This window comes from Cupressus sempervirens, chromosome 7 (genome assembly GCF_028749045.1).
Source record: "Cupressus sempervirens isolate cs-2001-9-10 chromosome 7, ASM2874904v1, whole genome shotgun sequence".
Lineage (NCBI taxonomy): Eukaryota > Viridiplantae > Streptophyta > Pinopsida > Cupressales > Cupressaceae > Cupressus > Cupressus sempervirens.
In genome coordinates this window covers 313,171,880-313,243,968 of record NC_143124.1, presented here as the reverse complement: position 1 = coordinate 313,243,968, position 72,089 = coordinate 313,171,880, and the positions used below count along the sequence as shown (strand labels likewise).

Genomic DNA, 72,089 nt, shown 5'->3' with positions numbered 1-72,089 from the left:
ATGTGGTAGGTATTGCTCTTGAGGCTTGTGATTGCAAGTTATAGATTAGATATGTCAGTGATATGAGATTCACTTGTTATACCTTTGAGGTATGGATAGTTGGATGGGTTGGCACTTTGTTGTGGGTGCTATTTCAGCTATGGATATATTTTGACAACTATGGATACATGTGATTACCTTTGGATCAGTTTTTTTGTGCTTGGCATTTTAGTTGGTACAATATTTTATGATCTTTTAATGTGAAAGGTTGGGTGGCTTTCACTTTGGATGGCTTCTATGTATTTCTAGTGGCAGTGGCATAAAAGGACGTGAGATCATTCATGATTGAGATGTTGGATACTTTGATTTTGTTGCGGGTACGAGGATGGAGCACTCAGTGTAGTTTGATCCATGATGGTGGATGTGCTAGGAGGGATTTCTCCCTTGTTCATTTATATGGCTACGGATTGACCCTATGCAATGTATACAACAAGTGGGAGATTGTTCAGATAATGGGTGTTGCACACATTGCATAATATTGTTATTTGACTATTTTATTTGATTATTTTATTTTATTATGTAATTTTGTATCTAGATGGACATGCAACATGTAAAGATTCCCATGGAATATTTTTGATGAGTTGTATTGTAACATTGTGATAATATTTCATGTAATTATTTAATATTGGGGAAAAGAATTAAATGCTCAATATTAAATGTGGGGTTAGTGGGTTAGGTAGCACATGGTTTTAGCACATGATTTATGTAATACCACTTAGTGGTTTTGTGAGGCTTGCTACTATATAAGTAGCCTAAAATGTAGTTGTTGTAGAGTAATAGTGAGAAAGGCAAGAGTTGAGTGGGACAAGGTTTGACAGGTTAACCAATAGAGTATTTGTGAAGGTTGAAAGCATGGCATGGGATGTGTGGATTCATGCTTGTTCACATAGTTTTCTCAATTGTGGCTATGGCCATGAAGGCTTCCATGGTTTTATTACAATGGTATTTTTCGCTGAATAATACATGGTGATGGATGCTTTTGGAGGCTGTGTTTTTCCCTCAATGAGGGTTTTCTGAGGTATATCTTGTGTCACAATTTTTTGGGTATGTTTTTTATTCCCTTGCATGTGGATTTTAATTTTGTATTTATTTCAAATCTATTATGGGTTATGTGGAAACAGTTATATTCTTTGTTGCCAAGTTTCCTTACACCAGCGACAACCATTGAACTAGTAGGATATGTGAATTCATCATCATCTGTGATTGGTTGTTCAATATTTTATTTACCTCTTACACAATGTGCTTACCAATAATTTTATTTTTCATCATTCCCCTCTGGTGCAACCAATGCAAAGACATGTCCTGGCTAAAGAAGATCTGATAGATGGTTATGCTCAAGTGAACTTTTCATGTCATCATTTCTGATAGAGGGTATGATAAACAATGGAGTAAGATAATGTGGAGCCCATGTGTCCACCCTCTCACTCGACTCACAGTGATCCCAATCACACTGAAAATAACTAGGACAAAAGCAAGCTAGTTGTCATATCCAAATGGTCCATGAACTAGAATCAAAGCTCTAAAATAAATGCTTTTTTGATGAGTCTCTCACTATAGTATAATATGATATATCACCTATGGACCCTTTCTCAACCAACCAAAAGAACCTATCTACTATTGAATCAAGAGTCCCCCCATGATAATGTTGAACTACACCAATCAACAATGCTATGCACATCAAGAAGCTATGCTCCTAAAATCTTCAATATCTCCTTAACTAGAGCTCTCTTCACACATGTCCTTGCTCCATCATGTTCCCTTTTCCCATGGCCAAACTCAAAAAAAACTCTAAATATGAGGCAACCCCCTCTCTATGTGCATCCTATACAACCAATAAAATATGCAAGCATTCTTGAATTGACCTATACAATTATCTTACCAAATGATATATTTATCTATAGCAATTGCATGGTCCTGTAAGAAATAAAAAAAATTCTCAAAACAATGTTGCACAAACTCATGAGAGTGAGATCTATCATCACCCATATAAAAATGTTACTCTCTAATAATCTTCCAGTTATCTTCCACACTATCAAGAGCATGTCTATACATTATATGGACAAAAATAGCAACATGAATGGAGTTGTAATACTGAGATTATGTCTTATTTTGAGGCTGCAATATGAAGTTCTTAGCAAAGTCAACAACTAATATAATAGTTCCAACCACATTCTAAATTGTTGATTCAACCACTAAGACCTATGACTATATATTGCATACTTGTAGAAAGGATTGTCTTTTAATTTGAAATGAAACTAGCCACACTAATTTTTTTTTCAACCAATTCACATCTAGATCCCTCAGCCCCACTCTTCAATGTGTGATTCACCATTTCATATACCATTTTTGTTACTATTTTCTTCCCAAGATCTTTTTTGCACCACTCATGAAAACATGTGGCAAACTTGGATAAGCCACCACATTCCAAACACTTCTCATTTAAGCAAGCATTTCTATAAGAGAAACAAACATCAACTCAATGACATAAAAATTGATTTAGCAAGTCTCTTGATGATTTTGGTAGAGCACTACCACCAAAGTTCTCCAACATTTCTTTACTATCAAAGTAGAATGGATAGCATAATAAACGATTATAGACAACTCGACATGATATTTGCAACATGTATTCCAAATTTTAGGTGGCACACAATAAAATGGATTCAAATATTCAAAACCACTTTGTGACATATGTAATCTTGGATGACTCTCTCTAAATTGTTTGAACAAGATAGTGTGACTTACCTCGAAATAATTTCTAGGATGTGGTGTCAAGTCTCTGATGCCAATTATCAATTTTAACATGTCTTTAGCATTGGGTGATACTCTTGAGCTAGAGCACAAAAATTGTGTAATTTCTTCCTTCACATCATTGGATAGCTTCTTTTCAAAATGTGGAAGTCTCTCACCAAAAGCCCATGTTTCATTTTGAAGAGGATCATCAATTCTCTGTCATCAAAAAAAGTCTATCTCATATATGTACCCTTTCTCAAATGATGACTTACCAAAGAGGTTGTAATAACCCTTCGAGCAGTTCTCTTATCCTTCTCCCTACCATGTTTCCCAATGCTATTGAGAGCACTAAAACGATTCTTCACAATAATGATATTTCTTTCCAATTTTTTATTGACATGAATCTTCAATTTGAAAAGCGTAGGTCTCATATTTTGCATCTTTAATAAGTGTATAAAAAGTTGACATTGTTCCATGACTGCCTTCTTGTTAAAGACATCTTATATAGTCTTGAAGCCCATAACCAAATGGTTCTTTCTAAATTTTCCCGTTCCAAATTGGTAATAATCATTTCACCAATTTCAATTATCCATTTTGGTATTCTAGAACCTTCATGTCAATTATAATTAGGAGATATGTAACGTTTGTGTGCATTACCATTTTTGACATGGTCAATCATACAATTTACATTATGACCTAGTAGCATTTCATTCTCCAAATTTTCATTCTCTAAATTTTCAATCCTAGCATTATCATAATCAATTCGTACATTTTCATTCCCCAACTGCACATATTCATTATCCAACTCCATGATTCCACCTTTAATCAATACATCATCAACTTAACTCACATTTAACATACTTTATCTCTTCCTTTAGTGATTTAGCTTGTCCCTTTCCCTATATGTTACAATGTCTTCATTCGATACCTTCATTTTGGGTTTAGTCCGATGACTACTTCTCCCCATTCAAAAAGCAATATTGAACACCTAATCATACATTATAGAACCTTTTTCTATCATATGGGCCCCAAAAATCTAGTTTTCTCAAAATCCATGAAAATGGCCCACAAAAAACATGATTTGTAGTTTTGCAATGACATGGAATATGATGGGAAAAGCATGCCAGTATTTTGGGTACCCGATCTCATATCAAGTATCTGATCTAAAATTGAATACCCAAGATTATATCAGGTACTCAAAATGGATGCCCAAATTTTGGAGGGAAGTCAAAATTTTGAAACTGTGGGCAATGTCAACAAATTTGATTATTATATATGATTATTATATTATATTTTTATGATTTTGCCTATTATTATTATTAACTATAAATATAATATATTAATATATATATATATATATATATATATATATATATATGATTATTATAATATATTATTATGATTTTTACTATTATTATTAAATATAATATATTAATATATATATATATGTATATGATTATTATATTATATTATTATGATCTTTATTATTATTATTAAATATAATTGATGAGGACACAACCCAAGAATAGAATGGACACAACAGAAAAGGAAAATTGTATTAACAAAGAAAATAAGCTAGTACAAATAGTACAGAGAAAATAAACTTCAAAGCACGCCCTAAGGGCTTACTATAGCATAAATCTGGAGATAATTTCTCCTTTCAGTACCTCCTCTCAAACTCCACTCCGAACTGCCTTTTACAATGCCAAAAATCTCCTTAAATAGACCTCGGAGGGTTAAGGACTAGGAGTACATTCTAGAAAGTGCTAGTAGGCATCTTTAGGAGGTCTCCAAAACCTGAAAAACTGCAATAACTTTCAAACCATGGGGCCTTTTGACCTGATTCTTTTTCTGGAATGCTCTAAATCACAATTAAATTCATTTGGCTAGTTCACACCTTCTAGGTGACCAAAATGATGGCCAAATTGCATGCTCCTATTTTTTTCGGATTTTCTAGCACACTAATAGTTGAACTGTGAGAGTTGGAACCTTTATTTGACCCAAATGGGTATCCAAAAATGAAAAGACATGAAATAGAAACTAAGTCTAAGTACATTTTTTTTTTTGGATGACACAGGATTGCCCTTATACCTCTAGATGCTCCTGCATTAGACATCCAGGGTAGATTGGAAAGTGACCCTGTCACTTTATGGATGGTAGAGGAAATCCCAAATGGGAAACATCAGCTGCTAAAATCCAAGTTGAGTCCTCGATCGGCCATCCTTTCCACTTCACCAAATACTCTTCATACTACCTGTTTTTGGTACTCCTACCCAAACGATGATCTAGAATGTCTTCTATCTCTTCCTTCTTAGAAGCAAGAATTGGACATGGCTCTAACACTAGCTCCTCATCTGCACCATCATCATGATACTCTGTTAAATCTGCAATGTTGAAAATGGGAGAAATGTGAATACCATCTAGTAGCTCCACCTCATATGCATTTCCAGAGTCATGTTTCTTCAAAACTTTGCAGGGGCCAAATTTCTTCATTTTCAGCTTGTTGTAAGTCCCGACTGGAAATCTTTCTTTTCGTAAGTGCACCATGACTAGATCCCCTACTTGGAATTTCTTTTGTCTTCTCCTTTGATCAGCCCTAGCTTTATACTCTTGATTCATCTTGGTAATGTGTTCTTGAACCTCCTCATGTAGACACTTGATATGTTCATCAAATTCCTTAGCTTCAGCACTTGTCCTCTCCCCTTGTTCTATCTTCCTCAGCTCTAGTGTAGTCCTTGGGCTACTCCCATATACAATTTGGAATGGTGATTTTCTAGTACTCCTATTTATAGAGCTATTATAAGCAAACTCTACTTGTGGTAGAATCAAATCCCATCCTTTGGGCTTATCCCCAACTAAACATCTCAGAAAATTGCCCAGAGTTCTATTTACCACTTTTGTTTGGCCGTTAGTTTGTGGGTGATGCATGGAACTAAATTTCAAGTCTGTTCTCAACTTTTTCCACTATGTCCTCTAGAAATACCCCACAAATTTAGTATCTCCATCAGAAACTATACTCCTTGGAAGACCATGTAGTCTTACCACCTCTTTGAAAAAACAAGTCTGCAATATGGACAGCATCATGAGTTTTGTGGGATGGAATGAAATGTGTCATTTTGGAGAACCTATCAACCACCACAAATACTGAGTCATTACCCCTTTGTGTCCTTGGAAATTTAAGAACAAAATCAATACTTATGTCCTCCCATGGCCTTGATGGAATAGGCAATGGTTGATATAGGCCAGTATTGTGACTAAACCCCTTGGCAACTTGACAAACCTGGCAACTCTATACAAACTTCTTCACATCTTGTGAAATTTGAGGCCAAAAGTAATGTTCTCTAAGAATGGAAATGGCCTTATCTTGACCAAAATGTCTTGCCATCCCTCCACTTTGTTTCTCCTTAATTAGATTTTCCCTCATGGAACTCCTTGGAATGCACAATTGACTACCTTTGAACAACATACCATCCTGAATCAAATAGTCTAACCAGTTGGTTCTGTCTACAGCAATAGGTTCTTTACAAGCTTTCCAGGCTTCAACAAAATCAGGATTCTTAGGGTACAAATTCTTGAGTTCATCAAACCCAACTACTTCAACCTACATTACTGTAAGCAACAACTGTCTCCTACTTAGTGCATCTGTAACCCTGTTAGATTTTCCACTTCTATGGTTCAACACAAATGTATAACTCTGCAAGAACTCTACCCACTTCATATGCCTCTGATTCAATTTACCTTGGCTATTTAGGTACTATAATGCCTGATGGTTAGTATAAAAAACAAATTCCTTTGGCAATAAATAATGCCTCCATTTCTTTAAGGCCTGAACTATTGCATAGAACTCTTGATCATAAACAGAATACTTCTTCTTTGCATCATTCAATTTTTCACTAAAATATGCAATAGGATTACCTTCTTGGCTTAATACAGCCCCAATAGCGCTGCCACTAGCATCACAATCCACCTAGAACACTTTTCTAAAATCTAGAAGTGGCAACATAGGTTGTTCTGTTACCTTCTTCTTTAGCAATTCAAAATTTCTCGCAGTTGTTGCAGTCCATTTGAACTCTTTTCTATCCCCTTTTATTGTATCAGTTAGGGGTGCACATATGCCACTGAAATTCCTAATAAACTTCCTTTAAAAACTAACCAGACCATGAAATGATCTTACCTCGGTAGCATACCTTGGAGTAGGCCATTCCAAGATGGCTTTTACCTTCTCCAGATCCATTTTGAGACCTTCAGGTGATATAACAAACCCCAAATAGACTAACTCCCTTTTTGCAAAGTTACACTTCTTCAGATTAATTAATAGTTTCTCCTCCCTTAGCCTTTCAAGGACACTACGATTATGCAATAAATGTTCTTCCAAAGTCTTGCTGAAAATTAAAATATCATCCAAATAAACAATAACAAATTTTTCCAAGAACTTCTTAAGTACCTCATTCATGAGCCAGATGAAGGTGCTTGGGGCATTCGTCAATCCAAAGGGCATGACTAACCACTCATAAAGACCCTCCTTGGTCTTGAAGGCTGTTTCCCACTCATCTCCTCAAATCCGTATCTGGTGATAATGACTCTTCAGATCTATCTTTATGAAGTACCGATCTCCACTCAAGCAGTCCATAATATCATCCATCCTTGGCAAAGGAAACCAGTACTTGATGGTGATCCTATTTATAGCTCGAGAATCTATACACATTCTCCACTCTCCATCCTTCTTTGGTGCGAGTAGTGTAGGTACTGCACATGGACTCAGGCTCTCTCGAATCAAGCCCTTACTCAACAACTTCTAAACCTGTCTATTTAGCTCCTCTATTTCAGTAGGAGTCATCCTAAGAGCAGCCTTGTTAGGCAAACTAGCTCCTGGAATCAGATCTGTCTGATCACTAATTTTCCTTACTGGTGGCAATCCATCTGGAACATTATCAGAGATAATATCTCCAAACTCCCTTAGTAATTTTGAAACTTCAACTGGTATTTCACTACTAACTTCTTTATCTTTCCTAGGAATCAAAGCATAGCACATATGCTGATGTTTCATGCCATCTAAAAACTTTCTTCCATCAACAAGAAAAATCCTAGCACTGCTACATACATTTTCACCTTCCTTTTTCATGGGCTTCAATTTGTGGTGAACTCCATCCTTTGTGAGAGAGTATGTGTTTGCAAGTCCATCATGCACTACATGTCTATCAAACTGCCATGGTCTACCCAAAAATAGATGGCAAACATCCATCGAAATAAAATCACAAGGAACTTCATCATGGTAACTCCCTATTTTGAATTTCACTAAACATTGTTCACTTACCTGGACCTTATGATCATCTTTTACCCAAGCAATCTGATAGGGCTGGGGATGTTTCTCCCTCTTGAGCTTTAGCTTAGAGACCATCTCTTCTGATACCAAGTTATCAGTGCTACCACTATCAATGATCACGTCAAAACATTTATCCTCACACTTGCATCTAGTACAAAACAAACTCCTGTGTTGTCCTGGTTCAATCTCACAACTTAGTAGGACTCTTTCATTTACCAAGGTCTCTCTTCTTTCTGCATCCTCTGAATGTGATGATTGTGCATCGTCATCCACATGATCAACCCTAGCTTGGCCCTAAGCTCTCCTATCTGTCCTTCCTTTTCATTAAGGGCATTCAAAGGCACGATGACCTTCTTCATTGCAATGGAAATAGGTACCACAGAAGCCTCCTCTTCCTTTTCCATGTCCTCTACATCTTCCTCTTTGATTTCCAAAGTCTTGATCATGGGAGCAGTTGAAACCCTCATTCCTTTGGTTCCTGCTAATACCCACATCTTCATTTTTCTTTTGGGTTTCATTGCGGCCTCCAGATGATCTACCACTTCCCCTTCCTCCTTGACCATGCCTTCTTTATCTTCCTTCAAATCTTTTATTCATCTTCTCTTCAACTCGTAGGGCAAACTAGTATGCCTCTTCAACGCTGGTCATTCTTACCAGACTTAATTCCTCCTAGATGCTAGGTTGCAACCCAATGATATAACGAGCAACCTTCTCCTTATTTTCTTCTGCATGTCTCACTCTAATCAAGAGTCGTTAAAATTCCTCTATATATTCTTGGACTGATCTTCCTGCTTGCTTTAACCCATGCATCTTCTTAAACAAATCAAGCTCATAGTCCACAGGAATGAACTGCTTCTTCAATTTGTCCACCATGTGATCCCATCTTGTGATCTTCTCCTTTCCTCTTTTGTTTCTTTCCAATTGAACCTCTTGCCACCAAATTTTGGCATGGCCTTTCAGTTTGGCCTTTGCAAACTTAACACTATCTGGGTCCCTGATATCCTCATAATCAAAGTATTCTTCCAATTCATTGATCCAATCGATCAACACATCTGGTTTCGGATTTCCTGAAAATATACCCACTTCAATTGAGGGTCTTTTTCCAAACTTAGTAATGGCCCTAAAAATCCTTTCCTCTGCATGATTCAGAACTTCCCCATCAAATTCCCCTTCTGGTTCCATTACTTCTTCTTCATTTTCATCCTCACTGTCGTCACCTGTGGCAACATTTTCTCCTCTATGGAGCTCCTCTTGCAATGCATGTACCTTCCTTTGGAGGGCTCTAACCTCCTCAGGATTAATAACTCTGGCCCTTCCACCATGCTCTCTTCGTGGAGGCATCTTCTAACTCGAACCCACAACCACACAGTCCTGGTGCAAAATGCCTCATAGTCGGCGTTCTATCTACACACTCAGGAAAACCAGCTCTGATACCACTTGATGGGGACACGACCCAAGAAAAGAATGGACACAAAAGAAAAGGGAAATTGTATTAACTAAGAAAATAAGCTAGTACAAATAGTACAAAGAAAATAAACTTCAAAACATGCCCTAAGGGCTTACAATAGCATAAATCTGGAGATAATTTCTCCTTTCAGTACCTCCTCTCAAACTCCACTCCGAACTACCTTTTACAATGCCAGAAATCTCCTTAAATAGACCCTAGAGGGTTAAGGACTAGGAGTACATTCTAGAAAGTGCTAGTAGGCATCCACCGACCAAATAGAAGGTTCTAGAAGCCGCGTTAGAAGTTGGTGCAAATCTAGAAGAATCCAGAAATGGTAATCGAACTTTCGGGAGGCATAACTTTTGAACCGTAGCTCCGATTGACGAACTGTTTACATATTCAGAAAGCTCTTGAAGCACTCTATAGCCCCATGGACAAGATTTTCTTATCCCCCATTTTTGGCCCTTTTCAAGGTCATTTAATGCCCGTAACCTGACTTTGAAGCATTCTTAAGAGGTCTCCAAAACCCGAAAAACTGCAATAACTTTCAAACCATGGGGCCTTTTGACTTGATTCTTTTTTTGGAATGCTCTAAATCACAATTACATTCATCTGGTCAGCTCACACCTTCTAGGTCACCAAAATGATGGCCAAATTGCATGCTCCTATTTTTTCAGGATTTTCTAGCACACTGATAGGTGAACTATGAGAGTTGGAACCTTTATTTGACCCAAATGGGTATCCAAAAATTAAAAGACATGAAACAAAAACCAAGTCTAAGTTCATTTTTTTTGGGTGACAGAGGATTGCCCTTATACCTCTGGATGCTCCTACATCAATAATATAATAATATATGTTATTATTGTTATTATTATTATGACATATAAATATAATATATTAATATAAATATGATTATGTTATATTATATTATTATGATTTTTACTATTATTCTTAAATATAATATAATAACATATATTATTATTGTTATTATTATTATGACCTATAAATATAATATAGGTCACCCTAGGGACACATTTTCTTGGTTCATATGCATCGAAAGGCCTCATAGGTCAACCTATGACCCCTTTCGACCCATTTCATGACAACATATGTCCCTAAGGACCCTACAACACCTAGGGACCCATTCGGTTGGTTCTAATGCGTTGAATGGGGTTATAGGTTAACCCATAACCCATTTTAGCCCATTTCATGACAACATATGTCCTTAGGGTGCCCAGGGAATTGAAAGGGGTCATAGCTTAACCTATGATCTTTTCGATGCATTTAATGACAACATATTTCCCTAAGGGCCCAAGGAGCCCTAATGACTATTTACCAAGATGACACTCAATACAAAGAAATTAACACCACTAAACTATTTGAAGAAGGAAACCCTGAAGAAATTGATGAAGCTATTGTAGATCTGATGGAAAAGAATGGTTTCCTAACTGAAGAAATTAGAAATCTCAAAATGGAATAAGAAACTCAATAAATATTGTTGTGTGAGAGAACTGAAAAGAAAAATAAAGTTGAAGAAGAAAAAGTCCTGATTGAGGAGGATAAAATAGTAGTCGCTAATAGATTGCAAGAGAAAACATCATATGTACAAAAGCTTTCCAAAATGTAATTGGATGCATTGAACCAATTGACGATTGTAATTTAAGAGTTAAATAGGAAATATATTGAAATCACAACCTTGAAATCATAGAATGACCTACTGCAAAAGGAATTAAGAGCTAACAGAGAATATCCTAACAAGCCAAGTGAAGCCATAAAATACTTTTAAAATTTGATGGAATCACCAAAACCTAACAATGATACTACTGGATTGAGATAAAACTCTACTAAAGAAGGAGAATCCTCCAGGAGTGGTGAAAAAAGGAGTAACAAAGGTAAGAATAGTAAACTAACTTGTCAAAATTGTTTTAAACGAGGTCATACAACTAATGTCTATAGGAGAAGAATTACTAATCAAAGCCCTAAGAAAAAATTAGAGGAAATTGCTACAACCAAAACAAAAATGACATCAATAAATGAATGTAGGACCATGACTATGAAAATTCAAAGATTTGAAGGCTATTGCTACAACTACCAGAAATATAGACACAAGGCATATGAATCTAGATCCGAGCCAAAAAGTTCATCCAACAAGAAAATCAAGATAAATCACAAAGTAAATTTGTATGATTGGGATTACAACACAAGGTACATTTGTCACTATTATCAATATTATGGTCATGTTTCTAAGAATTGCATTAGAACACATTTTAGAGGCAATTACAATAGTTGGTTAAGTTTGACTACATGCTTTAGTTGTTTGAAGACTGGTCATGTAAGGAGAAATTGTCCAACAAGGTCACCAACGCCAAGCAATTAATTCAATAAGGGAAAAAAAATTTGTTGTTAAAAGGGTAAAAGTTTAGATAAATAGGGCAAGGAAGAATAGAAAATATTACAACACATCAAGTGCAAATGAGGCCACCTCATCCAATAGATCAAGTGATCATATCACCTTTAACTAGGAAATCAAAAGGTATGTATGGGACTAATATTTCAATGTTATATTTTATGTTAGCTCTAAAGAATTTAAGATTTGAGAAGATTATATGTACATGAATTAAGATGCAATGTATTGGTTTGAACCTAGAAGAAATCTTTATTTTTGTTGTTTTTCATGTTGTTACCAAACATGAAAAGTTTCAAAGTTGTTGCCAATTGAGAATGAAATTTTAGTTGTTGTTAAGTGATGGACTCATGTTAGTATTTTATGAGCTCACTATGGTTTCTAAGTCTAGTGGGAATCATGTATAAGCTGAGTGACGAGGAAATATTATGATAGCTGAGCTTACACATGTGAAAGTATTAAGCATTTATTGCCAAATATCAAGGGTTATATAGTCAATTTTTGAATCATTTGCATTTACCAGAGGTTGAAGAGAGAAAAAACAGAACAAAAGTGATTTCAGAAGGAAGATCAAAGTTTTTCTGAACTCGAGTTAGTTGCTACTCAAATTATTTATCAGATTTCAAATGTATTTCACCAGTGTCAAGTTACATTGTTTGATATTTCATAAACCCTAGTTACTTAAAATAGAGTATAGCTCTTCTACAAGTGTTAGCAATAAAGGAAAGGAACTTTTCAGTTTTCAATTAATTATTAATGATGTTAGACTAACACCCTTCCAAGCTATTCCTAAGATAGCATACAAGGGAGACCCATCTGGTGCGTTATCAATGATACCAAAAAAAGTTATATTGTTCTTATATGTGAGATGTTACTATACTAGAAATATTGGAGAAGTAGGACATATGGAAATAATAGATGCAAACAAAAAATTATTTGATAATGGAATTTTTGAATGAAAAGGGTTAAATCATGCCCTAGATTTTCCTCAAGCCTTTAAGATAGAATAGATATGAATTGTTATGAACCATATGCATGATAATTTCATTGGTTGTAGAATCAACCCATTAAGATCACCAAAAGGATCATCCATTGGTATTTGGGTATCCAACCCAAACCTAAGACTATGCAAAGTGATGAAAATGAGATAATTGAGAATAATACATGGGTAGTATGGAATAAAAGAGGGATGTCCATAGAGACAATTTTAGATCCCCTAATTGCATTTTCAATGAAAGTGATTTCTCACAAGTTCTTTCAATTTAGAAGATTGAACATTATATCCTTCATGGCTATAGATTTGGGATAAGAGATAGTGAAGAAGGACCACACTTATGACCTAGCCAAGTTACAACTTCAATAGTTATCAAAATACTTGGAGTCCATAAGGAAGGTGAAGAGTGCACAATGAAATTTTGGTTCACTATAATTGTCTATATTTTCTTCTATGTGCAAAATACATATCCAACCTTTGGTCTCATAGTGTGGAAGACCAAAAGGTCAGTTACTTTACAGCTTATAGATCTAATTAAGTAGTTTGGAGATAATTTTGAAATAGTGATGACAAGCTAGTTCGAAGACATTAAGAAAACTATGAAAGAGAGATTAAGCATTCCTATGTCACTTGTTGAACAATATCACAATGATGTATGTTTTCTAGTTAATATAGATTTCACATATGTGCAAGAAACTACTCCTAGTGTCACGTTGTTGAAGCCCCTTCTATATGAAGTCAATGTAAGTGAGGCATCTATAGCTATTACAGAATTACTAGAGGAGGAAATTGGAAAGAGCCTCACCTCATTTGAAAACTATGAGGAAGCCAAGCCTAGGATCAGAATTGATTTAAGGATAGCCATTGTGATGAGAAAGAGTAATTAGCTTGTGAAGAAGCCTAAGTAGATATTTGGTGGAGGAGAAGAAGATGAAGATGAAAATGATGAAGATGAAAATTGGGCTCAAGCCCCATTGGCATTCACTCTAGGCCAAGGAGAAGACCAAGAAGAGAATGTAAAAGGTGTTGAGGAAGAAGAATCTAAGGAAGAACCTAAGCCAAAAGATAAGAAGAAGAGGACGGAAAATGATATTGTAGTGGTGAAACTGTATAAAGCTGTAAAAAAGCCAAAAGCTTGTTTCACTTGTTACTAGGTCTAGCATAAGGGAAACTTCAAAGAAAATCAAAGAGGTAGACAATATTAAAGGAAAAAGTGTTGGAAATAAAATAAGAAAAGTAAACTTTTGAGAGGGGGGAGTGAATCAATGCTTTACACTTTGACCCATAAAATATTCATCACAAATCCATCTCACATATTTAATAAGTTAAATGAAATACCATGTAAATAATTAGCATCTAGATTATGTTTGTAAGCATTCACACATATACAATATCATATATGATTACCTAGAAACCCTCCAATGACAAGGTAAAATTGGGATGGGCATGGCGACCACAAATCTTCACTACTATAGTAATAAAGTGTATCCAATGAAGGTTACAATGTTTGATCATAAAAAATGATCTACCCTATGAAAGGTATGCCCTATTAAAGGCTTACAAAGACTATTAGGTCTCACAATATTAAAGGATTTCAAAACCCTGTTAGAAGTATTCCTAGTTAAAGGACTTCAACTCATAATTAGGTAAGCACCTTGTTAGAGGATTTCAATGCAGCCTATAGGACTACTCTATTAAGATATTTAATTGATTCACCTATTAGAATGTCTCAATATTTATCCTATGATTAGCACTTTGATTCTTGATGAAAGATTACCTCTATTCTATTGTATACTTGAGCCTTCTTAATCAAATGTCTCTTTGTTGTTTGTTTTTTCCTTCCTATGTTCTACTTTAAGTGATTTTGTAATTAAATTCAAATAACAATACCTTGATCACCATGAATATCCTAGTTTGTGAGTGCAAAACTCTCCTTTTTTCATTCATTCATTCCCTTTCACACATATGCGAAGTTTAGGGTCGATCCTCCTTAAGAATACCTAGGTGACTTAAGGTTAGGTATAAATCAATGGGTTTGATTCATCCATATTGCTTCTTAAACCTTACCTTTACCTAATTGGGTACATGTAATGCATAGGGATTCCAACTTATGATTCATCCTTATCACCAAAATATCATTATTCAATCCTTAAGTTAGCCCAAAAATAGTTTACATACTAGTTTGTACCAATACACACTAGTATATTTTAGATCAAATTTTGACCTTTATTTTCAACCTAGCTCTTAAAATGCTTGATGAATAATTGTTTTTTCATTTTTATGCCAAGTTGGTTGAAATTTTGACCAACTCAGGTTCACATAACTCATTTTATGCCCGAGTTGGTCAAAATTTCAACCAACTCGAGTTCACATAACAAAAGAAGGAAAAAGAAGAAGTCATTTTGCCGCCGGCCAAAGGAGGGTTTGTCTACATATTCGCCATGCGTAGGAGCTCTTTGAGGTCAGGTAAGTCCATCTTGTTACCTCTAGTAGCATATACGTAGTTTTTTAAAGTGATAGGCTGCATCGTTCAGTAAAACCCTCAATATTTTCATGCTTTGGAGATATAGCACTGGCCATTGGGGAACATTTTGAAAAATATTTAGGTTATGTGATGCCTATCCTTCAGAGGGAAACATTCATGCAAACAACATGAAAAAACCATATTGGATGTGTGAGGAATCCTAAAAGAACATCTGCAATAGAAGCATGCTCACTTTCTTGCTTCCACAATCAATCTGACTTCAATGTCTATGCATCCATAAGCAATTAATATCATTTCCAACACTGCTTAAGCACGTTCTATCCTGCTTTCTTTTCATATACCCACCATGGCCAAATTTTTTTTTTTAAAGGTGATTCTATATTTTAGACTAGAATTTAATACGCTAAATCTATCCTAATACTACTGTAAGACTTAGGAATGCAATAAGATAAAAGAGTAGAGAAATGCCTAACATCGGAAAACTAATTCTTGAACACTAATTATTAATACATTAATAGTATAAAAAGGTACAGAATATGAGAGAATATGAGTAAATCAATAACAGACCTGGAAATAAGAAGATTTTGGAGCTGTCTCTATTTCATTCTTAAACATTACATTAAGGAACTTTGACTATTTAGTAATTTTAGTTTATGAATGAATTATTAGTATCTGATGTTTAAGTCATTCAGAATAGAAGTAAAAAAATACAGAAATGTATTATGCATCAAAGAACTAGATGTATGACTGATGTATGAAAATGAGAGAAGCATGTGAACATAGGGAGCAACATTCATAGGCAGATAACATAAGTTGAACAGAAGCAAAAACACAAATTTTGAAGGCAAATTATAAAGAGTTCACTACCAAATTTAAATAAAACTCAATTATTACATTTTGATAATCGATTGCAATTTGGCTGCAATTTAGCATTAAACACTTGTGAGTTGACCTGTATTATTTTGTGACTTTTGTAAGGCTTCTATAGTTAGATAGAGAATGTCATCAGATTTCATTGGATGGGAAAAAGACTTGTATAATTGGAAATATAATCTCACAACAAGAGAAGAAGGATGAGCTATTAAGCTCTCTACAAAATATATCATTGACTAAATTTAAAAACAAAAATTAATGCTTACTTATAATATTTAGATTCAATTTAATTTTAGATATCTTTTAGATATAAATAGATAGAAGATCTTAGAATTAAAGGACCAGCCCCAAAATTTGACCACTTAATAGACACGATTGTTTATTAAATTTTAACATCATGCTTCCAAGGTCAAAAAAAAATTGTAATGAGAACAACAACACAGAGATTCAGTAGAATATAAGACTAGAATTGATAATGGAAAAACAAAAATCTAATGATCATATTGCCTTAAATAGGAAAATAAATATATACAATATTGAACCAAAGGCTGCAACACAACCAAATGCAACATGCCTAGAGATGGAGACTTCTAATGACTATAGAGATGCCTAAGCCTAAAACTCATCAGTAGCTTGGACATTCTTCTTTTCATAAAAAAAACCTATGATTGATAACATGAGTGATAATCTATGATGTAGATATAGACCAATTTCTAGAACTCCCTTCAAAAGTATTTTTTGGATTGCTGGTTTCCTCAAGAAAAGATGAGATATCTATGGGCAAATGAAATGCCAACATTTCCTGAAATTGCTGACTTATCAATCGTTGCAAAGACTCCTCCTTTCAAAACCTCTCATTTTAAATTGTTTGAAGATACATTAATATGTTGAAGCATTTTCATTTTTGGAAAGTCATTGGAATTGTGCCTAACAAATTATTTTTGGTTCGAGATCAATGTCTTGAAGATTTTTAAGATTGGTAAGTGATATTGGTATTCAGCTCCAAAATGAATTACATGGAAGATTCAAATATTGTAAGTTTGTAAAACTTGACAATGCAACTGGAATTTCACTTGAGAAGTTTTTGAGAGACACATCTATGGCCTAAACCATTGCCATAGTACTCATTACTAAAATAGAACCTTTGAACACATTAGTTGAAACATTGAAATAAAAATGAATATTCACAAGACTTGACCATTCAGGAGGTACGTTTCCTTCTAGTCTATTGTAGATTAAGTCCACCTTTTCCAAATTTATACATCTCCTTAAACTAGCAAGAAATTTCCCTAAAAGTTGATTGCTATGAAGAATAAGATGCCTTAGTTGTGGAAGATTTCCAAGAATAGATGGGATTTGACCAAAGATCATGTTTTCACTTAGTGATAGTAGTCCAAGACATTTTGCATGCCATAAACTTTCTGGTATTTGCCCGCTTAAATTATTCTTGTCCAAATACAATCTTTCAAGATTTAAAAGATGGCTAAGTGTGCATGGAATGATCCCATTAAAATGATTGTCAAATAAATTTAATGTTTCCAATTTTGTAAGGTTACCAATTCCACCTGGTATGTTCCCCTCAAGTTTATTATGGTTGAGACTCAATACATATAGTTGGTTTGATAGTTGACTAATAGAAGGAGGCAAAATCCCACTAAGTTGATTAAAAGACAAGTCTATTTCATGAAAGGGTGAGCAATTACTCAAGGCTGATAAGAAAGGAAACTCATTGTTTGTGTTTGTGAGATTATTCACCTCTATGGAAAACAATCGAAGATTGACCAATTTTCCAAACTCCAACAGCACTGTGCCACCTATTTGGTTCTCATTTAATTGAATTTTTTGAAGTTGAGAGAAATTGGAAAGGGAGGCTAGAATTTCTCTCACTAGTACATTTGAACTTGTTTTTCTACCAAATCTTTTTACCAAAGCTATAATTCCTTCTTCTTTTTTCTTTTCATTTTGGCATTGGTCGAAAATGAAAATTCTATGGCTAATTTGGTCAAAATTTTGACCAATCTATATATTCTTAAGTTGAATTTTGACCAAATCAATGTTATAACAAAAAAAATAAAAGTTCCATTCATTCATGGGTTAAAAAGAAAAAAATTCATTGATTCAAAGGTAATACATTTCCTCACCCACCTATTTATGCCGACTGCTAGGATTCCTTGAGCTTTGCTATCGACAAGGGCTTGCCATAGACCTACTTACCACTTATGTGAGCACCTAGGTGAAGTGTAAGTTGGTTTGTAGCTAGGAAGCAAGCCATGAGTCATTGCTTTCTATTTTGTTTGGCTGAATCATGCACCACAATGCCCTTTCTAATAATTCTTGCATTATAAGCTACAAACGACACAAGAAGCAGACATCGACGGATTGGAGAAGGGGTCTAAATTTGTGACATTGCTTAGTTGGTGCCAAATTGGTATTTCTCCATTCTCCTTTTACTAGGGTTTCAACTTATGTGCAGTTGCCTACATTTTCAGAAACTCTCCAAATGTAGTTGTTTCAAGAATTACCATATATTCTAATACAATTCATTTCAAAAATGCTTGTTTAAGCAATGAATATGGGATGAATTTATTGTATCCTAAAAATTTGATTTGTAATGGATATATGGTGCCTCAAATTTTCTTGCCGCTCATCAAAAAATACTGTTCCAAGGAAACATTTTGGTAGAATTAATGATAGGAAGAAGTTATGATTAAAAATGCATTTGCACATCTAATTTACTCTAACCAAAAACATTCTTAAGAAAAAAAAAAGGATGAAGGATCAAGAAACTCTTCGTGAGCCAAAAAGGTCTCTATTCAAATCAATATGCATAATCATGCTCATTTCTTCACTAGTCTATAAATGATTTTTAATTTTTAATCTCCAAGATAACCATGAACTAAATGAAATCACCAAAATCCAAATCCTTCAAGGTAATTTAAGTGTGTGGAATCCTTCATGCCTAATTGAAGTGTGTGGTTTCCCTTATTGATATATCTCTGTATATTAAAAGGAGAGAAAGTTGTTTGTATTAGATATCCATATCACAAAACTACCATATTTTTCTCAGTGTATATAGTCCCTTTTGGATAGTTCTACCTCATTTCGAGGCAACTATAATCAAATGTTAAATTTTTTCTTGGATCAATTTTGTGACAATTTTTAGCATCAATGTTTTGGATCATCCTACGTGATCTATCAATGTTACTCTCTCATATCTTGATGATGGATCATGTAGTATGATCTAAAACATTGATGCTAAAAACTGTCGCACAATTTATTCTAGAAAAAAATCAGCATTTAACATGGATTGTGAAGATCTAGTAGTCTTACCTGTATTCAAGTCATGTCAATTATTCATGATGCATTCTTGGACATTTATTATCATGGAATCTGCTTCTACATAAACAAGATAGGAAAACATGGCTTCATGCTAAGCAGATCTTCATGCTAAATCTTATAGTTTAAATCTCATTGTGATGATAAAATTGAAAACATCAGTGTACTTCAACCATGAACTTTACATTGGTTAGAATGGAGAATAAATAGAAAGCAAGCACAAATTAGTAATATATGCATACTTTTGATTTGTATATTTAACATAGATTAAATATTAGGGGTTCCAAGCAGGCTGGTTAATACCAGTCTCTTTCTAATTTATTCCTTTGATACAAAACTTTAGGAATACTCAAAAAAAATTTCCTTCTTTGTATCCAATTAAACATCTTCACATTAGTTCAAAAACCCTAGGTCTGAAACTGAATACACGCATGCTGAAGAAGTTATAAAAAAAAGAAGATAGAACTCAACATATCTTAGGAAATTAAAATATACATCAATCTGGTATATCCGAAATAGGATTGAAGCATTTCACAAACCTTTGAAATTGCTCCTCTAAAACCTCGCACTTGGTAATGGCATGTTTGCATTGCATGCACTCCTCCTAAAGCTCTAGCTCCAAAGCATCCACTTTTTTAGACAACACTTTCATCTCAGTTTTTGTTGCCTTGAATTGAGATTTAATATTTTATTTATGTGAAATCATGGTTGCTAGTTCATTCTTTAATAACTGCTTTGATTCCTTAGCAGATTCAAGTTGCATTTGCAAGTTTGCTAGCATTTGTTTTGATTTAGTAAGTTGACTTTCTATGTGTTCAAGTTTCTCTTTAGTTGTAGCTAGGACTACCTTTTAGATTAGCATTGTCACTCTTCAAATGCATAAGTTGTTCCTCCAATTCTCTATAACTTGATGCTAGGTGTGATCAAGCTTCTCTTTTGCTATAGTGAAGACTCCTTCCAAATTAGCATCCTCACTCTTGAGACGTATGAGCTCCTCTTTTAACTCAATAATCAGATACTGTGTGTGTCCAAGATCCTCTTTGGTTGCAGCAAAGACTATTTCTAGATTTGCATTCTCACTCTTGAAGCACATAAGCTCCTCTTCTAACTCTCCATTTCTGCTTACCTGGGCCTTCAACTCAAATTCCAAAGATGGGTTTTCTACTTGAATGTTGTTAAGCTTCCTAATTATGTATAAATTGCCACCAACTAGTTGAAAGAATAGGGTCTTAGCCTTTTCTTCTCCTGAAAGATCCTAAGCAATTTCTTATCTTGTGAAATTATTTGTATTAATCAAATTATGAAGAAAATTAAACTGCATCATGTTGGACAATTGGTTGCCAAAATTTGTGGCTTCATTTTGGAAGATTTCACTGAAACCAAGAGAAAACATTTTCCTAAATTGAGATAACAAAGATATTAGTTCGACAATTAACTTTGTAATGTTTTCTTTGCACTTCAAAAAGTAATCCACTAACTGAGAAAACTTCTGAATTCTAAAAACTAGTTTATTAGTATCTGGTGATTTAAATTTTTGAGTCTTTTCAGGGTCTTGGGCTATAGATTGTAAGAAATTAATGATGTTGAAAATAGTAGTTGCAAACTCTACATCAATAGAACTAATTCTAATGCTAGTATTAGAATGAGAAGTGAAGTTACCTTTCATAGAAGACCAGATATGTGTCTAAGAATCTCTAGTACTTTTAGCATATATTGCCATAGCATATTTGACCTCATCTAGTGTTTTGTGCAGGTTTACACCCTCAACATCAATAGAAAGGATCATATCATGCTTTTCTTTGAGACTAACTAGGGTAGATTCATTAGAAGTGTTTCTAGCTTGCAAAAGAATTAGATTTTCTTGTAAATAGTTAAAAAAATTTAACAACTCAGAGCATTCCTGATTAACAGTTTGACGCTTTAATTCTTTTTGTCCAAGAGCTTCTTCTAAGAAAGCTCTATCTTAGTGATTAGATGAAATATCAAAACTTCCTGAAACATTCTTGTTAGTTATTTCATCTAAATTCCCTACTTCTACCTAATCCAGTCTAGTTGAATCCATGGAAGCCAATCTCTCCATCTCAAGGAAATCATCCATCAAATCTACCTTGGACACATCACTTAGCTTCTTAGCTTTGCCAATGGCATTTTCTATTTTGATATGATCTAGCTCTGCAATCAATGCTGAAGCCCATGACTATGCACTAGGGTCACCATCACTCATGTCCTCGGAAATAGAAGACAAGCTTGGTGGTTTGCTTGTGCTTTCATTTCTTGATCCTTCCAAATGCAACTCAAGTGTAGGTTTTCCTTTCCTTCGCCTCAAAGATTCTAACTGTTGTTTAACAATAGAGAGTTTGGAAGCTATTCTAGCAAAAATGACTCTTTGACGAAAATACTGCCAACTCTCCCTTGATCTTGTTTCAAATTCTTTTGTCTCAAACTATAATTATTTCTTACCTGACAAAAAACTATCATAGTAAGATGGCCTCCTCAAAGTATTTTGCCTTCCATATGAATCAAGAATATTTATGGAAGGAGTCTACTAGCTTTCTTCATAATAAATGAGAACTTGTAGGGGGTGACCCCCAGTGCACACAGTAGATGGATAGGCTTTAAGTCATGGATCACCCTCATGGTCTTGAGTTTGGTTCTGCCTCTGGGTTGAAATGGTGAGAGTGGCTTACCTATGGCTGCTCTACAGCCATGGGGGACTAGTCTCACCCTAAGCTCGAACCGGGCATTGGTCATCACTGGAATAAGGTCACGGGGACACCCCCATGTAAAAATAAATAAAAAAATAAATGATAGCATACTACTGTTAAATATCCTCATGTTGTCTGTGTGATCTACTATATCATTATCAATATGATCTTTTGGAGAAGAATGCCCTCCCTTTGCAAAGTGTGATGTAGTAGACAACATATTGTATTTACATCTTCTCTTATTTATAGTCTATAGTATTGGGATAATCTCCCCTCTAAATTTCATTTGAACAAAATGAATGTTCAAAGAACACCATTTTATACTTTTTTGGATCTTTAAGTTACCACGGGATCAAGTAAGCAATGCAAAAATGCATTTAAGACACCTACCTACAACTTATCCCAATAAATGTGTAGTCAACCTACTATTTGAGAATTACTAAGGTCAAGAAAGATGAGTACTAAAATGTATGAGGTGGAAAATATTTCATACACTCAGTAGCTAAATCTGAGGTCCTGCTAAGAAACAATGGTTCAAAAAACTATTACAAAATTATCTTCACATCTAGGAAATTGCTTTATTGTTTTGACTTTGGATATATGACTTCAACACCACCCATGAATGGTTTCAAAACTTTTGGAACAATTATAGACCCATCTTCCTGCTAAAAATTTTCAAATATGGATATAATCATTCTAGGTATAGCACAAGCTATTGCATTTAATGTATGTACAAATTGCAATGGTGGCAATGGGGATTTCCCTCTCTTGGGCTTGATAGCCATTGAAAGAGTTGATTCTGCACTTACAGGTCAAAATTGAATATTAAGTCAATGAATTTGGTAATCTGTGCAGTTTGATGCACTAGATATCTGAAAATAAGAAATTTTTTATAATTATTACATGGATATTCATAGAGGCATATATTTTCTTCCTATCTACCAATCAAATATTGTCCTTGCTAAATGGCATTACAGTTTAGGGTAAACTCACCATACCACCCTAGACCTGGCATCCATGCCTCCACATCATACTTGCAGTATGCTGGTGCACCTAAGTCTTTAAAAGGCATGTCTAGAGTCCTGCAAAAAATAAAAAATTGTAAAACAAAAAAAACAAAAAAAATTATGTTGTATAATCAATTAAACAGCCAAAGATTTCCAACTCACTTGAAGTGTAATCCAAGTGAAGAAAAGAGATCTTCCTTAATGCTAATTAGCTCCTCAAGGAATAATTCACTTTCCTCTAGATGAAATATCACAAATATTTCAACCTTACTGAATTGATGGACATGGTACAAACCCCTGCCCAATAACCTAGAAAAAATAGCTATACTTTAGGCAATAGAAATTTGAAAAAAATGCAGTTCAGTAATCACTCACCAGAAGGAGCTAAGGAATATATATAACATAGATCTATTATTTTTAGTTATGAAGCTTTTCAAACAATAGAGCAGTGTGCAGCCATGGTATCTTTTCATCATTATGGCTTGGAGTCTCAATCATCTATCACCAATATTCTATTTTTGGATAGTGGGCACAACTTAGTATATAAAGAAATAAGAATGAAAGCATAAAACATAAGTTGTATGATTACAAAAATAATTATTTTCTCTAAAATTGAATGACTCATATATCTACACAGGTTAAGGGAAAGTGATGAATGAAGATCGGGTTCAAACTCAATGAATGCACTTGTCATGTAACTATAAGAGAGTTGGAACACACTAGTGCTCTCCCCCAAGCACTACTATTTTAGTCTATTGGAGTAGAGGCAAGTGACTGGAATTAAGAAGTTTCATTTTATAGGCTAAGAATCCATTTCCATTGCCTTTGTCCACACACTAAAGAAGCTATGGGGGGAACCATGTATGGGAGATGAGCTCACAATGACATGCACACAACGATGTAACCTTAAAAAATCCTACCCCACTACAAGCTAATAAGTCATGTTAGAAAAAAAATAATAACAATTCAGACCAAAATGATTGCATTAGTATATAACAATTAATTCCTTATTCCAGAGGTTTCCATTTACAATGCAAGTGATATAGGGAGGGTCTTTCATAAATGTGTCCTTTCTATGAGAGCATTAGTACCATATTAAGGACCAATAGTTGTCAATTAAAACCGAACCATTGCATTTAAAAATGTATATTCATCTGATAAAATACCTTAGCCAACAATTAAAATAATAAAACTAGTCAACACAACATGTATTAACATAACAAAGGTCACTCTTGAAATTGAGTGAATATTTTTTACAACCTTAATGAGCCCAGAGCTTAACTTGAAAAGAAAGATTATTAACACTCATCCAAAAGTGCTACCAACCTCCATTAAGGTATACATGTAAAGGTTCATGAGGAGGGAATCAAGTCCCTTACAAGAACTAGGGACCTCAACCTATCCTACCAAGAGAGATTAGACCTTCAGCCAAGGAGGTTTATTGACATTTACTAACTTGAAAGCATGTTCTATTTTCCAATATGAAATATAGTTTCTTTTGAGCATGCAATTATTTTCAACTTGACATAGTTGCAAGATGTTATTAGAATATAAGCTGACCATACATTTTATGTTGTATTATACAAATCATTGAAGTACTCAAGAAATTGTTGATTTTACATGTTCAATGGTCTCCATTATGTAGATAATAATGATTTTACAAAAACATTTTGCACACCATTCCACATAGCATTATCAATCCTAAGCAACATTAATGAGTATCTTGTAACATACTGAATCTAAACATTGGCCCTTTCAAGAACCTCAAACCACATTTTTTATTAGTATGGAGTGTATACAAGTTACAGACATTTTGTTTAGTTGAACATTTTTTTCATATATCAAGAAACATATGTTGGATGGAATAGATTACCTTTTATTTAATGTAATCATAGTTTTCAATGTTGATGTTATTTATTTTATTTTACATCTAGTTATTTTTTTTACAGTTTTGCAGCATTGGTGTTTGGTATGAAAAGCATTTAGTTGGAGTTTCATGCAAGGTAATTCTTTGATTCTCTATTCTTTGGTATGAAATCAGTTCTAAATGGCTTTGGTTGACTCGTTTAGGTGTTTAAGTTTGATATCTTCCACAATATTGTCTTCTTGAATAGCTCTGAGTTGATTCCTTATAAGAAGCTTGAATAGGCTCGAATGCTTCCACAATGCTATCAAATCAGTTAAGCCTTGCATTTCCTTAAATATTATTACTCTTTGGGAGACAAGCTTATTGTGCCTTATCAGGTTGTTGCTCTGAGTTGATTCGGGCAGGCATTTTCTTCATAATCAATGTTCACATCTAATCTCCATTCAAATTATCTTGATAGTAAGGACCATTTCAAAATCTATATCAATAGTAGATATATGAATAGTTGGAACACCTAGTTTATTATTGAATTTTAAGGCGGTAATGTAATCCCCATGGCTCCATTTCTCATGATAGGAAACTTCTGTGAGTATTCACTTAATTAGAGAGACAAGGAAGGATGTGAAAGGGGATATCTACTAAAGCGAGAACAACATTGGTTGAGTTCTGTCGGAATTTGAAGCATGACACAAGTGTTTCTTGAATACATTCTTGGTTGGTTCAACTAAATTCCTTATTTGAATACATAGAAAGAGCAATATTTTATTTGTTGCAATAAATCAATTGAAAATTGGAGGATCCTATGTGCAACTTAATACAAGGAATAACCATCATTGATCCTATATTTCTTCAAGATTAGCTAACCCCCCCAATGGAACCACTACTTAACACTGCACACCAAAAGACACTAAAGCATTCCCAACTTAGAGGATCCTGTGTGCAACTTAATACAAGGAATCACCATCATTGATCCTATATTTCTTCTAGATTAGCTAACCCCCCCAATGAAGCCAATAGTTAACACTACACACCAAAAGACACTGAAGCATTTCCAACTTGACCAAAAATAACTTTGTTACTATTGTCAACCGAAGACAATTTTAACCATATCTTGAGTGTTAATATGCTATTTCCTAGCAATAGAAAGCAAAAAATGTTTGATTAGCCAGTATGTCTTAAATCCTATTGAATATTTTAATTAAAGACACATTGATCCTAAAGACAATAAGTTTTTTGTAGAAGGATAATCTACCCATATGTTATCTTTTTACATAGTAGAAGTGCAGTTGGGCAAGGATGTAATGCAACAAACTCATAGTAATGATTTAGAAAACTTCTTAAATAAGGTATGCTTTTGGAATTTTACTAAATTATCATAGTGCTAGAAATTGCAATATATTAGGAAATTCAACTACAACCAGACACATAGCATTGATCAGAACCACGCCAAATATATTTCAAGAAAAATATTTTTTTTAAATGTGCTACTAAGGATCCCTATAAGAGTAAATTTACAAAAGTAGCACTCAATTTGAGAAATCCAAGTTCTAATGGAAACCCTAGCCTTTGCTAAGTCAGTGGCCCTAAAATTTTAATAACCATTTGTTATCTCTGCAACATATATTCCCAATGTAAGGATAAAAGGAATCATCACACTAGAAATATTAAAAATGTATTTATGGATTTGTTACATTCAATAGAGGGCTGGATTAGTACACTTGAAGCGGATGCTAAATTAAAAAAATGATAGAAGCAAAGGGTTTTGCATATGAGTGAACAGATTTCAACCATTTGGTAAAACACCTTTCTAGAGTCCATGCAAGGTGCAAAGAAAATGTTTTACTTTAAAGCCCATTTTACACTTTGTTGATGTAGAATAAAATTATTGTAGAGTCATGGCACTTCAACAAATGCGTGGCCATGCACAAAATCTTCAGCTACTGCTGCCAAGAACATAATTTGATGCTACAGGTTCTCACTAATTCAAAACTGTAATATGGATAATTATGGGCTTTGCGCCAACTCCCATGGCTTCAGAGATTAAAATAGTCAAAACGGCCCAAAAACAATAGATTTTATTAATTTCAAAGAAAGTACAATGTTTCTCTTCATCCAATGGATGTTTAGAACCTTTATAGGCTTGTACAAAGCGGGTAGAACCACCCCATGGCAGTTGCAACCATTTGGGAGTGGTTTCTATTAAGAGTTATTACTTTTGCAAAAAGTTACTAATGCAACTTTGCAAATTTTGCATTTCCTTTTGATATTTTAACTACCCTCTAAACAAAAAAAGTTCTAAACCATCCAAATGTTTATTCTAAGACTCTAGCCCCCTAAAACAACCTAGACAACAAGGTATAAATCTAACTCCACCCTAGGACCAATTGATGCCCAAGTTCATATTGTTACCTGGGGTCTTATGTCCATTACAATGGATGTTGGCCTTTATTAATCCTAGGCCTTATGACATTGCATAAAACAAAACAATAGATTAGGTGCTTTGCACCATTCTCCCCTGCATAAAAGAAACTCTAGTCTCTAGAGTTCTATCAAGTGAGGGATCAAAACCATGTGCCTTAAGGTCCTTTTCTAATATCCATGTTGCATCTACTATTGGTTGTCCCTTACACTATCCAAGATATTCAAAATAAGTCCCCCTTCTGGTCTACTTGCTAATCCTTTTGTCTAGGATGGGTTCCACAACCGGTTTGGGCTTTGGTGGAATATTTTTTCCCAACTCTTCCTTGAGGTCTGTTGTAGTACCTGCATCATCTATAGCCACTTGGGAAAAATAAATATGAGTGGGAAGAGCTAAATGATTGTCTACTTTAAGGTTGGGAATTGGGATAGATAAATGGAATGCTTGGATTAGTAGTAAATAAATTTAAACGTAAAAAGATTATCAATTTAGCTAGAACTTAATATTATGTGCAAGAGACAACACAATATTGTTCACTGGTTTCTCTTACTTAATACTTTTCGCACAATAAGTCTATAAATTGTAAATAACAAATATACTTGTGTGAATTGCAAACATTATTTATTGGTAACTCTAATTTGGTATGTTTTGCAGCATCTCATTGTCACCTAACTCAAATGGATAGTCACGGCTTAACTCATATTTGCATCTTCTAACTAGATTTTCTTTACCTTTGTGAATAAAGTGTCATATGGCAACCTCATTTGGTGCTCAATTTGATGATGTCACCGTGAAGATGTCAGAAGTCTATTCATCATGATATCATAATTTTAGAACCTGTTAGATGACTGTTACTAACCTGGAAATCCAATTGTAAAACTCCTTGCTAAATTTATGTTGGTGGATGTGATCTCTACAAGTGAGGACTTCAACTTTGTGCAGAATTGTTACTTCAATTTACTAGGGCATTGGATGAGTATTGGAAGCACTTTACCTATATCTACATCTCTTTCTTGTAGATTTGAGGCGACGTGTTTGGATTGGATCTAGTTTAGGTCCTTGTTTATGAGTTTTGTGCCCAAATTTGGGTCTTATTTCATATGGCTAAGGCCTATATGTTTCATCCTCTAGGCCGAGGCCCACATGTTACCCTTTTGACGTTAGATCTGTCTCAAACTTAGCCTAGTATATGTTCCCAAATTCACACCCAATATGCTAAAGCCTTAGCCACTTGGATCTAGGCATAATTAGGCCTATATGTCAGCTATTGGGGCCTAATCAAGCCCATCCTACATTGAATTATGGCCTTGTCTAATTAGATTAGGTCCATTCATTATACCCATAGGCTGTTTAAATCTTTTTTAGGCTCCTATCTCAAGTTTTGAGCTCCATGTTTCATCGTGGGCCTGATTATAAGCATCATTATATCTAGTTTAAGCTTGATTTGGTCATATAAGACCCACGTGTTTCATTACAAAGGGCTTGCTGATTTTTTGATATTATATGGGTCTTTAGTATACATGGGTCTTTAGGATATTATATGGGTCTTTAGCATACATGGCCTTAGCTTTGGTGATTAAATTGGATTCTTATTTAACCTTGCCACATTAAATTTTTTTTTGTTATACAATATAGAAGAGGGCTATTTGGTCAAAAAGAAACTATAGCCAATTTAATACGCATTTTGTAACTTTTAACCCCACTGGTTTTTGTTCCAATGACTGTTCTATATATTCTAATCTACCAAAAGTCTTGCAGGCATAAAATTAATTGGCACTAATGTTGTTTAGGGAACAAACCATGGATAGGCTCTTCAAGTTCCATAAGACACATCCTTCCATTGTGTTGCTTATGTAGCAGCCAAGGTGTTGTTTGATTATATCCTCCTTGTTGAACTCCCTAGGTATCGTTAGATTATACAATAGTTTCACAGGATCAACATTGGTCAACAGTAGTCATATTATTGATTGATACTATAGTATTATTAATTAAATATATTTGAGTAATATTATTGAGTAATATTATTTTTGATTAGTAGCAGTAGTATTGATTAATATTAATTTCATGATTAATTTCTAATAACACTTTGCATATTTAATCATGCATATGTAATCTTTTCAGAATTAAATTCATGGAACTAATGTATCATATAGCTTTTAAATATTAATTCTACATAACTCTTGATTACTTAGTTTGAGAGATGTGATCACTTGACCCATTGGATGAAGTGATTCCATCTACGCTTGATGTGTTGCAATCCTCCTTTTTCTTCCATGTCTTTCTCATCTCATCTCTAACATTTTCAATATCTCCCTTGTGTTTGCCTTTGTCTAACTCTCAACTTGGTGCCTTTGACCTTGTTAGACAATATTGACTGATGTGACTAGTTTTCAAATAGCTAAGACATGTGGTTTGATTTGAACCACCTCTCGTAGTCACTCTTGAAATGTGTTCTAATATAATTCTTAGGAACATGTCCATACTCTTGATAGTAGTGACAAATGTACCTTGTATTATAATCCTAGTTATGAAATTTTTCATTGTTCTTTACCTTTGTTTTCTTTTTTGATGACCACATGGGTTTGAATCTAAACTCAAAAGCACTATGACCATACTTTTGATATTTATAACAATATCCTTCAAATCTTTAAGTGTACATGGTCTTGGTTCTACATTCATGTGCATGATGACCTTGTTTGTTGTATGTATGGTACTGGCCCATGCTCTTTTTCTTAACATTTTGATTTACATTCTTTATCCTAAACACATCGATCTTTTTTACTTCCTTCTTTAAAACTTTTGGATGAATCTCCTTCTTTAGTACTAGTGTATCCCACTCTAGATGTATCATTGTTAGATCTAGGAGATCTCATCAATTGTCCAAAGTACTTGATAGCTTCATTTGGTTTATTGAAACTTTCAGAAAATTCCATTTCCCTTTTCATATCATGGATCAACTATTTATTCTGTAGCTTTAGTGTTGTGATATCAATGTCTTTACTATTTATTTCATGATTAGCAATCATGACTTGATTCATTGTTTTCATTCATCATTTGACTCAAAGTTTTTAATTGCATATTAGCAATCCTACATACCTCTAATAATTTTTATTCTAGTCTTCTAGTCAAAACTCTTTTATCATCTTCAATCATGAATTTTTCTTCCATAGCTTTCTTTTTCTATTTGGTTACCTCACATACTAATATGGTTTGTGATTCTTGTTCTATCTTAATATTTCTGATCTCTTTAGCTAGGGTTCTATTATTTTCCCTTTACCTTGTTGGGTACATATCATACATAGGGATTCCATCCAACTTAAGATTCATCCTTATCACCAAAATATTGTTATTCAATCTTTAAGTTCTCCTAGAAATAGTTTACATAGTAGTTTGTTCCAATTCAAACAACTATGAAAAAACTATGTTACGTGATATTTGAAGTCCTAGATGCTTTGCACATAGTATGACTTCAATTTGGTAACTCAAAATCTGAATAACTTGGCATGCACTACTTACTTAGCTCCCAAATCACTCAACACATATTATCTACTCGGCACATGAGTGACTCTGCATATGAGTGACTTGGCATGCTCTAACTTATATGTGGTGCTTGGCATCTGTTACTTGTTCAACATGAACTAAGTAAAAAACTTAACTTTATAGACACTCACTTGTCAAAACCAATCTAAATTAATAAAAGAGTTATTACTAAAATAGAGGAGAGTAAGCTAGAGAAGAAGAAGAGATTAAGAAGAAAATATACTACTCCAACCAAGTCAAATGAGGAGAGGATAGAATTAAATGACATAAGTCAATTTCAAGGTGGAAGAATTAAATATACTACTCTATCTTTGTACATATTGTATTTGATAAGTTAGGAAAAAATGATCAAAATAAGGTGGAAGAATCAATTTATGAAATGATGGCTATATTTAAGACCACAAGTACAAAAATTTCTAACTTACTACCAAAGAGTATACATGACGGACGTGACCAGAAGTGGCAATATAGTTTGATAATAGAAAGATAGATAAGGGATGCTACATTAGCCAAAGTACTGCCAACCTTGAATACAGAAGTGATGAAAAAATCCATGAATAAATTAATTTCCCCCAAATATACATCCTTTCATATTTTGCAAAATAAAATTGAAGATGTTGTCAAACAAAGCACCAAATATAGAAAGTAATCTATGGGTGGAAAATTGAGAAGCCAAGTGATCAAGTTCCTGATGAGGTTAGAGATGCAGAAGATGATAGTTGGAGATCCAAGCAATATGTGTTGAGTGATTTAGTTGATGAGTAAAATAATGGATTCCAATTCATTCATTAGCTGAGTGAAAACATTGAGGATAGAGTGAATGTTGAGCATCTAGAGCTTTCAAGTGTTGAGTAAGTAGTTTTGGAGATAATTGTTTGTAATGGCACAAACTTTTATGAAAACTATATTTATCCTAACTTAAGGATTTTTTTATGATTCTACACTATGCAAGTAACCAATCACAAAAATGGATTTATTAAGAAAAAAAATGGATAAATGATAATCATGAATTCCTGCCTAACACTAGTCCACCTAAGTCTTCTTAAGGAGGGAATTCCTTAGAAAGTTTGCATGTGTGTATGGAAGGAGAAGTGTGAATGATAAGTGTAGAGAGAGAATTCATGGTGACTATGGAGGTTATAGCAGTGATGTGAATTATAGAATCAAATAGAGAGAATAGAATAGAGCAGGACAAAGGACACATATCTGATTAGGAAGATCAAGGATATACTTTGAAACAGGAGAGCTGATGTCTAGTAGAAGAGTACTAACTAAAGGATCATGGTTTTGGTTCATTTGAACAAGTCGTATAGAGAAAATCTCTTAACAAAGTATTCTTAATAGGCTTTTACAAATCCTTTAACAAGGTGCTTACATTATTGTGAGTTAAAGTTCTCTAACAAGCCACACTTTTAGTAGGGTGCTGAAATCCTTTAACTGGGTAAGATTTAATAGTCTTTTTAAGCCTTTAACAAAGAAAAACTTTCATCAGATATATCATATTTTATGACAAAAAATTGTAACCTTAATTGGGTACACTGTACAATTGCATTAGTGAAGTTGTGTGGGTGTCATCCCCACCCCAATTTTACCTTCTCACTAGAGGGTCTCTAGATAATCAAATATCTTGTGTCATGTGTTATGTTTACTATATTCTTTGCATGTTTTGATGTACTTAGCTCTTTCAGTTTACATGTTATATGATGAGATGGATGTATGGTGAATCTTTTAATAGTTAAAGCTTTGAAATGTTGATTCACCACCACCTTCTCAGTATTTAGTTTCACATGTTATTTCAAACACTTTTTGATAGAAAGTTCATGAAAAGTTGAAAATTATTCATAAAGTTGACATAACCCTAATTTTTTGATTTTTCATTGTCACTTAAGGGCATAGTTTAGTTTACTATGATCCTGCACATAATGATATATGTATGTATGTATGTATATATCTCGATGTGTGTGTGTGTGTGTGTGTGTGTGTGTGTGTGTGTGTGTGTGTGTGTGTGTGTGTGTGTGTGTGTGTGTGTGTGTATATGTATGTATGTATGTATATATATATATATATATATATAGATATATATACATATATACATATACTTATACATACATACATACATACATACATACATATAGACATATAAAGCTTTGAGGAAATAACATATGATAGTTAAGTCACTAGTTTTGCAAAATTCTAAAAAATTTGAAATTTTGTATTGTGATCGAATAATGTATACATATTACCTGAGTTATGCTTATAGTTAAGTTATATATGCATGACATAGTGTTTTTCCCACTCATGTCAAAGGGGGAAATTTTTTTATCTCATTTTGGTTTTGACAAATGAGTGACAAAACACTTAATTCATCACTTCACAAAACTTAGTGCATTTCAAGTGAGTAGTGTATATTGAGCATAAGTTGCACAATAATGTATGTCAAACAATATACATAATGTCAAGCACCAGTATGTGCTGAGTCATTCAAGTTTCAAGCAAGTCATACATGTTGAGTGATTTAGATGATGAGTAAAAAAATGGATGTTAAGTCATTCATTATTCAATCTTTAAGTAGTCTCAAAAAGAGTTAAAATAGTATGTTGTTCCAATACAAACAACTATGAAAAAACTGTGTTACTTGACATTTGAAGTATCAGGTGCTCGACACATGCTGTGACTTCAATTTTATAACTCAAAATCTGAATGACTTGGCATGCATTGCTTATTCATCTCCTAAATCACTCAGCACATACTTTCTGCTCAGCACATGAGTGACTCAGCGTATGAGTGACTCGGCATGCTCTAACTTATATGTGGTGCTTGGCATATGTTACTTGTTCAACTTGAACTAAGTAAATGACTTAAGTTTATAAGTTAATCTTAAGACACAAAACACATGTTTTGGAGATGATTCTTAACCAATTTTCTGAAATCATAGAGGTTACAAAATTGAGAGGTTAATAAACCTCTATAAAAGTTAGTTATTTAAACAAGGAAACTATCACTTGCCAAGTCTTGAAATGAGATGATTTTAAAATATCCAAGAATTATGTCATTTGTCCCAAGATGGGAATTATGAAATAAAGTGAAAAAATCTATTGAAACATAAGTAATGGATGACATATATTCCTAAGAATGTTTAGGAATTAGTTACAGTTATTTTCATTCAAGTGAAAGGCAATAGGAAAATGGGTATAAGTGTGCCCTAGTGTAATGCCCTGCCATGGGATCCAAAGAATTAACCTAAAGTTTGCCAAACATTTTTTTTTTTTTTTTTAAACATGAAAGTAAAACAATTCATAACATCTGTGGAAGCAATAGTAACATCCAACTGAAAGTAAACATAACATAACAGATTACATTCTTTAAAGATCCCTTAATGTTGAATTACATCTATATCAACCATTCATCTAACATCACATTTTCATAACAATGATACATCCAACATTCTTAAATCATATACAAGTGTCCTTTTCGTAACTACATTTTAGTTTAGCTCAATCATCCACTGTACATGTTACAAGGTATGAAAGCTTTAAAAGAATAAACATCTATGTAAATAAAGTACATCAACATCCAGTATTAAACCATGATGCAATTAAAGTAAATGGAACCACATGTCATACATGGTACATCATCATCATAAAGATATAAACATCCATCATAAAAGATAACCATAAATCATAAAACACATCTAATCTAAATGCACTGTTCCTCCCAACCCTAAATAGCATCATTAGACCATCATGGATCCTAGCCATCCCTCCGTGCGTAACATTCCAAAGCACATATGAGATCATCGGTATTATCATAGTAGGAATGTCACTCCTAAAAAATCCTACTAACATGCAAAGTAAAGCATAGGATACCATCATCTAACATATGCAAATCATCAATATAAGAAACATACCAATAAATACATCCATCATAAGGTATATCATCTATCATAATGATCCAAGAATAGAATTAAGATAACTACCAACCAAGAATGCATCAGCCACGGTGTCTCAAATGGGTCTCAAATGATAAGAGTGATAAAACACTACCACCCGACCGCGTGGAACCTAAGTTGTCCACTCCCACCATGCTGAGGAGATAATCTCGAGTCCCAAAAATAGAATATCAAATCACATAGCACAAACACTTTCTAAAATAGGAATCCTAAAAGTATACTAACTTAAAGGTTCCAGTCACAAAACCAACATCTAATCCCAGAGGCACAACAAAGACTACAGAGAAACTTAAAATCTATAGAGGAGACTTAGGCTACATACTAGGGAGTGTCATCACATGGCTGCTTGAGTTACCCTGGATTGGTCTCTCATTAGACCCTAGACCCTCAAGCGTTGAGTTACCCTAGACTGGTTACTCTAAACCCCATACCCTCAACGTGGCACATGTGGAAACCAAGAAGCCCCCTCAAGAAGACGAGGCACTTCTCCCATCCTTAGTCTATAAAAGCACTCAAGGCATGGGTGGTTTAATTATCTCTAACTTATCTTTTTAGTGTGTTTCCCCCCATAAATTTTAATTACTAGATTATCACTTATTACATAACTTGCATTAGGTTACCCTGGTACTGACCACTTTGGACCCCGAACCCCTATGCAAGCCAATTCCATAGTCATGTACCTAGACAACCTCTCCTAGGCACAAAAATCCATAGTTGTGTCCCATACCACAACACTCATAAAGATCAAACTCGATTCTTTAATAGGCAACCTGATAATGAGATGGTTCTCCCATCCAAGAACACATAAAAACTCCTCAAAATAATCCTCATAAATATAATCTCCAATTCAAATCACAATATCCATTGGTTCTTAACAAGCAACCAAGAATATCTCAAAATAATATTGATCAAAGACTCCAAAATGGTTGAGTCAAAACATGTCACAATATGACATCATAAATAAATCAACATTTCAGCCCCATCAAGGTGACTAAAAAGAAATCCAAGGATAATTGATTGATGACTCAAATATGGTTAAGTCAAGTGTCTCAAATACAAATAACTCAACTTCACTTAAGAAGACAGATAAGCAATAACAATCAGTAAATGCAAACATCCCATAGAGCATGCCATCACATGACCATGGTTGGGTTTATAAAGATCAAAATTAAGACATCATCATGACATCACAATCATAACCCCCAAGCCTCTGGTAGACGTCCTATAATTGGTCAAGACTAGTCAACCCAAAACCCAAAACAAGAAGCATATAGAATACACAATGCAAACACATGTTTTGGTTCACTAAATTGACATAGCTGAATAATGTGTAGAGTTTTCCAGTTTTAGTTTACTAGTATACTTCAAGTGTCTTAAGTTTCATCATTTGACCTACAAGTCAACCCATTTGTTCCCTGATAACATTATCCTTACATTCTTAAGAATTACATTCTAAGAATAACTTAAGGATAAATACTTTACTCATTAAACTGATCATCATTGACCCTTAATTAAATTGTTCTCTTTATTTAACTAACATCCATATTCTTATTGATTAACTCTTCTTTAATGTTACTTCAACTTTTCAACATAATCAAAGGATCATTATTCGTTAAATTATAAGAGAAACAATTATAATCTTTGAATAAGAAGAATATAACTTTATTTATCTCAATCAATTAACACAGGTACACAATTCATGACCTTTTTATCATTCTAATAGTTCTCAATTAAATATTACTAAGTCTCACCATTAAAATATCTAAGGTCATTATTCAAGTCATCAAAACAAGACCTATCAACTTTGATATCAATATTTTTACAATCTCATTAAAAGAATTATATCAATTAAATCTCTATTACATAACTTAATTATTAATTAAATCTAATTAACTCTCATTAATTGATTTAATTAATAATTGCATAACCATGGCAACGTTCCAATTAACATCAGTTGACTAATAACTAACTAGAATTCTGTAAGATAAAAGTCAACTATAGTTCAATACTCAAATGATCATGTTACTAATTCAATAATAATAACTTGTTAATAAATAACAAGCTATATTGAAACTCTTAATAATAATCTTTTAATATCCACATTCGTCATACTTATATGACCACTGATTAATTCGTATTATCCATAATCATTTAGATCATTACTCTATTATTTATTAATACTTTGCTAGACCCAACAAACAATAATAAATGATAAACTATAAATAACTGATCTAGAGAAAAACTTAACATAAGCTTCATTACCTAACTCTTAATGGGTTATTTATTAATACATAACGTATTAATAATAACATAGCAATGATATAATATAACAATTACTCTTTATCTTTGTAATACTTAATTAAATTTCATTTAATTCGCCATTTGCAACTTCAAACAACTTAAATAAGATTAGATTAAATATTATCCAAATTATATTAAGTGGAGAAATTTCATGTTTCTCCTAACCCATGTATTTGTCTGATAGATAAAAGTTTCTCCCCAAAACTATTAGACTCAATTTTCTAATTGATCTAATAATATTTTGTTTATATAACATTGTTTGAAAATTGACACTCTCAATGAATCAAAACTTCGATTATATATTCTAATAACTAATCTTAATTAAATTGAGTTTAATTATATTAATTATTAATATCTCTTCATAATTGATAAGCTCAATATCAATTTATTAAATCATTAAAAGAGTGATTCATTAATTTAGAACTTTATAATATTCATTTATAATTAATTATATATACATATATACTTATATATATATATATATATATATATATATATATATATATATATATATATATACATATACATATACATATACATATACATATACATATACATATACATATACATATACATATACATATACATATACATACATACATACATACATACATACATACATACATAATAACATTTAATGATTAATGATACTGCAACAAATTCAAGATTCATATCCAAATCTCATATGAAATAACGTTGCAAATAAAACTTTATATAATTTAAAACCAAACTCAAATCACAATGCGATTATAAAATTGCACGGCCCAATACATCTGCACCGCAATTACACTGCGGATCGTAGGTACACTAGGATCCCAGGTACCCTGCGATCTCGCAGGTCTGCGGTGGGTGGGGTATATAATACCCGCCCCATATCATATATATATATATATATATATATATATATATATATTTATTTAAACGCGAATTTCAATAACATTTTTTTTTATAAAAACATTTCCATGTGATATTAAATACTATTAACATGAAACTCTATCATGATTTGAGATTCGATTATTATATAAATAAATAAATATATATGTATATATATACATATGTGTGTGTGTGTGTATATATATATATATATATGGTATTTCAATTTGATTCTAAATCGAACTAAAACCCATTTAGATCTAATTTCTTCCTTAATTGGATCTAGGGTTTCTAATGTTTTCTTTGCAACTCTACATATCTAGATTCCAATTCAAATTATAGATTCAATCACAGAGAGTATTCAGACACATATAACAAACACGATGAAGACAGGAAGAGGAATAGTGCAAAGAGAGTATGCGAATATCACGAGTGCACCTAGACACTGATGCTAAATTTGCCATGCATCAGAAGTCCATAGAAAATCCCTTCCTTCTCCATCATTCGCAATTCCTCCAAGAATCCAAGCCAATCGAATCTTCCAAGTGATGAGAAGAGCTTGTAGAAGCATATGAGCATGTAGAAGCATATAAGCTTTGAAGCTTGAAGCTTGTAGCTTCCATTAAGCTTTCATTTAAGCTTGTACAATCACACTAAGAGAGCCTCTATTTAAAGGCCTCTAAGAAGCATCTAGAGTGTCTCTAGAAACAACTAGAAGATAAACATGACAACCATGGATGGGTCTTCTCCAACCTTCTAGATAAGTCTTAAGGTTGTAGAGACCATGTGCTCAAATAAAATGCTAACTTCTAAGTGTAGACAACTTATGCATTCTTAGAGTGCAAACTCCTGTGTTGTCTACATGAAAACTCTCGAGAATTTGCAAACTCTTATGTGATCAACCATTAAAATAGTACACAATAATTAATATAATATTTACTTTACTCTTTCAAATTTAATTTATTTATATATTAAATCTCATGCACTAACTTTAATAATTCTACTTTTCAATCTTAATATATTTATATTTTAATCACATGAGATTTAGAATTTTCCATTTTTAAATTTCATTTTCCAAAACTTAATTGCTAAAATATTTATTAGCTTTAATAATAATATTATTTAGTCATTTATTTAAAAATGAACTCCAAATATATTATTATTAATATAAACATTGTCACATTCCAAATTTAAACTTTTAACTTTTATCTTCAAATTTAATTATTTTATTTAATTAATTTTTCAATTAATTAAATAAAATAAATATTAAAATATCATATTAATTTTCCATTTAATTAAACCATTAATTAAATCTTTTAATTAGGCTTAATTAATAGAAAATACATCAAAGACTCTCAAGGATAAAATATGAAAATCCATCATAGCCAAAATACATACAAAATCAAATCAAGGGTTAATATCACGAATTACATCATCCGACGTGTTCAGAGGGTACTCAACTCGGATACTTGTCCTAATTTTCAATTAGAACAAATGGCTTAAAGGGTTGGGATTTGGACTTGAGAATTTATCTCCTCTCTCTTATCATTGAGATAGTGTGATAGGGTACACTCATCCTGGCAATTCAGGGAAGTCGATACTCGGTACTTGCAACCTGCATAAAAACCATGCATGTACAAGCACAATATATACTAACTAAACAGGTAATGGTAGGAAGTGGTGCATTGTGTAGATCCTGACTAGCAGGTGACTACAACTCCCTTCCTTAACCACATCAGACACGCTATACATAAGAGCAAACACGCAAAAAAAACATGCACACCATACACATGCAAGTATGGGGTAAGTATCCATAAGAAAACACATATGATAATAAGCCATTAATCTAATCATCATTAATAACTGCAAACACTAAAAATAATCATCATACATACATGAAATGTAGAGTCTAAGTAATCTCATCACATAATAAACTGAATCTATAGCACAATATCTGATAATCTCAAAACAATGCTGCTAAACCAACAACATAAAACTAGCTCCAAAAGAGTTCAACAATGATAACAAAATGTGAACTAGGGGCAGGCACTACACCTAGATTTAATAATAAGACAAAGAAAAATTAGATAGTATGACATAACATTGGGTGTTGAAGTCAATGAACTTTCATGACATCATTGACATAGAATTATTTGCATTTTGAATTGGGAGGAATTATTTTGACCCTAATTGAGAAAATTAAAATCTTGAAGATCACTCGCTAAGTATTTGGCAGAGTTTTTCATGTGAATGTGAATGTTATCTTAAGAGATAAAGTAAGTGGTTGGAATTTTCAAAGATTCAAATCTTTCTTGATCGACTGGAAATTATTTGGTAAAATTTTGAATACAAGAGAGTTGTAATTGATCGAGTAGATGGAAATAAATGACATGTGGACACATGTTTAGGAGCTATTATGAAAATTGACTGAAACAAACTCCTTAGTACCCAACCAAATAGAATTAAATCATCCAAGATAATTATTATATTGACAAAAAAAAATTAACAACATATGAAAGTACAAAAATATTTTTTAAAAATTAAGTAAATCATGCAAAGAGTGACACATCCATATCAAGAGTTAACTAATTATAACAATTTAGACCTCAAATGAGCCAAGAACTACATGGATAAAGGACAATTGGGTTAAAATTCTTTCTTGACTCATTAGTTCATTAGGAATACATTGTGTCAAAGGCAAAAGAACGTGACCCCTGAAATATTTGCAACATAAAAGATAAAATCCTATGTAAAAGATAATCACCTCACAAAAATAGATTAGCACAATCATAGATAAGGGTATTAAATAAATAAAGGGATCATGATCTGCATTCATCAAGAAAAAAATTATAAATGACATCCAACATAAACCTTAATCATTTAAAAATTAATGTAGTGGAAGTTAAAAATTATTCCTTCTAGAACTCACCTCCTTAGAAAATGCCGAATGATAAGAAGAAATTAAACACAATCATCCATTTATACAATCCCATTACATAGAATGAATATAAACATTCACTATATCATTTTAATCAAATGAAATTGAGGTAGATGGCTCTCAATCACCTTAATAGAGAAAAATGTTAAAAATAATCATATATCTATTAAGTATCAGGTATTGAGAGAGAAAGTTGTTGAAAAGGAGAGTAGTAGAGTATGTTAATACAAAGGAGTAGATAGAAGATACATCTACAAAGCCTTTACAAAAGGATATATTTGAGAGTTCAAGACATATTCTTATGGTTTTTCCCTACCCTACTTTTGAGTAGTTGATGCAAAAAGTTCTAGTGGTAGAGAGGACTATTGCTAATCTGGATTGGATATTCAATGCTTCCTCTATGGGGGAGTATCTATGTTTGCACTAAGTCACAAAGGACTCTTCATAATTGGTGTTTCAATACTATGTTAAGAAACTTGATTTGATTAATGATATTGAGCAACAAATTGACATAATAGTGCCATTTTCATTGATTTAAATGGGAAAGAGAAGTGCATAGAAATCACCCTAAGTATGTGGGACAGTATTATGTGAGGAATTTTTTTATGTGTTGGGGATATTAATATATATAATGGTGGAGAGATATTTCAATGGGGAAGATGCATTTTATATCGAAGATTTGATTGATGAAGAGGATTTGAAAATTTGATTGATGAAGAGGATTTAAAATATAAAAGCAATAGCGAAAGAGTTGCATTTGATATTCATGGAACTTGGATATTTTTCATCTATTGGTCTCAACATAGTGTTAATACTATGAAGATTGGCAGAGTAACAAAAAATATCATCGTATCACATATATTGTTCAACCCTTACATCTATCTAAGAAAATGTCAATGTATAAGAAGATAAGAGAAATAATTAGTAAATTTGATAACATTGAAACACTCGAAACAAATTAGTTTCTTTCACTTTTCCATACACAAAAGAAGTTACAAGAGCCATTGAAATTTTTAGGTGTAGATACAACATCAAAGAAGAGAATATTTTCTAACATGCAAACTGATGTGATTGAAATTATTAAACAAGGTTTGAGAAACATAAGAAAGAAGTCTTGAACTAAAGAGAAGTCAATGGCAAGAAAAGTGATGTTGATGTCTATTGTAACTAAGAATATGACCAAAAATAAATAAATATCTTCAATTTCATTTGAAATGGATTTTAGTACAAAAATAATGAGATAAATTGTTAAGAGAAGATCAATTATGGATGAAGGTACTATGGAAGGCAATTGGGAAATCATGTGTAGAGGACCTCATTCTGATAGGATTGATGAGGAATTTCATAATTTAGTTATATCATTTTGGATTGATAACACTCATCCTTTATCAATAGTAAAAATGTTATCAGGCATAGGATTGCATTTGGTCAATATTAAAATCACACAAAACATTGGTTGGACACAACACAACATTAGATATATGTGTTCTTTTTTAGTGAACATACTAATGTCAAAATTGGGAAAAAAATGTTTGAAAGATTGAAGCCATACTTTGAGAGGTCAAATAAATTCTTTGAAAGATGTTGTTTTCATCATCATATTGAGCTTGATCTCCACTATAAGTTATTCCAAAAGTTTTTAGAAGACACATACAATTTTCACATAGCTCATGCTAGTAAGCGAAGTGAGTTTATATCATCTATGTGAAAAAAATAGATGATCCAGTTGGTCAAATAAATTAGATCAAATGATTATCTAAAACATGTGGTGAATTGACTCTATTTCCTTTTAAAATTGAATATATTGATGTAATAAAAATGGTGAATTACAAAAGTTACAAGTATGTGAAGAATGAAACAAAGTTGGGGAAATAGATAGAGGTTGGAATATGTTGAAGAGGAGTTACCTATTGTAACATTTATGTATAGATTTAAGAATTTGATTTAACTTATATTCGTTATACATTTTTTGCAAAGTGGAAAGCACAACAATTTCAAACTTTGAGAGTTAATTTCCCTCTTGGAATGATTATATCAGTCATTGATTTTGTAGGGAATTATTCCTTTTTTCATCAAAAAGAAATTCAACCAAATTATTTGTTTTCAAAGTAGGTCACTATTATGGTACATGTTTTCTATAGACATGCACATTTTGATTTGATGGTGTTGAGAGTACACTTGAAGCACAAGTCATTAAAACGGAGTATCACTTTTGTATAAGTGATGATAAAGAACATGACATTCACTATGTAGAACATTGCTTCAATAAGGTTTTTTTCTTATTTGAAAGAAAAAGACATAAATATTAATAAACATTATGTCTGGTTTGATGGATGTGTTGCAGAGTTCAAATCATCTTAGACCATTTAATGCATTATGTAGATATCATCATAATGAGACTATAAGAGTGAACATGACATTATTGAATGGTGCAAGACACATTTTGCATGAAATGAGTTTGGGACATTATCAAGAACGAGTCAATAGGTACCATATAGATTCATTTGGGAGATAACAGGTATGGATGTGTAAATTTATTTAAATTTTATGCAATTAAATTTTAAAATTTCATTTTTAGATTTTATCTTGATTCATTGAAGTTTAAATTTAATTTTTCTATAATTTTGTAATGAAATTTTAGGTGTTAAAAGAAACAACATGCATGGTTGCAAGAGGATAGAAAAAATATGTTCCTTACATTTTGTCATGAGTAGAGCTAATCACAATTAGACATTGAAGGTAACAAAATAGTCATGTTTTTGTGATAGTTTCATTGATGAAGTCAATAAAGAATGTATCAATTAAACGAACAAATATAGAGGTGCCTGATTTTTAGTAACACTTGATGTTACTGATACATTTGATAAAGATGATGAAGATTGTGATGATATTCCATTGAATTTTGATCATTATAATCATATCTTTGGATTGGTAAAAGTGATTAAGTATCATAAAAAATAATTTCAACTTTTTATTTAATTATCAATGAATTGTCTTATATAATGTGTATACACATGTATGTATACTTGTTCTACAAGAGGTGTCTTTGCAGTGATTGATGAGCCTAGAAATCATGAAGGCTTTAGTTACTATTTATTGTGATCTACTGCAGAGATGACAAAGTTATATGACCTTGAAGAAAATGATGAAATGTTATTCCCCATAGGTATTATACATACATGAATTCATATATATCCACGTAACTTTATATCTATCAAATTTTAAGATATTTAAATTTGTGGTGCAGAAACTATTGTGATATAGGGAACATATTTGAAGCAAGACCAAATAGTCCAACATGGAATAAAATTTGTTGATTATCAATCTAACAACAAGGTTTTACAATACAAGCATCTGGTTGTGCCACTAGGTTTTATCTACATGTAGTCAAATTTGAGCATTTACATTCCAAGTGGAGACTAGATAGTGAAGATCATAAGAAGATATTACATGTTATAATTGTAGATCATAGTTGAACTAGGCTTTGAGATGGTCTAATTTAATTTAAATCAAATTTTAGGACCTTTAAATGTTGAAATTTGTTAATATTCATTGATTTAACAAGTAGAAGGGATGAATGTTATATTAATTTGATAATGTTGTCTTATCTATTAGTTCTTCTTCATATATATTTCACAAAAAAATTGTATTAATTTAAAGTTGAACTTTTCTTGATATATCAAATTTTATGACCTTAAATGTATAAATTTTAATAATATTAATTACCATGGATGAAGGTTTTCAAGAGTATTATATTTTGTAAAAGTTTTTAAAAATAATGTATTGGCTTACCTACTCTTTGATACGAGGTGTGATGTACTACAAGGCTTGCTCACACTGACTATTCCTTCTTAGGACTTCCAAAGGTCAAATTCAAGACCTTGCTATTTTATTTTTGCTTCTTCCACTTTGGGTCCAACTAAGATCCAACTCCTTCACCCCGGTACATCAACTTTACAAAGAAAAATGAGAACAAATGCTATTATGAGACTTTACTACACATTCGGCTTACCAAGTCCACATGAAATATTGGCAATTCAAGAAAGATTAAAGGCTTCCATCAGCATCATTACATTGATATGTATGAATTTGCATCAACCAACAGCTCTACAATGACTAGAAATTAATATCTCAAACAAATTTCAACTAGATGTTGTTAGTAGCACATCAAAATCACAATCATCGAAAGGTCATTTCACACTTATATAAGTGTTTCCAAACTTGTATGGTAATTCTCAAATCCCTAAGTAACTCTTTTCCCTCATTCTAAATTTTGCAAGAAAAAATTGCAATAGTTGCAAAATTGCAATTTTGTAACTTTTTCAATTTTGAGCAATTTTTGCTATAACTTAAAATTCTTAATTATATGAGCTCACCAAACATGGTAAGGGATCCTATTAAGGTTATTTAGACATTCCAAGATTGTTTTTGACCCTTGGTTAACTTTTCTACCACTTTGGTCAACCTAACCCTTATTGAGCAACTTATAGGCATAACGACAGCTTAGGAACAAAAATTCACTTAGCGACTAAGTTAACCTTACCTAAAGACCTAATAGGTCTTATTAAACCATTAGTGATTTGGCTAGAATAAATACGAGCCAAAATGACAAGAAAGAAGCATTAAGTACAAATTAGACTACCTAGGTGCTCCTCCACTAGGCTAGCTACGAAAGATGGAGGCTCTCCATAGATGAAACAAGGGAGTCACTAGGGTTCACCTACCCATCCAATGCTAATGGTGCTGATGATTCCAAGATTATAAATTTTAAAGTCATGCTATGATGCACCTATAAACTGAGGCATATTGTTAGTTTTGGCATCAACTGAGATCGTTGTCTCGAATCTAGATGGAATGTGATCTCTCAAAAATGAGATAGTTTATTTTAGGCCTTGGCATGAACATCATTTAGCATTCAATGTTTCATCAATAGCCCCCATAGAAGATTGACCTTGATATGCACTTAATGAACCTTGGAGACTCTTCAATACGAGGTGGTTGTAGATGATGGAGGCTCACTGTGGCTAGAACAAGGGTGTCATTAGGGTTTACCCACCCACCTAGAGCTAATAGCACTGATGATTTGATTCCACGATCAGCAGTGTCAATGTAACATTTTGATGCACCTATGAACTAAGGCACACTTCGATTTTTGGCATCGAGTGAGATCATTATGTTGAATCCAAATGGAATGTGATATCTTTAAAATGAGATAGGTTATTTTAGGTCTCAGCATGACCGTCATGTAGCATTCAACATTTTATTGATAGCCCTCATGAACTCTGAGGTACAACCCTCGAAAGATCAACCTCAACACACACCTAGAGCAACTTGGAGACACTTTGATAGGGGTTGGTCACAAAAGATGGAAGCTCTCCACATCCAAGAAAATGGTTTCACTAGGGTTCACTCACTCATTTGGAGCTAATGGCACTAACAATTCAATGCCAACATCAGTAATTTCAAAGTTATGTTGTGATACACCTATGAACTGATGCACATTGTGCATTTTGGCATCAAGAAAGATTGCTATGCCAAATCCAAATAGAGTGTGATCTCTCAAAAATGAGAAACTTTATTTTAGCCATAGACATCACCCTCCTATAGCATTCTACATTTCATCAATAGCCCCTACATGCTCTAAGTTACGACTCTTAGAAGATCGACCTTGATACACACTTAGAGCACCTTGGAGACTCTTTGGTATGGTGTGGTCGCAGATGATGGAGACTCTCCATAGCTAGAAAAAGGGTGTCACTAGGGTTCACCAGACCATCTAGAGCTAATGGCACTAATGATTCAATGCTAAGATTAGTGGTTTCAAAGTTATGTTGTGATGCACCTATGAACTAAGGCACACTATGAGTTTTGACATTGAGTGAGATCATTGTGCTTAATCCAAATAGAATGTGATTTCTCAAAAATAAGATAGTTTACTTTAGTCATTTGCATGACCTTACTGTAGCATTCAACATTTCATCAATATCCCCTAGGAATTTTGAGTTATGATCCTTAGAAGATCGACCTCAACATGTACTTAGAGAACCTCAAAGACTGTTTAGTATAGGGTGGTTGCAAATAATGGATGATTTCCATGGCTAGAAAAAGGGTGTCATTAGGGTTCACCTACACATTTAGAGCTAATGGTGCTGAGGATTTGATGCAAAAATCAGTAGTTTTGAAAGTTATGTTATGATGCACGTATGAACTGAGGTACATTGCGAGTTTCTGCATCAAGCAAGATTGTTGTGCTGAATCTAAATGGAACGTGATCTCTCAGAAATTAGATAGTTTATTTTAGGTCTCAGCATGATCGTCATGTATCATTTAACATTTCATTGATAGCCTCCATGAGCTCCGAGTTACGACCCTCAAAAGATCGACTTTGACAAGCACCTAGAGTACCTTGTAGACTCTTCGGTACGAGGTGGTCGTTAATGATGGAAGCTCTCCATGGTGAGAACACGGGTGTCACTAGGTTTCACCCACCCATCTAAAGTTAATGGCGCTGAAAATTTGATGCCAAGATTAGTGGTTTCAATGTTACACTATGATGCACCTATGAACTAAGCTACACTGCTAGTTTTGTCATTGAGCTAGATCATTGTGCTGAATCAAAACAGAGTGTGATCTCCTAAAAATGACATAGTTTATTTTAAGCCTCAACACGACCATCGTATAGAATTTAATGTTTCATTGATAGCCCCCATTAGCTTTGAGTTAATACCCTCAAAAGATTGACCTTAACACGCACTTAGAGCACCTTAGAGACTCTTTGGTACAAGGTGGCCAAGAATGATGGATGCTCTCCATATTTAGAACAAGGGTGTCACTAGGATACCTATGAACTAAATCACACTACTAGTTTTGGCATCCAATGAGATTGTTGTGCCTAATCCAAACGGAATGTGATTTCTTGAAAATGAGATAGGTTATTTTAGGCCTTGGCATGACCATCCTATAGCATTCAACATTTCATTGATATACCCCACTAGCTTCAAGTTAAGACCCTCAAAAGATCAACCTCGACACACACTTAGAGTACCTTGGAGACTCTTCAGTACGGGGTTACTGCGGATAATGGAGGCTCTCTGTGGCTAGAACAAGGGTGTCACTAGGGTTAGTATTAAGAAAAAAATATTATTTTTTATGTCTCTCAAGTTTTTGGCATTGGGTACAGTGCAAGTTTGGTGTTAGCATGTATTAAAATCATCAATTTTAGGTCCCTCCACACAAATTGCATTAAGTAAAATCATCTTTGTTTCTTACATTAAATCAAAAAGTTTACATTTACAATATCACAAGTGTTTCATCATTATTACATCAATACACAACTACCAAAAATTGTAGCGTCAAAAAGCGTAGTGTCAAAAATCATAGTGTCAAAAATAGAATAGATTTTTCTTCATTTTTCTCCTCATTTAGTTTTTATCTTCATGCATAGCTACTCTTCATGATATATGTACGTTCCAATATAATAAAAAATATTACTAACTTATTTTATTAAAAAGGATAATCATCAGTTCACCAAATCATTATCAACAAAATAACATAAGAAGTAAATATACCTAGTCAAGTGTTCTAAGAGGGTCCTCTCTCTATCCTAGGGTCACCAATATCACTTCATGATCAGCATTAGTAACAACTAAAAGTTCTTTTAATTTTGTCCTTCCTTGATGCTTCAACAACTTTAAATTTTTTGCTATAATAAAATGTGAATATATGAGAATTGTTTTGTGCTTCTAATAGTCTTTGAATGTAGGAATTCCATTCCTTCTAAGCATATATGTCTGTAGCCATGTTCTAGCAACAACCACTAAACTAGTAGGATATGTGAATCCATCATCATTTGTGATTGGTTGTTCAAGCTTTTATTTACCTCTTACACAATGTGCTAACCAATATTTTTATTTCTCATCATTCGCCTCTGGTGCAACCAATGCAAAGACATGTCCTAACTAAAGAAGATCTGATAGATGGTTATGCTCAAGTCAACTTTCCATGTCACCATTTTTGATAGAGAGTATGATACACAATGGAGTAAGATAATATGGAGCCCATGTGTCCACCCACTCACTCAAATCACAGTGATCCCATTCACACTGAAAATAACTAGGAAAAAAGCAAGCTAATTGTCATATCCAAATGGTCCATGTACTAGAATCAAAGCTTCAAAAAGAATGCATTTTTTATGAGTCTCTCACTCTAGCACAATATGATCTATCACCTATGGACCCTTACTAAACAAACCAAAAGAGCCTATCTACTACTGAATCAAGAGTCCCCCCCATGATAATGTTGAACTAAACCAATCAACAATGTTAAGAGCATCAAGAAGCTATGATCCTAAAATATTTAATTGCTCCTTACCTAGAGCTCTCTTCACACATGTCCCTGATTCATCATGTTCTACTTTCTGATGGCCGAACTCAAAAAAACTCCAAATATGAGGCAACCCCCTCTCTATGTGAATCCTATACAACCACTAAAATATGCGAGGATTCTTCAATTGATCTATACAATTATTTGACAAAATGATATGTTTATCCATAGCAATTGCATGGTCCTATAAGAAATCAAAATAATTCTCAAAAAAATGTTGCACAAACTCGTGAGAGTGAGATCTATCATCACCCATATAAAAATGCTAATCTCTAATAATCTTCCAACTATCTCCTGCACTATCAAGGGCATATCTATATGTTATGTGGAAAAAAATAGCAATATGAATGGAGTTGTAATACTAAGATTATGTCTCATTTTGAGGTTTCAATGTGTAGTTCTTAGCAAAGTCAACAACTGATATAATAGTGCTAATGGGAAAAGTCTCCATACACATTCTAAATTGTTGATCCAACCACTAAGACCTGTGACTATGTCTTGCATACTTGTAGAAAAGATTTTTCTTAAAATCTGAAATAAAACTAGCCAAACTAATTTCTTTAGCAACCAATTCACATCTAGATCCCTAACCCCCACTCTTCAATGTGTATTTCACCATTTCATATAACATTTTTTTTACTATTTTCTTGCCAAGATTTTGTTCACACCCCTCATGGAAACATGTGTTAAACTTGGATAAGCCACCACATTCTAAACACTCCTCATTTAAGCAAGCATTTCTATAAGAGAAACAAACATCAACTCTATGACATAAAAACTAATCTAGCAAGTCTCTTGATGATTTTGGAAGAGCACTAGCACCACAATTCTCCAACATTTTTTTACTATGCAAAGTAGAATGGATGGAGCGTAATAGCTCATGGTGCATAGAAAACTCAACATGATATTTGTAAAAAAATGTATTGCAAATTTTAAGTGGCACATAATAAAATGGCTTCAAATATTCAAAAGCCCTTTGTAATATATGTAATCTTGGATGACTCTCTCTAAATTGTTTGAACAACATAGTTTGACTTACCTCCAAATAATGTTTAGGATGTGGTGTGTGGTCTTTGATGCCAGTTATCAATTTTAACATGTCTTTAGCATTGGGTGATAATCTTAAGCTAGAGCACCAAAATTGTGTAATTTCTTCCTTCACATCATCAAATAGCTTCTTTTCAAAATGTGGAAGTCTCCCACGAAAAGTTCATGTTTCATTTTGAAGAGGATCATAAATTCTCTCTTATCAATACAAGTTTGTCTCATATATCTACCCTTTCTCAAATGATGACTTACCAAAGAGGTTGTAATAACCCTTCGAGCAGTTCTCTTATCCTTCTCCCTGCCATTTTTCCTAATACTATTGAGTTCACTAAAAAAATTCTTCACAATAATGGCATTTCTTTCCAATTTTTAATTGACATGAATCTTAAATTTTGAAAGGGTAGGTCTCATATTTTGTATCTTTAATAAGTGTATAAAAAGTTGACATTGTTCCACCACTATCTTCTTGTCCAAAAACATCATATATAGTCTTGAATCCCATAACTGAATGGTTCTTCCTAATTTTTTCCCTTCCAAATTGATAATAATCATTGCACACATTTCAATTATCTATTTTGGTATTCTAAAACCTTCATGTCAATTATAATTAGGAGATATGTAATTTTTGTGTGCATTGTCATTTTCAACATGGTCAATCATGCAATTTACATTATGACATAGTAGCATTTCATCCTCCAAATTTTCATTCTCTAAATTTTCAATCCTAGCATTATCATTATCAATTGGTACGTTTTTATTTCCCAACTACACATATTCATTATCTGACTCCATGATTTCACCTTCAATCAATATATCATCAACTTGTCTCACATTCAACATACCTTGTCTCTTCCTTCAGTGATTTAGCTGGTTCCTTTCCCTATATGTGGCAATGTCTTCATTTGATACCTTCCTTTTGGGTTTAGCCTTTCAATGACTACTGCTCCCCATTTAGAAAACAATATCGAACACCTAATCATACATTATAGAACCTTTTTCTATTGTATGGGCCCTAAAAAATTAGTTTTCTCAAAATGTATGAAAATGGCCTGCAAAAAAATTTGATTGGCAAGTATGCAATGACATGGAATATGTTGGGAAAAGCATGCCCATATTGCTCTAAACCGTAAACTTCTCTCTAACTCCTAAACTCCATTTCTCTAAACCCTAAACCACTCACTAACTCCTTAAACCCATCTTTGTAAACTCTAACTTCATATATATATATATATATATATATGATTATTATATTATATTATAATGATTTTTACTATAATTATTAAATATAATATAGTAATTTATATATATATATGATTATTATATTATATTTTTATGATCTTTAATATTATTATTAAATATAATATAGTAATATATGTTATTATTGATATTATTATTATGACCTATAAGTATAATATGTTAATATACATATGATTATACTATATTATATTATTATGTTTTTTACTATTATTATTAAATATAATATAGTAATAAATATTATTATTTTTATTATTATTATGACCTATAAATATAATATAGGTCACCCTAGGGACACATTTGGTTGGTTCAAATGCATCGAAAGGGCTCATAGGTTAACCTATGACCCCTTTTGATGCATTTCATGACAACATATGTCCCTAGTGGCCTTACGACATCTAGGGACCCATTTGGTTGGTTCCAATGCATTGAAAGGGATTGTAGGTTAACCTATTACCCATTTTGACCCATTTCATGACAATATATGTCCCTAAAGGCCCTAGGGTATCGAAAGGGGTCATATGTTAACCTATTATCCTTTCAATGCATTTAAAAAGGTAAAAGTATGGTCATGTTTCAAAGAATTGCATTAGAACACATTTTAGAGCCAATTACAATAGATGGTTAAGTGTGACTATATGCTTTAGTTGTTTGAAGACTGGTCATGTAACGAGAAATTGTCCAACAAGGTCACCAATGCCAAGCAATGAATTCAACAAGGGAAAAATATATTGCTGTTAAAAAGGTAAAAGTTTAGATAAATAAGGCAAGGAAGAATAGACAATATTACAATACATCAAGTGCAAATGAGGCCACCTCTGTAATGCCCTGCCAAGGGATCCAAAGAATTAATCTAAAATTTCACTAAGTTTTCCAAACAATGTTTTTTATTAAACATGAAAGCTAAACCATCCACATGATAGCGGAAGCAATAGCAACAATTCAAATGAAAGTAAACATAAACATAACATACATAATATGTTACATTCTTTAAAGATCCCTTAACGTTGAATCACATCTAAATTATCCATTCATCTAAAATCACATGCTTATGGAATAACAATGATACATCCAACATTCTTAAACCATATACAAGTGTCCTTTTAGTAATTTACATTTTAGATTGCTCAATCATCCACTGTACATGTCACAGGGTATAAAAAGGCTTAAAAGAATAAACATCCGTGTAAAAAAATTCATCATCATCCAATATTAATCCATGATGCAATTAATGTAAATGAAACCACATATCATACATGATACATCATCACAAAAGATATAACATCCATCATAAAAGATAGCCATGATCATAAAACACATCTAATCTAAATGCATGGTTCCTCCCAACCATGAATAACATCATTAGACCATCATGGGCCCTAGCCATCCCTCCATGCGTAACATTCGAAATCACCGAATAGATCATCAACATTAACATAGTAGGAATGTCACTCCTAAAACATCCTATGTACATCATATGCAGAAAGTAATCTAACATGCAAAGTATAAGATAACATCATGCAAATCATCAATGTAAGAAACATACTAGTAAATACATCCATCATAGGGTATATCATCTATCATAATGCTCCAAGAACATAATCAAGATAAATACCAACCAAGAATGCTCCAGCCATGGTGTCTCAGACGGATCTCAAATGATAAGAGTGATAAAACACTACCACCTGACCATGTGGAACCTAAGTGGTCCACTCCCACCGTGCTAAGGAGATAATCTCAAGTCCCAAATAGGCTATCAAAACTACAAAGCATAAATCTCTATAAATTTAGGAATCTTAAAAGTATACTAACTCAAAGATTCCAATCACAAAACTGACAACTAATTCCCAGAGACACACAATGACATATAGGAAACCTACTATGCAAGCGGGAAAGTTTCATCGCATACATCATGTAAAAGTTACCCTGGGAGTTAACTAAACTCCACAGATCCCTACTGATCCTCATGCGGCCACTAGTATCCTCTCACACTGACAAGACATACTATGGAATGCAAGGTCGCAACCAAGCATTCTCTCTACTCCCATCCTAGTCTATACTAGCACTCGAGGCATGGGGGGGAAAAAAACAATTATCTTTTTAGGTTCATTTAATCCCCATTTAGTGTAAATGTTATCACTTATTAACAAAACTTACAATGAGTTACCCTAGCAGCCACTTAGGGCCCTAGCCCCCATTGCAAGCCACTTCCCAACACTACAAGTAGATAACCTACCCTGAGCTCATGCCATCATAAAATCACCATAGTCTTGTACAAGAAACTGGAAAGAAATACCAAAACATAATCCATAAAAGAATCATCAAATATCCACAATAAAAGCATCAAATCTCCACGAGCATCTGAAAAGCATTCATAGAAAATCATGACCACAACAGTTCTCTATTGGCAACTAAAGGCATCACTGATAATCAAAAGTATCCATTGGTTCTCAATAACCAAAATATATCTCAAAATCATACTGATCGAAGACTCCAAAATGGTTGAGTCAAAATGTGTCACAACATGACATCATCAAGAATAAATCAACATTTCAGTCCCATCATGGCAACTAGAAAGTAATCCAAGGATAATTGATCGATGATTCAAAAATGGTTAAGTCAAGTGTCTCAGATACAAATAACTTAGCTTGACTCAAGAAGATTGATAAGCAATAACAATCAGTAATTACAAAAATTTCATAGAGCATTCCATCACATAACCATGGTTGGATTTATAAAGATCGAGACCAAGTAAGATCAACATGCCATCACATTCGCATAACCCCCAAGCCTCTGGTAACAACCTAAGACTGGTCAACACTAGTCAACCCAAAAACCAAAAACAAGAAGCATAAAAAGAACACAATGCGGACACATGTTTAGGTTTACTAAAAACACATGGATGAATTAAGTGTAGAGCTTCAGTTTTTTGTTTCAAGTATACTTCAAGTGTATAGGATTTACCATTTGACCTACATGTCAACCTGTTTGTTTCGCCAATTGCATTATTCTTACCATTATTTAAAATAATATTCTAAGAATAACTAAAGGGTAAATACAGTACTCATTAAACTGATCATCATTGACCCATAATTAACTTGTTCTCTTTATTTAACTATGATCCATATTTTAATTGATTAACTCTTCTTAAGGTTACTTCAACTTCCAACATAAATCAAGGATCATTATTCGTTATAATATAAGAGAGCTAATTATCAATCTTCGAATAAGAAGATTATAACTTTATTAAAATGATCAATTAAATCAATCAATTAACATAGGTACACAATTCATAAATATTACTAAAGTTTGAGCCTTTTAATTTAATCGTTATCATCGTTGACAACCATATAATATCTAAAGTTATTATTCAAGTCATTAGATAATTTACAACTTCGCTAGAAGGATCAATATTAGCATATCAATTAAAACTTTATTACATATCTTAATTATTAATTAAATTTAATTAACTCTAATTAATTAATTTAATTAATAATTAGATAACCATACCATTAACCCAGTAAATATCAATTGATTAATAACTAACTATAATTTGTACATTAAAAGTCAACCATAATCCAGTACACAAATATTCATATTCATGGTTCAATATTTAATAACAAGTTATATTGGGAATCTTATTAATAAATCTATAATGACCACATTCGTCTTTCTTTAATGTTTCCTTTGCAAACCCATATTACCGATAATCATTTCAATTAAGACTATCGCACAACTTCATTATTAATAACATAGTTATATTATCAACTCAATGAATATCAATTAAAAATCAACTATACTCCAAATCCAAAAATTAATATCTTTACAAAACTTCAATCATTAAATAATCCTTACTAGATTAACTCTAATAAGATTTATTGAAAACTATTTAAACCATTTATACTATTATGTATTAATAGTTTGTTAGACCCAACAAACATTAATAAATAATAAACTCATCTAAACTATTATTACTGGATTCTAGCGAACCTTCCATAAACTTTATTAGTTAATATTTAACTAACTCTTAACACCATTAAGGTATATCAATAATTTATTTAATAATACATAATAACTCAAATCATAGCAATGTTATAACAATGTTACAACAAAGATTCCTTATCAATCCAATATCACTATAACTAATGATCCTTCAATGGATTTTATTTCGAATTTATTAAGACTCATTATCTTTATAATGAATTAATTTCCTTCAATTATTAACTAATCTTGATTAAATTGGAGTTAATTAAATTAGTTAATAATATACTATGCATTCAACTAACAATAAAACTTGACAAATATTATTAAAATATTCTAACATAATGATATAGAACTTTATCACCAAACATTATTAATAAAATGACAATTTAAAACTATGTTTATTTAAAATCTTGAATATTAAAAATTCCATTATTATTATTATATATATCTATATATATACATATACATATATAACGATTAATAATATATATATATATACATATATTTATATGTAATAACATATAATCATCACTTAATATTTATTATAAAAAAAATATGCACGTATTACATAATGCGGCTAACAGTGATGACGTCGCTGTCAAGTGACCGAGCCATGCAGTCCGGCCTCCGTTGCAGGGCCTGCGACAACAATCGCAGTACCTGTGACCATATACTTGGCTGCCGGCACTTATATAAGGGGATTGCGGTGGGATAATCCCCCCCGCCCAACCTTATTAAATATTTTTAAAACGTTTTCTTTTCAAATGAATTTCACATGCACGAATTCAGATAAAATTCTTCACTTCATTTTCTTCAATAAAGTTTTTACAATATATTTATACAATATATTTACACACACACACACACACACACACATATCCGTATAGGTGTGTGTGTGTGTGTATATATATATATATACCCAGTATGCCATCAATCATTACTACAATTTATTATATATATATATATATATATATATATATATATATATATATATATATGTATGTATGTATGTATGTATGTATGTATGTATGTAGTTATTATATATTTAAACATAGAACACATATATAACTTTTAAATAACAAGGGCTTTCTAAATCTTAAGAATTTCAACCCTCTTTCCATTTTCAAAATTTAAATCCTTGCCAATCTAATTTCATAATTTAAATTCGAACCCAAACTCGATTTAGAACTAATTTCTTTTCTAAATTGAAGCTAGGGCTTTCTATTGTTTTCTTTGCATCCAAATAAAAAAACTAACATATATATCTAGATTCTAATTTCAAGATTGAAAATTCAATCACAAAGAATATTCAAACACAAATAACATACATGATGAAGACAGGAAGAGAAAGCGTGCAAATAGATTATGTGAAAATCATGAGTGTACCTGGACACTGATGCTAATTTTCCATCCCTCAGAAGTCCATAGAGAATCCCTTCCTTCTCCAACATTCGCAATTCCTCCAAGATCCAAGCCAATCGAAACCCACGTGACTAGAAGAGCTTGTAGAAGCATATGAGCATGTAGAAGCATATGTGCTTCTCAAATGCATGTAAGCTTTGAAGCTTGTCCAAACACACTAGGAGAGCCTCTATTTAAAGGCCTCTAAGATGCATCTGGAATGTGTCTAGAAAGAACTAGAAGATAAGCATGACAACTAAGCATGAGTCTACTCCAACCTTCTATATGAGTCATAAGGTTGTAGACACCATGTGCTCAAATAATATGCTAACTCGTAAGTGTAGACAACTTGTGCATACTTAGAGTGCAAACTTCTGTGTTGTCTACATGACAACTCTCGAGAATTTGCAAACTCCTATGTGAGAAAATATTAAAATAATGCACATTAATTAATATAATATTTACTTTACTCTTTTCAATTTAATTATTATTATTTTTAAATCTCATGCACTAACTTTAATAATTCCCCTTGTTTTATCTTAATATATTTATATTTTAATCACATGAAATCTAGAATCTTTTAATAATTTTAATATCTTTTTAACCTTTAAATTTATTTTCGAAACTTAATTTCTAAAATATTTACTAACTTATATAAATATTATCACATTCCAACTTTAAAATTATAACTTTTATATTCAAATTTAATTATTTTATTGAATTAATTTCCCAATTAATTAAATAAAATAAATATTAAAATATAATATTAATTGCCCATTAAATTAGACCATTAATTAAATCTTTTAATTAGGCTTAATTAATAGAAAATACATCAAAGACTCACAAGGTAAAATACAAAAATTCATCATAGCCAAAATACATACAAAACCAAACCAAGGGTTAATATCACGAATTATGTCATCTGACACATTCAGAGGGTACTCAACTCAAATATTTGTCCTAATTTTCAATTAGAACAAATGGCTTAAAGGGTTGGGATTTGGACTTGAGAATTTATCTCACCTCTCTTACCATTGAGATAATGCGATAAGGTACGCTCATCCTGGCAATTCAGAGAAGTCGATACCTGGTACTTGCAACCTGCATAAAAACCACGCATCTACAAGCATAATATATACCGAGCTAAACAAGCAATGATAGAAAGTGGTGCATCGTGTAGATCCCGGCGAGCAGGTGACTACGACTCCCTTCCTTAACCACATCAGACACGCCATACAGAAAGAACAAACACGCACACCATACACATGCAAGTATGGGGTAAGTATCCATAAGAAAACACATATGATAATAAATCATATAACTAATCAATAACTGAAAATAATGTAATAATCATCATACATACATGAAATGTAGAGTCTAAGTAATCTCATCACATATCAACTGAATCCATAGCACAATATCTGATAGTCGCAAAACAATGGTGCTAACCAACAACATAAAAAAGCCCTAAAACAGTTTGACAAAGATAACAAAAATGCGACCTAGGGGTATGCACTACAACCTCATCAAAAAAATCAGGTGATCGCATCACACTTAATTAGGCAATCAAAAGGTATGTATGAGACTGATATCTCAATGTTACATTTTATGTAAGTTCCAAAGAATTTAAGATTTGAGAAGATTATATATACATGAATTAAGATGCAATGTATTGGTTTGAACCTAGAAGAAATCTTTTTTTTTGTTGTTTTTCATGTTGTTGCTGGACATGAAAACTTTCAAAGTTGTTGCCGATTGAGAATGAAATTTTAGTTGTTGTCAAGTAATGGACTCATGTTGGTAATTTACGAGCTCACAATGGTTTCTAAGTCTAGTGTGAATCATGCATAAGCTGAGTGAGAAAGAAATCTTATAATAGTTCAGCTTACACCTATGAAAGAAGTAATTATTTATTGCCAAATATCAAGGGTTACATAGTTAATTTTTGTCTCATTTGCATTTACTAGAGATTGAAGAGAGAAACAAGAGCATAAAGGTGATTTGAGAAGGAAGATCCAAGTTTTTTTGAACTCCATTCAGCTGGTACTCAATTTATTCATCAGATTTCAAATCTATTTCACTAGTGTTGAGTTACACTGTTTGATATTTCATAAACCCTAGTTACTTAAAATAGAGTATATCCCTTCTATAAGTGTTAGCAAGGAAGGAAAGGAACTTTTCAATTTTCAATTAATTAGTAATGATGCTAGACTAACACCATTCCAAGCTATTCCTAAGATAGAATACAAGGGAGACCAATCTGGTGCATTATCAATAATACCACCAAAAGTTATATTGATCCTATATGTGAGATGTTTCTATACTGAAAAGATTGGAGAAGTAGGAGATATGGAAATAATAGATGCAGACAACAAATCATGTGATAATGGAATTTTGAAGGAGGAATATAAAAATTTTGAATGAAAAGGGTTAAATCATGCCCTAGATTTTCCTCAAGTCTTTAAGATAGAATAGATACGAATTGTTTTGAGCTGTATGCATTACAATTTCATTTAGTTGGAGAATGGATCCATTAAGATCACCAAAAGGATCATCCATTGAGTATTTGTGTATCCAATATAAACTTAAGATTAGGCAAAGTGATGCAAATGAGATAATTGAAAATAATACATGGGTAGTATGGAATAAAAGAGGGATATCCATAGACACAATTTTAGATCCCCTAATTGCATTTGCAATGAGAGTGATTGCTCACAAGTTCTTTCACTTTAGTAGATTGAACAGTATATCCTTCATGGTTATATATTTGGGATAAAAGATAGTGAAGAAGGACCACACTTATGTCCTGGCCAAGTTACAACTTCAATAGTTATCAAAATACTTGGAGGCCATAAGGAAGGCAAAGAGTGCATAATGAAAATTTGGTTCACTGTACTTGTCTATATTTTCTTCTATGTCCAAAATATATATCCAACATTTGGTCTCATAGTGTGGAAGACCAAAAGGTCAATTACACTATAGATTATAGATCTAATTAAGTAGTTTGGAGATACTTTTTAAAAAGTGATGATGAGCTAGTTTGAAGAATTTAAGAAAACTATGAGAGAGAGATTAAGGATTCCCATGTCACTAGTTCAACAATATAACAATGGCTTATGTTTTCTAGTTGATGCCGGTGAGGCATCTATAGCTATTACAACTTGATTGGAGGAGGAAATTGAAAAGAGTGTCACCTCATTTGGAAACTATGAGAAAGAAAATTCTATGATCATAATTGATTTAAAGATAGCCATTGTGATGAGAAAGAATAATAAGCTTGTGAAAAATCTTAAGTAGATATTTAGTGGAGGAGAAGAAGAAGAAGAAGATGAAGATGATGAAGATGAAAACCGAGCCCAGGCCCCATTGGCACTCACTCTAGGCCAAGGAGAAGAACAAGAAGAGAATGTAAAAGGTGTTGTTGAAGAAGAAGTGAAGGAAGAACCTAATCCAAAAGACAAGAAGAAGAGGAAGGAAAAAGATATTGTAGTGGTGAAACCATATAAAGTTGTAAAAAAACAAAAGCTTGTTGTACTTGTTACTAGGTCTAGCATAAGGGCAACAGAAAAGAAAATAAAAGAGGTAGAGAATCCAAAAGGAAAAAGTTTTGGAAATACAATAGGAAAAGTAAATTTCTAAGAGGGGAAAGTGAATCAATGCTTTAAACTTTTACCCATAAAATATTCATCACACATCCATCTCACATATTCAATAAGTTAATTGAAATACGATGTAAATCATATGCATCTAAAGTATGTTTGTAAGCATTCAAACATATACGACATCAAATATGATTACGTAGAAACCCTCCAATGAGAAGGTAAAACTAGGGTGGGGATGACACCCACAAATCTTCACTACCGTAGTAATAAAGTGTATCTAATGATGGTTACAATGACTGATCATGAAACATGATCTACCCTATGAAAGGTGTACCCTATTAAAGGCTTACAAAATTTTTTAGTTCTATACCTATTAAAGTATTTCAACATCCCATTAGAAGTGCTCGTGGTTAAAGGACTTCAACTCACAATTAGGTAAGGACCTTGTTAGAGGATTTTAATGTATCCTATTAGGACTAATCTATTAAGCACTGATTCATCTACTAGAATGTCTCAACATTTATCTTGTGATTAGCACTTTCATGCTTGATGACAGATCACCTCTATTCTATTGTATACTTTACCCTTCTTAATCAAATGTATCTTTGTTGTTCATTCTTTCCTTCCTATGTTCTACTTTTATTGATTCTGTAATTCAATTCAAATAATAATACCTTAACCACCATGAATGTCCTAGTTTATGAGTGTAAAACTCTCCTTTTTTCATTCATTCATTCCCTTTCACACACATGCAAAGTTTAGGGTCCATCCTCCTTAAGAATACCTAGGTGACTTAAGGTTATGTATGAATCAATGGGTTTGATTCATCCATATTGCCTCTTAAACCTTCCCTTTACCTAATTGGGTGCCTGTAATACATAGGGATTCCAACTTATGAGTTTTCCTTATCACCAAATTATCATAATTCAATCCTTAAGTTAGCCCAAAAATAGATTACATAGTAGTTTGTGCCAATACAAAAAAATATGACAAAACTATGTTACATGACATCTAAAGTCCCAGATGCTTGGCACATACAGTGACTTCAATGTTGTAACTCAGCATCTGAATGCCTCAGCATGTACTACTTACTCAGCTCCTAAATCACTTGGCACATACTGTCTTCTTGTCACATGAGTGACTCGAAATGCTCTAACTTATAATTTGTGCTCGGCATATGTCACTTGTTTGGCATGAACTAAGTAAATGACATAAGTGTATAGACACTCACTTGTGAAAACCACACTGAGTTCAACAATCTCCCCCTTTGACATGAGTGTCAAAAACACTTGGTCATACATTAATACTCTTATTCTTAATTGCATAACATAAACTCTTATTCGACTTTTATATGAAATTTCAAAATATCAAAATTTTGCAACATGACTTATACAAAAAAATCTTATAACTCCCTCTCAGTTGTTTGATCTACATGTCTTGTATTCTATATCAAAATCTTCTCCTATTGAGTAGATTTACCTTAAGTAATACACTTTCTCTATTTTATGCTTTCTCCTCTCAGTCCCCCATTCTTGCTCTCCCTTACCTCTTACTCCCCCTTTTTGACATTCATGTCAATGTGTTATACACTAATAGTATGCTTGTATAAAAGGGATTTATGGACCTCAAGAATAATCTTAAGAGCTACATCCCAATTATCACAAGCTACCTCCAAAGACTTAATTTGGATGGCTAGCTTGGAAACAAGGTGTACTGTTGATCATTCATTTTGCATGAGGTCAATGGCAGGAATCCATAGTGTAATTCCTCTTTTGAAAAGAAAATCTTCCTAAGGATCCACTCCAAGGTTCAGTGTTTGTCTTGCAACATACCAAAATCCACTCAGTAGAAGATAAATGTGAGTGTTCATAAGGAGGCCTTTGCTGGTTCTAAAATCTCTTTTATCTTGGAATTGAAGTAAAATTTGTTTGATGTCTCAAAATATCACACCAAAAGAACAATATTTTTCTATTTTTCTATTTTTTCAATGAATGCAATTCTAACAATGTAGCTACTATGAGGTCCTATTCTAACAGGGGGTTAGCAAACAAAATAATGAAACTGAAAGAAAATAACATGAAATCAAATAACTTGAAATTGAAATTCCTAAATGGACATAAGCTACGGAACACAACATGCTGCGTGTTAAACCTTAGAAGAAATTGGTAGGAAAGTAATGAAAATAGGAGCAGCGCTTCCTAGAATCCACTGATGCAATTGTTAGTGAGAATCTTTAACAAATCGAATGATATTTCACTCTTCATCAAATCACAAGGCCATGGAAAGTGTGCTAATGCGAGACAAAAAGCTATGTAGACACAATCGAGTGATCTCTTATCAAGCTTGTTACATCAATGAAATTCATATATCTGTAGCAAACACCAGAACTAAAAGATTGCACAACCAAAAACAACCCAATAAACCTTTGGCTCAAATGCAATCTCATGAATAAAATCCACAAAACAATGACACATTCAGGAAAGAGTAACTATACTCTGAATGTTAGCACCGAAAGCATAACTTTATTTCATAATAACGGTGGCCTTTGTTAGATTTTACAATGGGGTATTTATAAGAAATCGTCTCCTCAATTTGTCTTGAGAGTGAGAGATATCTTAATGCAATAAAATGCTTTTAAAACATTTAAACAAACTAAATACATATAAACTGATAATCTAACTGGTGCTTAGAGGGACTCCATCCATATTTTATTCATTAATTGGATGCATGAGCCCTTTACATGTCAAAAACAGTGAAAGCATGAGAGAGAAAGTAGGAAGAAGCCATCAGTCAAAGTAGAAGTGCATGGAGACACCAAAAATAGAAGCTACCCCTTCACTAGGTATGTGTCAGAGTTAAACTTCTGTCTGAATGCATTCTTGATGCATGGAAAGTGCTATTTTTGGAACTAGAAGTCAACTGTCAATGCACCTCTAAATTGTGGACCTGTGAAGCTGTGGACCTTGGCTTGGTCAAAAATCTCAAAATTTTACGAAGTGTCAAAATTGAAATTTTGGCATCTGGGTTTTGCTCATCTTTATCCCAAAGATATGTTTGGATGTTTGCCCTTGAATTTCTCTATAATCTTAGTAATCTTACCAGCATTGAGAAGATCCAAAGCCTCATACTTGTCTTTGACCTTCTATTTGTAGTTGTCCACCTCAATTTAAGTTTCTGCAAAATCTTTGAGTTTGGTGTCCACCTCTAACAGTGCTTCCTCTGTCCTAAAGGCTTGTCTAATGTCTTCATTACTAGATGCTTCCTATAAAGTCTTTCTAAAATTCTCCACAACTACCTCAACTGGTAAAAGCTTCTCTCATTCTTCATCTTCTAAAATATCCAAGCATGCATCACTCTACAACTTTTTCGCTTCCAAAATTCGCTCTCTAGCTTGGTCCTTCAACCTATGTATCTTATCATGCAATGTTTCCATCACTTTATTTCCATCTACAATCTTTCCTATCCAATCATCTAGCATTTCTAACTCTTCTCTGGTATATACATCAATTGGAATGCAATACCTTTACCCTTTTATCGCTTGTAGAGTTTGCAAATCCTTGCTCCATACCTGTACCTCATCCATAATTCTGAAGTCCTACCTCAAAATTACCATGATCTTATCAACATTCCCTTGTGTAGCATGCAATAACTTCAAACTTCATGTGATTATAGTGACACCCTTATCCTCAAGGATGTCTAGCCAATCTTGACAAGCTCTCAAAAATGGATTGAGTCGTACACCTTCCCCTTCTCTAAGAATGGTATTCAAAGTCTCCTCAGGGCATTCAGAATCAAGAGGACCAATAACTTTAGCTAAATATCCTTTTAAGATCTCAACTTTCCTTTGAAGTTCTGATTTCAATCTGATCCTATTCCATATGGATAAGAACCTCCTTGACTCCCATAGTCATCATCTGTCATGAAGTATCATGTGTAGGCTTTCTTAACATGATATCTTTCACTTCATAGTCCTAAAGGCTAATAGCTTCTTCATCTATACCTTTGTGAGGGTGAGCCACTTGTGCAAATAAGTCCTAGTTCTAAGTAGTAGTACTGAATTTAAATGGCGTTGCATCATGTAATGGAGAGTTAGGCTTGTTCAAAATCTCTGTAATGTCACAAATATCATCCCTTGAAGCAAGGAATTGATGTTTAGCACTTCTCATTATTTCTTTTCAAAACCATCTTGGGATATGTCTTTCTATATTCTTAGCTCTAGATGATGAAGGGATGTGTTCAACTACCTCCTTCCCTCTATCACTCTTTCTTGGAGTCTCCTATTCTGAGAGTTCTTAGTGTTCTTCTTCTATAGTCTCAATTTTTGTAGATCCCATAGGTTGATCCTCAACTTCTTGAGAAGGTTGTTGTATACATTCTACTACTCATGCCTCTTTTGATGGCTCATTAGTAACCCTTAGTTCTACTTCTCCTTGTAATGATGATTCCTTCTAAAGATGTTCTTCTAAACTCGGAGGTGGAGGTGTCATTGAAACCTTATCTACCATCATAACCTGAGGTGAAAATGGGGGAGTGAGATGAGGACCTTGTGTCTCGGGTGGGATCTACGTCCAACTTGCTATTTAAGTTCACCTATAGGAGTATCTCTAATCTTATGTCCAACCAGTTATGTACCCACTGGCATGAAATCAAAATCTGGAATGGAGAGAACATCATCACCTAGCTCCCTTTGCTCATTCACCCATCACTATACTTCATGTTCCAAAGAAAAGAGTTCTATTGTTTCAGCTTGGGTGGGTGGTGAGGTATTTGTGACACTCTTCCTTCTTTCCAATTCTATTGCTTTGGCCAGTCGAGTTCTCCTTTGTAGAGGCACTTTCTCCTCCTCTTCATCTGACTCTATTTCCCCTTCATCTAATTCCTCCTTGGGGATGGTTTTAGGAATAGAGGGATTAGGCACTAATATTTTATGAACTCTTTGCCTCTTGTTCATTCTAACCTTGATCCTCTTTTGCTTCTATGGAACCATAGGAAAAATGGGCTCTTCATTAACCGGATGAATGGATGTCTTTGGAATTTCTCCCTCTTCTTTTTGGCTTGACAAAATAGGAGGCAATGGAAAACCAACCTAGATATGAGAAATTTCAGAGTCTTGGGGCTCCTAGGGAGTAGATTCTTGTCACTGTGAACGGGCCTTTTCTTCAACATGCTTTCTCTAAATCCTCTAAGGAGAGGCTCTCTTCCTCTTTTCCTTCTTCTTCTCTGAAGGATGGTAGTATCCCACTGGATGATCAAGCTGGTAGACTATTTCTAGCCTGATAGGAGACTGGAGTTCAAAGATAGGAACTATGACTTTCTTCCCCTTTACCCTTTCTAGGCGAGCATGTGCATGGAATATCACTATATCTAGAATTGGATCAAGTGGAAAGGGTTTCTTGATCCAACTCTTTGCATTCTGATGACATGTCTCACTCGATGATTAATATCATCTCCTTGCTCTCTATCAATTTATGCATTCAGGATGGGCCTCTAGCCAAATTTATCTGTATTGAATAAGGGATCCAATAGCTCCTGTGAGTCCTGTAGTCTTATCTCATCCAGGATGGTCAAATGGAGAGCCTTCTTTTCTGAATACAAATTCATTCTACAATAGTCTATGATACAAACATCATAGTCATTTGTGGCATTCATCCAATGATCTTCAATGGTGTCCTCATGATAGAACTCTTTTCCTACCAGGTTTTTCACTTTACCAACATTGTCAAAGAATGGATGAGGAGAGTTATATTCTTCAAGAGGATAATTCTCCCATTCTCACTCAAAATTTAGGATATCCTACTTTCTCTTTACCTGGTATGCTCCTATTCCAAAAGGTTAATCCCAACAAGGCCTCCATTGTTTTTTGATCCTGTCATAAGCCAACTCAATCTACTAGGAAATTTCCATTAGAACCAACTTGTCACTTGGGTACCTTGGGAGTTTCTTTGGATGGATAGATGCACCACCAACCTGAATGTATATGCATGTCCAAAACTAGACGAAATATGTCTTGAGAGTTGTAATCTATGTCTTTGCCTCATCAGATAATCTCTTCCCATAATCCCCTTCGATGAATCGAATAATGGAAAAGATGAAGGCATCATTCACAATTCTATATTCCTTGCTCTGTGGTGAGAGCTTCTTCTTCACCAGATGAGGATAGACTATATATGGCCATGCATTAGGATCCTATATACTACCCTTCTTGTACAACTCGAGATAGTCATTTGCCCTTGCTACAAGTAGATATACCACATAAGAAGTCATATAGAACTTCTTCTTGTCCTTTACTATCCACAACTAGTCACACAAGTTTTCACTAAGTGTGGTGGCCCAATCCAGTGGCATCTTTGCATGTCTGATGGTCTCAATGAAGTTGACCATGAATGGAGTGAGATGACACATTGTAGGCAATCCCATAACTCTACTCAGGAGAATGATTGAATATCCAATGTCTTGCTTCATGTATCCTTGAGTCATATCCACTATGTTGATTGTCTTCCCCCCAGGTGGTTTTTCAATGAAGAATGAGGAATATATGATGTCGATAGCCTCTTGGTAATGATTCTTATGCCACCTCTTAGTTGCTTCATATGAAAGCCTAATGAAGTGATTAGCTCTAGGTAGATGAAAAACCCTCTCGATATTATCAAGTCGTAGATCCAAGACCACTTCCCTAGTGATGCTCTTTACCACCCTTTCATTATGGACAAAATGCTAAGATAGGGTCATAATCAATTCAGCTGACTGCACGGTCCCAAGATGTGATGCTACATTTACTAATCCAAAATAGATTAGGGTAGATCTCAAAGATGATCTTTCAGTTGGGTAGTTACAAACTCTTAAGAACTCTCCCAAGTCTATGTGTCCAAGCTCTGTGTCTTTGATCTCAGAGTATTCATCGTGCTACTTTGATTTTGAGGTTATGTCTTGGAACTTGTACACAACCGATTTTTCTACTGATCCAAATGTGGACAACATTTGATTATATTACCTATGTGTCACAGGAAAAAGACCATGATTAATTATTATATACCGAAAAAAAAAATGTTAAAAAAAAAAATTCCCACCCTTAGGGACTTATTATATATATATATATAAACTTTTTTAAAGAAAAATTGAGGAAGTGTGCGCACTGCGCGCGGTGGCGAGGGCATCCACGTGCATGCACCAAAAGGGTTGTGGTGCACATGTTCATGCCACACACATGGTGGTGTAAGCAGCGTGCTCTCCAAAAGGTGCATGGCTAGCATGTGCACACGTGCCCCACAAGGGGTGCGGCCTAGCACAGGCACTGCGACGGCGTCGCGCATGTGGCCCAAAATGGGCACGACCAGGTGCAGGCACCATGACGGTGCCATGCACGCACCCCAAAAGGGGCACGACTAGGTGCTGCCTCTGCACACGTGCACCCCAAAATGGATGCACGAGCACCACACCACTCGAGCACAATCGCAGCAATGTGCGCCCAAAAGGGCACAGCAAGCAGCATCACAGTGAGGTATGGGGCAGCGCACACACCTCATGGGCACATGGTGTTGGAAGAAAAGTAGGGGGGGAGTGTTTTACCTCTCCCTCCTTGCTCCTTGGTCAAAGAATGAGTAAGGAAGAAGGGGTGGGAGGGTTTTTATAACCCTCTCTCCCTTTTGCAAGCATGTTGCACCTCGATGCACATGTACTAGTTGATTTTTTTTTAAAAATTATTTTATTTTATTTACTCTAAAATTCCTAACTAAAATTTCTTCTCCCAATTCTCGAACCATGAGTCTAGGAGTCAAAAAAAGTAGGGGGTCGCCATTCCTATTGAGGAATGGGGCATGTGTTGTGGACATTACAACATGTACTAATCCATCTAATGTAGAAAGATTGGGGTCTTTCTTCATAAGTTTTTCTAGATAGCCTAGATCCTTGTGTAAAATCTCCATGTGAGGAGTCAATATAGACTAGATCTTGTTTAGTTTAGCCCTTATTTTGGCTTCATCTTCTTGTAGTGTTGCTAACTAACTCTAGTTTTGTAATTGGGTTCTAAAATGTTTCTCACTTTCAGCTAGAGTCATGGGTAATTTGGCTCTGGATGACTGCATTAAAATTTCCAAGCTTAGGATGTGATTCCTTATCTAGTACCTTCTTCACACTTTCTATCTTAGTTTGCAATGAATCTTGTGTTAGTGCTATATCCCTACGTATCTTCTCTTTCACTTTGTTTTGAAACTTCTTGTAATACCATTCTAATAATTTGGCATTAGTAACTAGGTTTCTATCACTTATTCCTTCAACTATGTTGGTTAGTTATTCAATGATTAGCTTTATTTCATCTAGAGTAAGTAGACTAAATGCATCTAGGAAAGTGACTTTGATCTAAATTAAATCTTGCTTCTACCTATGCTCCCTTCCAAGAAGTTCTTGATGTTTCTTTCTTGCAAGGGCCTCTTGAAGTATACCCATCTACTCAATTGTTATTGTTGCATAATAAAACTTAGGCAATCAAATTTATTTATTTGGGCTAATATCTCCACAAGTTATTACATCTTCTACCTTAGATGAGCTAGGAATTGGCACTAAGAATTGCAATGGTGTTGCATCTATGCTTGGCCTTGGAAGAGTTTTACTAGACATAGTTCATGATTAAGGTAATGTTACCAATGCTTGAATTGCTTCTAGCTCCTTTGGCTTAGCTATCACATTTGTCTCTTCAAGCTTGTCCTTTTTTGCCTCTTTGATTTCAATTGCACCTTTAACTATACTAGAGGTACTGGAACATCTACCTAACCCATTTGACCTAGTGTCTCATCATTGTCTAGTGTTTCCACCTTATCTTCTCCAACTATCTCAACCTTGCCTTTTTAAGGATCTTGAACATTTTTTGAGACTGGAATGCTTTCCATGCATGTACTTATAGTGCATCTTGTTGTCTCCTTCCTTTGATATACAACTAAGTGTGGTGAATGTTGTGCAATTGTGACTTGAGGAATGATTTTAGGTGTGTCTTGTACTTTCACTTCCTCCTCTGTAGTCATAGATTCTAACTTATGAATTTCATCCACAATTACCAATACATGTTTGCCACATAATTTGGCCTATAGTGTGGATTGGAAAAATATTATTTTCAAAGATTCCTTAGTTAGTGTATTGATATTCTGATCAATATAATAAGAAACATTCTTTACTATGACAGTTTCATTATTTACACTTATTACATATGGAGGAATGGCACTCGACATTTTTGTTTCTTGTACACTCTGATCTAGTTGCTACTCTTCCTTAGTTATTTCCTGATCATCAATATTCATATCAGTGCTTTCTTTATTTTTATCCTCTTCATCATCTTTAGTTGTGGCTAGTCCATATGTAATCTTCCACATTTTTTTGGTCTTCTTTACAACATCCTCTATGTTGTTCTGTAGTATGCTAAATTCCCTATACTTAGGAAAAAATCTCACAAAATATTTCTTTATGGCTTTACATATTTGTTCCTTGCTAAGTTTTGGCATAACATGAGTTAGCATTGTTTCCCTAATCTGCTTCTCTAGGTCTATACAATAATGTCATTTCTTCTCAACTCTATCATATAGACTCTTAGGTATGGAGTTGGCAATTTTTGTAGGAACCTTCTTCAAAGTAGACATCATGTCATGTATTTCCTCCTCTACTTGGTTTTTCTCCATCTTTCCAAAGTTATCAAATTCAATTGACAGAAACCTAAAATTCATCATTGTTTCTATTATTCTCACATTAATTATCTAGGTCTAAGGAGGGACTATGACTCACCACTTGGAATTTCTTGTCCTCATCAGACTCAGTCTTCTCCTAATTAGATTTAGCCTAAGAAACATACTTTCTTCTTGATATTTTATGTGCTCCACCTTTATGCTCTTTAGGCTTGGCTAACTCTTTATCCTTTTAAGTAGTGACTCTTGTACTAGCCCTTGTGGTAGGTGTTGTTGGTTTGGGCTAACTTAGTTTTGCAACCTTCTTTTGTGTTGTACTTATAGGTGTCTTTGCCTTTCTTTTCTTCTGGTCAGTAGAAGTAGGTGCTTCCTTGATTTATTCTTCCTCGGAACTTTCTACAATTTCTATATGCTCATCTTGTTGATGCTGTCCTTGACCTTTTCTTTGTGCCAATGGTGCTTGATCTTGTGTGTCTTCTTCTTCTTCTTCTTCTTCTTTCTCGACTCCTTCACAAAATTTATCTTTCAATTTCTTCACCAATTTTTTAATTTTTCCTAATTACATTGGCAGTCTTCAACTCCATAGTGATTTTTTATTTGGCCAATTCATAGTTACCAAATGCTTTAGCTTCCTTGTCCACTTCTTGAGAAACTAATGTTAGGATTATTACAAAGCCCTCATCAATGTTTATCTCATAACCTAAAGGCCTTATCCATCTCACTCTAGGAATTGTTTCTTGAATATATGTATGATCAGTATTAACTAGGACGAAAACATCATCATCATTTTTCTCCACTAGTGAGACTATTATCCTTAATCTCTTCTTCATGGATGGTTTAAAATATTCAAATAACTAGTCATTGTTGGCTCAAACATTTTACCTAATTGCTCAATGAATTCTCCTATCCAAACTGCAATTTATCTATTTGTCTTCCATGCAACCTTCCCAAATGTAGGAAATTTATTCTGCACACAGAAGAAAATACATACCAAAATGGATCCAAATTTACATTCAGCACTCTTTGTTTTCCTTACTGCTCTCAGGTTTTCAATTAATTGCTACAACTAAAACTCAACAAGATCATAAGTATGATCTTTCTTCACAATTTTATAGCCCATGTCCATTGCAATGCAAGGTACACTATTTAATCTACATGATTGATAAAAATTTTGTGATATTATGCTCATTGCAAAAGCTATCATGGGATTTGTGATTGTATCAACGGTCATATCCCTTTTGTTCCATATGGCTCCTATGTTCTTTTCAATAACTTCCTTTGACTCACTTCTCATAGTCTTTGGCCGATCTAGGGTTAAATACCATGTTACCCTATGAACTATTTTCTTTATAATTTTAACTAGCCCATTCTCTAACCATACTGATTTATCATGAATTCTACTCAAAACAATCTTAATCCACTTATTTTTGAAGATATTTGGAAAATCTAGGGCATCAGTTAACCATTTCTTCTCAACAATGTTGTATTCTTCCTTCAATACTCCATTTTCACATAATCTTCCAT

General features: G+C 33.4%; 1 pseudogene; it reads right to left on the bottom strand.

Annotated features, from left to right (window-relative positions):
• Nucleotides 1-22,914: 22,914 nt before the first annotated feature.
• Nucleotides 22,915-68,389, bottom strand: LOC149546670 (serine--tRNA ligase, chloroplastic/mitochondrial-like; annotated as a pseudogene).
• Between the last annotated feature and the right edge of the window lie 3,700 nt (nucleotides 68,390-72,089).